Here is a 72,089-nt window from a genome sequence, read left to right as displayed (position 1 = left end):
TTTTGCTGCTCTCCCTAGGTGCTTTTTGTCCTTTTTCTACCTTGTCTTTGAAAACACTGACTCTGTCCTCTGCTTCATCTAACTAATTCTTTATTCCTTCCAGTGTATTATTTAGTTCAGATATTGCATTATTTATTTCTGAGTGGTCTTTTTATTTTTATGGTTGTTATGTTCTTTTTTATGTTGTTAAGTATCCTTATAATCATTACTGTAAACTCTCTATCTGATAAATTGCTTGCCTCCATTTCATCTAGTTCTTCTGGGGAAGTCTCTTGTTCTTTCATTTGGAGTCTGTTCCTTTGTCTTTCCATTTTGGCTGCTTCTTTGTATTTTCTGCCTTAGATGTTAAAATAATCAGCTGTTAAATTGATCATTTGTGGGACTTCCATCCAAGGTGGAGACCTAGACAGACACACTGTGTCTCCCTCCACAACTAAGAAGGAATACAACTACCTCAAAACTAGAAACAACCAGAAGTTCCAGAAAATAAAACTGCATGGAAGTCCAAAAAAAAACAAAGAAATAAAGAAGAAATACTCATCCGTACAGGTAGGAGGGGTGGAGCTGGGACAGAGAGGATGTGATGCAGTGGCAGTGGTAGGCCGGCAGAAAGTGCAGTCACACATTTTAAAAAACCAGGAAGAATGTAAGTTCCAGCAAAGCAGACTTAAAGATCATATGTGATCATTTGCTTCTCTTGTGGTTTTATGCAAATGAGCAGGATAAATTAAAAATGGACTTAATGCAGTCCCTTTAATGACAAGGAGGATAATCGTAAGGAGAAAAATTGTGATTTAAGGAAAGTCACAATGCTCAGTGGTAGACTATAAAATAGTGCCAATAACTGTCTTTAAAGTCTCTTTTCATGTAAAGTTTGTTTTCATTTGAAAATTAAACTAGGTCTGTGGCATTATCAAAGATGCTTAATTTACAGGCAAGAAGAATATCAGATGCCTTGCAACTGGATGTCTTTCCAATAAGACAGTCTTACAGATTTAGAGACTGGTTTGTGGGTTATGTTGCAAATTAACATGTGTTTTCTGTTTTTGAGTGGTTGTCTGTATGTATAGGCTTCACTTAATCCTGTCTGCATTGCTGCCTCCTGAGACTCAACAGTGTGGCTGAACTAAGTGGCTGGAATACAACAAGGATGCCAGCCTGTTAAACCAAGCAGGCCGTTGTCCAGGGACAGCCAACTGACCTGGAGTCTGCAAGATCCTTCCCCATGTGGGAAGGCCACCCTCCCCTCCACACCCCCGCTCTTACTAGAGATTTCTGGACCCAAGGGTAGGTAGGACGGCAACCATGTCTAGCTTGAAGTAGCTAGAGGAGCATGAGACCTTTGCCCATTGTCCTTTATAAGATTATAAAGGGTCTTAAGTCTGAGAGGGGGATATTGTTACTTTCTATTGTTATAAAAATTAATTAATTAATTAATTAATCATTAAAAAAAGAAGAAGAAGAATATGGGAAAGGGTGAAGCCAGAGAGCTTGTATGCATGACCCATGGACATGAACTGGGTGGGGAGGGGATTGCAGGGGGAGAGGGATACTGGGTGGAGGGGAGCAAAAGGGAAAAAAGTAGAAACAATCATAACAGTATAATCAATAAAATATACCTAAAGAATAAAAAATACAAATGTCAGGAAGGACACTTGGGGAGTGCCCCCAGCATCAGACCAGATCACGCAGCTCATGGTCTCAGAACCGAGGAAAGTAGAGCCTTATTGTTTTTGACTATGCAAACTATTGGGGGTTGGGCAGAGGAAGAAACTTCCAGTCTTTCAGCAGAGTTCAATTGTTTAAAAAGCCCCCACCGTGCTGAAACATCTGCAGACTCACCCACTCTGGGAATGATGGCCAGGGAAACAGCTAGAGAGACGCCGGTGGGAGAAGTGCCTGGAAAAGGGGTGAGTGCTGAACAAGCAGCATTATTCTCTCTCAGACCCCTCCCCACCACACAGTGCCACAATGTGGTGAAACAGCTTGCCCTGTGCTGATGAATACCTAAGGTTCTGCCACTTACAATATAACAGAAGTGACAGCTCCACCTAAGCCACAGAGGCAAACAAACACAGGAGCCTGTCAAGATGTGGAGACAGAGAAGTATGGCCCAAAAGAGGGAATGGATCAAGATTCTAGTGGGAGAACTAAGCGATGAGGAGATAGCCAGCCTAACAAATGAGGAGATAACCAACCTAACAGATGCAGAGTTCAAAACATTGGTGATAAAAATGCTCAAAGGCTTGACATATATACTTAAGTAATGCCAAAGTATAAGGGAAAATGTGATGGCTATGCTAAGTGAAACGAAGGACAATCCACACAAAACCAATGGTGAAGAGAAAGAAACCAGGGTTCAAATCAATTATTTGGAACATAAGGAAGAAAACAACAGTCAACCAGTACATAATGAGGAGACAAGAATTGAAAAAAATGAGGAGAGGCTTGGGAACCTCTGGGACAACATTAAACGTGCCAACATACAAACCTTAGTGGTGCCAGAAGGAGAAGAGAAAGAGCAAGAAATTGAAAACTTATGTGAAAAAAATAATTAAGGAAAAGTCTCCAAATTTGGCAAAGGAAATAGACATACAAGTTCAGGAAGTACAGAGAGTCCCAAACAAGCTGGATCTATAAAGGACCACACCAAGGCACATCATAATTAAAATGCCAAATGTTCAAGATAAAGAGAATCTTAAAAGCAGCAAGAGAAAAGCAGAGAGTTACTTACAAAGGGGTGCCTATAAGACTGTCGGCCAATTTCTCAAATGACACTTTGCAGGCAAGGAAGGGCTGGCAAGAAGTGTTCAAGGTGATGAAAAGCAAGAACCTACAACCAAGATTATTCTATCCAGCAAAGCTATCATTTAGAATGGAAGGGCAGATAAAGTGCTTCCCAGACAAGGTAAAGCTAAAGGAGTTCATCATCACCAAGCTATTATTATATGAAATGTCAAAGGGACTTACTTAAGAAAAAGATAAAAATTATGGACATTAAAATCACAACAATCTCACAACTGTCAACAACTTAATCTAAAAAATAAAAACAAAATCCAACTGAGCAAATAAGAATAGGAACAGAATCATAGATATGGGGATCATTTGGAGGGTTACCAGCTGGGAGGGGGAAGGGAGAGAAATGGGGAAATGGTGCATGGATTAAAAAGCATAATTGGTTGGTACTAAACAGACATGGGGAAGTTAAGAATAATATAGGAAAGGGTGAAGCCAAAGATCTTATATGCACGACCCATGGACATGAACTAAGGGGGAGTGGGATTGCTGGAGGGAAGGGGGTACTGGGCAGAGGGGAGCAAAGGGAAAAAAAGTTGGGACTACTGTAACAAATAATTAATAAAATATACTTTAAAAAACATACAAAAATAATTGATCTGTTCTTAATCTAATCAAGCTGTAATCAGCAGTTGGGTTCAAGCACCAGAAGTTGGGGGCAGATTAATTCCTGTGGGTAGAACTATTGCTTCTCCTCAGGCTGCTGCCACTTGGAGAGGAGTGCTTTGCCTGAGAAAGATGGCTCCTACTGTATAGGGAATGACTCAGCACAGAGATCCTGGTGGCTGTTTCTTCAGTTCTTTTCCCAGAGCCACCAGCCCCAGACTCTCCTCAAGCATCTCTGCCCTCACTCTGCCAAAACCCAGGGTAAATGGCTGCAAATAAATTTTTTTTGCGTTGGTTCTTTAAGAGGCTCTCTGCATCTTCAGCTGTCTCTCCCTGGTAATCAGAAACGCTGTTACTTTTCAGAGCTGGATGTTATCTGGGTTCCTTTTACAGTTCTGGTGTTGTAGAGTGGGGATCCCAGCTTGGGGTATAAACCCACACTTTTTAGAGGGAAGACCCCTAGCCACTGAAATATCCCTTCAGAACTTCAGCTACCACCTGTGGGAGCCCAGCCAGCCCTCTCGCACCTCCTCTGTGCTGCCTACCAATCTTGTTGTGTGGTAAAGTAGTTTCTTTTGTCTGTCTGTGGTTATAAGGCTTCTCTTCAGCTAGTGTTCAGTTGGTTATTCTGGATGATTTCTCTAGAATTTAGTTGTAATTCCACATTGGTTCTGGGAACAGGTTAGTGTAGCTTCCACTTACTCCTCTGCCATTTTCGATCTCCTCTGCTTACATTATTTTGATGTACTTTTCTAAATGCTTCACCTGCATTTAGTTTAAAATTTTTTATAGTAACTTCATTAAGTAAATATTGTTATCTTTCTTTTAAAGGTGAAGAAATTGAGGCTTAAAGAAGCTAAATAATTTGCTTAACATTACATGACTAGTAGCTGTCAGAGTTAGGGTTCTATTATTGGTATGTCTTACTTCAAATATGAGTTTTAGTAATTCTTCTATGTCATCTCCTTCCTAGGCAATACTTTGCTTACATGCCACAATGGAGAGATGGCATCAGGGAAGGGTTTATTGAAAATAAGGTTTCTTATGACTCAAAATAAAGGGTAGGTAGAAAGAAGAATAAAGGGCAAGAGTTTATATATTGAGTTTTCTCTAAGGAGATCCAACTGTTCTATTGTATAAGTAGCACTCTTTCCAGCCTTGGCAGAGTAGGATGATGAAAATGAGGAGCCTGCATTCCAGGAAAGGAGGTCTTGTACTGAGGCATCACTGTGGCTGAGCCCCTTGAGGAGACAGTGTTATCAGTGTTTCTCTCTCTGGGTATATATGCTTTCACTGCTGCACTTGAGGAGATCAAGATCCACAATTGGCTGAATAAAGAAACTACTCAAGTAGGAAACCACAAAGAAAGTACCCACAGGTACACTCACTTTTCAAAAGTTCATGTGACTCCACTTTACTTTCCTGAAAGAACTCCATTAGTACTTGTTTTCCCTAACTAAAAGAAATCCAAAGAGGATGTTTCCTTTTATAAAAAAGGCGAAAAGCAAAAATAGCATTCAGCATTTGTTTTGTGTGAGCAGTTAGGCAGTGTGCACCCCAAGCAGCTAGAGTGGCCCCACCAAGCTCCTTCCCAGGAACTACACTCAACACTTTAGCTTCAAGACACCATAGCTTTGAACTATGTCTGTGAACATCTGTGCTTCATCTCCATTTATTTTGTGCATCCTTTAGTATTCTGTGTTCTACGGTATCAGAGCGAAGAGAGCCTATAATGACATTACGCTTAGCATAAAACGACGTAATCAAGTGTATTTTGTGTGATTTGGTAGGTTATTTTTGGGTCTGGGAATGCTCATAAAATTTCCGTGTAAATTAGTGATAATTGCTTCTTCATTTTATGCTATTTCAGTCTATGAGAGGATTCATACGAATATTCTAATTTCAGTGGGGGAAACCTGTGTGAAGACTTCCCTGGCCAACTTGCTGATTTCTAGAGCTATGTCTCCTCCTGGTGGGAGCTAATGAAATTGCAGTAAATTCACAAGGGCCACAGGTAGAATGATTGTATCCACTCTAAAAATCAGTCAGCTATTTATAGAGAAAACAAAATCTAACAAAGACGCAGTTTCATGAAGTTATCTTTTTTTTACTGCAGTGAATTACTTAAGATACAATGATTTCTTCCCCATCGAGACCTATACTATTTTCCTGCATGCACCATTAGTGACATTGATTGGAAAGCATCAATACAATTTTATTTAAGGGTTGTTGCATTTCTCAAAAATATTGCTTTATTTTCTAGTATATATTTAATGAAAGGTTAAACTTCATTTAAATTGTTATTAACATCAATTCAAGGGGAAGAGTTTATGGAGGAAGGAAAAATCAGAAATAAATTTTAAAACTTTTCCTTGGATTCATATCATTCACACATAATTTATATAATTAAAAACCATGACAGTATTGATTACAAGTTAATTAATTTTGGCTACAGTTAGTATATCTTGGCTTTTGTAGCTTTTATGAAGCATTTCCTTCTAATCTTAGGTAAAAACATAAAATAACATCAAACTCTTGGTTTCAAGATAGAGGTGAGAATTTGTCTTAGAAATACCCAATACAGCTCTGGGTTTAAAAGCTGGAGTTAAAAATAGTATGCAATATTTTAAACATGTTAGTTAATGTATGGTAATGCTGAAAAAAAAGATTTGGAGCTGTTTTAAAAGGGCACCTTACCATGTGTATGGGAAGGTAGTCTAAGAATCAGGACACAGAAGGTTTAAGAAATTAATTGGTTTATTGGATAGCTATGGAAAGGAACAATTAGCAAACAACTGAAGAGTACTAAATTTGGTTAGGTATTTAAATAAATAGCCTGCTTATTTACCAAAGGGGAAATATTTTTAAGTAAATTGTTAAGATGTGGACTGTAGGACTGGTCCCAACTCCTCACCTTTCCCACTGCTTCATTTATAGCCACATCCTTCCTTTTAGTGACAAAGTGCTAGTGAGACCAGCACTTCCAGTATCAAGGCCAGTTAAGGAAGTGATTCAGAGTGAAGTCAATGAAAATGCTTAATAAAAATGAAAATATGAATACCTTCCATTGATATATAATATCTTCAGTTTAATTGGTATGTAATATCCATCAGTTTAAAAAATGCTTTTTATAGACATTATTTCCTTTGCTCCTCACAACAATCCCAGAGGAGTCCAGAGGTAATAGTGATATTCTCTTTGTACATGTCATGAGACTGAAGCTTGGAGAGATTATTTCTTGCCCAAGCCCATTGAGCTCCTTTTGACATGTAATTTCTGTATGCCCCAAAAGAGAAGTTAAGTGTCAAACCATTTTCCTCTCTAATTCTCATTTTCCAGACCTCATCATGGACTCTCAGTGCCAGGCACAAAACAGGGTGATAGTGCAAATGGAATCACAGTAGATTGTACCCACCTAGGATCTTTCACATCCTTGGATCCAGACCCTGAAAGGCTTGCGATGGAAAGGCATACAATATGTTGAGTCAATATTTCCTATATCCTGAACTGCTACTTAAAAAATTAATGACATCCAGCAAGATACAAATTTCAAGCTAAATATAAAAAAAGTAATTTTAAGATGCTATTACTTAATTGGTTCAAATTATCATTAATTACATCCTTAAGCTCTCATTCTACTATAAGATACACATATTCAGTAAATATTGGTCAACTTAATTAATGATGCCTCAGTACTAAATGGAGGAGCATGATATGAAGGGGACTATATTTGCCCCTTGCTAGCTGTGAGAACTTCTGCGGGTTAATCTCTTCAAAACATTTCCTTATTTTAAAAATGGATTTAGTAAAGCCTATTTCAGGGGGCTTTAGTGAGGATTAAATAGTAGCACATGCAAAGCATGGTACATGGTGGGAATTAAATTACCATGGATATTTATAAAACAGATTTTCTGAGTTGTCTCAGAGAATTATGTTTTAAGGGTGAAAAAAAACCCTCCATTACAAACATTAATGGCAGAGATATTTAAATATATCTCTCTATCTTGGCAATATATAAGCATAATCCAATGGCATTTTTTAGTTTTAAAGGAAGTAACATTTAATTGTCCCTTCTTAAGTGGAAAAAAATTAAGTTAGGGGTCAAAAGGCATCTTGGCTCTATTATTTAGGATCTCTTTGACATTGAGAAAACCACTGAGATTCTTTTAAATTTGGTATTCTCATCAATGAAATAAGTTTATCTTCCCTCTTTACCTCTTATCTACATCGTTATGAAGACAAATTGATTTCTGAATGTGAAAGATGTTGTTTTTTTTTTTCCTGTGCTTTATTTTATATAAGTCTATGCATACACAGCATTGCTTCTTCAATACCCATATGAGGAAATCGGGTCTTCTTTACTGCTTTTCGATTCTCTGATCCAGGAAAACAATCACTCTGGTAGATACTTACGTCAAAACTAAAGTGACAGATTATTTTGAATATACTTCTAGATTGAATTAGTTTTGGTTCTTTCATCACTAATTAGATGGCACAGCAGGCCTACCTCAGGGCACAAAAGCATCACTTCAGTACTTGTAAGAGCCTAATGAAGTACCTTCACCATCTTTCAGTGTGCCAGTTCTCTAAAAGTTGCCCTGAAAGTTAAAGCTTAAGAAATATCAGAGCTACCCTATCAATTTAAAGACACAACAGAAAACAAACAAAAAATTTACATAGATATTTTAAAGGATATGCTCATATTTTCTCCAACCCTACGTTTGAAAGTGATCTTGACATAGCAACTAATTTATTTCTGATTCCATGGTGGATTATGATGGAATCATCCTTGGAGTCAGAATCTAGTCTAAATTTCTAAATGCGGGAAGTGCCACAACTGATTTGTAACACATCCAACTATCTAACAGCCATAACTATCTCCATTAGTATAAAATATGACTCTTATTTATAATTGAATATCACCAACTTGCCAAATATTGTCTTGATCCAAAAAACTTCCATGTGAGGCTGACAACCAGACACATGTAAAGAAAAGAAAATTATTGGGGATAGTATAAAATTCTCGATATAACCTTGTGCTCCATGTACTGCAATATATTTTACAGAGCAATTTCACATCCAGTTTCTCATGAGAGAGAATCTGCAGTGAAGTTCACGGTCCTGAAACAATAGGTTAAGGAAAAAGCGTTAAGAAGGAAACAGTGAAGAGAGATAAGGTGCAGATTCGTAGCATCTTAATGTTAAAAAGAATTCTAAATTTTGTCAAGTTCATCTTCTCACCCACACAGGAATTCTCTTTGTATTCCTAGCTACCGTGTTTCCCTGAAAATAAGACAGTGTTTTATATTAATTTTTGCTCCTAAAGACGCGCTAGGTCTTATTTTCAGGGGATGTCTTATTTTTCCATGAACAAGAATTCACATTTATTGTTGAACAGAAAATCCACATTTATTCATATACTGTAGTCATGTCATCACAAACATCAGCATAACCAGCCAAACTCTGAATTCCATCAAGAATTTGGGGGGAGCTGTAGCAATGACTGCCACTAGGACTTATTTTCAGGGGAGGCCTTGTATTTCTAAGCTTGAAAAATATTGCACTAGGTCTTATTTTCAGGGGATGTCTCATTTTCAGGGAAAAAGGGTAGTAATTGACCACCTCCTGCTTAAATGTTTCTAATGGAGGGACGTGTCCAGGTTACAAGGCAGCACTGTCCATTATTGAATGGCTCCATCTGCTACAATGTACTTCGTTTTATTTAGTCAAAATCTGCACCCTGTAATTTCTTCCACTTCTTCATTTGCCTTTTTGTGACAAGAAAGCACAAGTCTGTTTTTTATTAATAGGAAAGCTATTCAAAACTAAAGGACTAGAAATTTGTCCCCAGCCATGCAAATCTTCATGCCAAAATGATCTAGTTCCTTTCAACATTTATTATGGTCTGAGTTTCAGTTCTGAAACCCTCCACGTGTGGGCTCTTCTCTAGAAAGACACTAGTTTCTTGCTATTCAAAATGTGTTCTGTGTTCCAGCAGCTTCAGCTCACCGGGAGCTTGTTACAAATGCAGACTCTTAGACTCCATGCCAGACCTACCAACAAGAGGGTTTGTATGAGTATTGAAGTTTGAGAAACACTTCTAGTTTATTGGACTATCTCTTAAAATGCAACAAGGAGAATTATGTAAATCTTTCAGGTGTGGGTCTGAGGACTGCAGAATAGAGTGATATTTATCTGACTCTGAATGTTATATTTGTATGAAATCTCCTATCATTTTTATATTTTAATTTTATTTTATTCAGCGAATGCTTTGCACAGTTAATCCCTCCTAAATGTATGGCCAAGGATAAGATCCAGATCTTTTTCACATAAACTATTGCTAATAAGGTTTGCTTCTTCTCCCAATGGTATAATTGTTATTTTGCATCTATAAATAAGAATATACACATACCATTATAAAATTCTTTCCTGCCATTTGAAGCCAATCTTTCTACTCTGCTGGGATAATGTTCAAGTTTTATTTCATCAACCATCACATTACTTGTATTTATCTCCGCCAGCTTGTATCCTTTTAAAAATGGATGAGGACCTGGCCCATGTGGCTTGGTTGGTTGGACCATTGTTCCATACACCAAAAGATTGCAGGTTCGTTTCCCAGTCAGTGTACATACCTAGGTTGCTGGTTTGATACTCAGTCGGGGCGCGTATGAAAGCAACCAATCTATGTTTCTCTATCACATCAATGTTTTTTTCTCTCTCTCTCTCTCTTCCTTCCTCTCTCTCTAAAAGTAATGAAAAAATGTCCTCCAGAGAGGAAATAAATAAATAAATAATTTAAATGAATGAGCATGTTTCTCTTCATTTAACCCATTGATAAAAATAGTGAATACAATATGGCTAAGAGTAGAATGCAATAATATACTTCCAGAAATGTCAAAGAAACACATTTTTATAAATTTTTTGCTGGAAAACTATTATATGTTGGAAGCTACCCTGAATTAAATACCTTAAATACACAAAGAATACAGTCACCTTTCTATCCTTGAGAATCCCACTGTATAATGTGAATTCTGTACTTGGATATCATGCAAGGACATCTCTTGCCAGGGCTACCACCCCTTCATTAGGCTGGTTATGGGAACAGAGTCCATGCCTCTGTGCCCTGAGGCAGGTCTGCTTTCTCACCTAGTTAGTGATGAAAGAACCAAAGCTAATTTAATTTAGTCTGTCACTCTCTAGACTGAAGAATTATCCCAGACATTGTGAGAACACAAGCTTTGTCTTGAAATTATAAGAAAGGACAGACAACACCACAAGATTTTAATTTTTCTGAGTTCACTAAATCAAAGAACAGCTGTGACTTAAATTGTATACCTTCTAAAATATCTCATCATATATAATACACATAGCAATATCTCAGACAAATGACATAAGAGATTATTCCATTTCTGAGCAGTTTTGCAATAGTGTTCTGATACCTTAGAATTGTTTCATCATTAATCAAATAAGTCAAGATCAAGGTCTATAGCAAATTTTGCTGCAGATTTAAGGTAATGTAAAGGTAGTGTGAATTTTTTTAAGTGATCAGTGCCTTAACCATTTGAGCCATGCTTGTCTTATTTAATTTTTGATTACCTTCAATAGAAAATTCTTTATCCCACAGGCCTTATCAACATGCTGTGCTTCTCCATTAACTGAATCCTCCTGCTTTGCCCTTGGGCCCTATCATTCTTAATTCAATAACTGTTCAACAAATGTTTATTAGATGCATTTATGAAAGTCTTTCACAAAACTTACATTCTACAGGGGAGAAACAGAAATAAATAGGTACATCAATAAATAAATGAGATAATTTTAGCTATTAACAAATGCTGCAAAGAAAATAAAACATGGTAAGTTGTGAGTGACATATTTGATGAATGAGAAGTCAGTGTGGTGGAATTTTGAGCGAAGAATGTTCCTGACAAAGGGAATGAGAAGTTTCATCCTCTCATATTGAATCTCCCTGAAACCGATCCCCTGACCCTTACTGCTGGATCCCCCCAAGTTTTCCTTATTCACTTGGACCTCAGCCAGGTGTCTGCCCACCTCATTTCAAAGCACCTTAGATCTTGTAGTGGCTTTGGATGTTTTATTTATGGTATTTGCAAATTCTCTCTTACCCAGGCCTTGTGGACTGAATTCTGCTTAAGGTGGCTTTAAAACTCCTGTCTACAAGCCCCGTCTTTAGGGGAGCATAGCTCTGGCCTTGCTCCTCTAATTAGAACCCAGGAGTTTTTACTCGGTGTCCCCATAGTGACTTGCGTTTTTCTTTCTCATAGAACTCATCATGCTGTACTGTTGTCATTTACGCGACCATATCCCCACTAGACTGAGCTCTTTGAAGGCAGGGACTATGTCTCCAATTTAAAGCCCATCATCTAGCACAATATCTAATGCATGCGAGGTGCTTAGACTCTTGACATGAGTGGATAAGAAATTAAGTGGTTTTAGATTCATATTTCTGACTTTGCCTCATCTGGTTGTGTCACACTGCCATGTATTTTTTAAAATATATTTTCATGCTGATGACATTAACTACTAAGAGTGATGTTATGTGGTTATATTTTCAGTTTGTTAAAAGTGTGGTACATTTAGCAATTTAAATTTAATTCCACTGTACTCAAAATGGCTTTGGGAAACCAGTCTTACTGGACAATAAGATTTCAGTGGGGCTTTGTGGCACAAGATCTGTATATTTCTAATCACCCCTGGTCTATATTTTGCTCAGTTTTAAACAACATGTGGCAATAAGTATTTTGATTTTTTACTTTAGAAAACCAGAGTATTTAATTTTTCTGCCATTGATATGCACTTCTTCTCCAAGAAATCTCTTGAGATTTTTTTCAGACATTCTTCTCTGACATAAGAAGAAATCACGATTTTCCAGGAAAACAAGCAATTTCAAGCTGCACTTAAAACTCAGAAACAGAGACACTCTTACCAAGTATAAATGGTAAGTAATGTGATTTGGGACTGAAATGAAAGTCCCCATACATCTCCACAAAAATCTCTTCTAGCTAATGAGTCCTCTTCTGAAATTTCATAATTTAAAATATTTTCTTGTTAAAGTATAAATTCCCTTAGAGGGATTAGACATTAAGCCTTGTTCACACTGCAATTTTCAGTGGCTAATATCAGATTTCTTTTTCCCCTGAGGAAGAGTTAATAGCTTATAGACTTCTGGACTGTGGAGGGGGAAGGAAGAGAATAAAAAAGAACCACAGTGATGAGGCTGTATCAAAAAAGAGGCTGGGAACTCTTAAATTAAACTTTGTCAAGTCTGCAACTCTGGGCAGGGCCTGAGGCTAAGCCTGAGAGAATGTGCCGCTCTCTGCTTCTCCTTAACAGTCCGTTTCAGATTCAATATTGCTAAATCCTTTAACAATTTCCTGATGGCAGGCTATGAAATAAATCCCTTGTCTATTTTGAAATTCAGAGTGCAATATTCTCAGTTTATTGATTCTGAGTATACAATTGATTCTGGCCAGTCACTTACTAGTAATGGGGGAAATGATTTTAAATATTCAATAACTGTGCTATGCCCATTTGTGTATCTACATATGTCTTCATAAGAATTACCAAGGGTTATTTTACATTAATCTATTCAAGCTCTGGCCAGTGTTGAGTTTAGCAACAAATTACAGACATTTTTTATTTTAAAGCCAGGTTAAGATTCCCAATTACACATGTTTGTCAAATACTGAGTAATTCAGGTGGCTTTAATCAGTTCTTCTGAAAATGCAGAGGGTGAGGATAGGTCTTAGAAGGGAACCCAGCAGAAAAAAGAACAAGAAGTGAGTTAACCATGGAAAGTGGTTAGTAAAGAAAAAAAAATGGTGAATCAGAGAGTTGAGCACACTAATTTGAATGGAAAATTTCATCTGGGCTGATGTTTGGAAGAAGAACAAGGGAAAATAAAAGCAGCTAAGATTATTAAGTGCCATGTTCTGGGAGTTGTGCTAAGCCCTTTACATGCATTATCTTACTGAATCATTACATGAGGCTGGTTTGGCTCAGTGGATTGAGCGTTGGCCTGCGAGCTAAGTGTCGCTGGTTCGATCTTCCAGTCAGGGCACATCAGAGAAGGAAAACTCTGATTCCAAAAAACCTCCGCTGCCTTGCGGCATACCTCTTCAGGGGAAAGGCTAAGGGAGTAAACCCCGACAGAAAATCCGGAGCCGGAGTCCCTAAGGCGGTTTGACGTTGTAGTCAACACCGGCAACTCCTGCGGCGCACCTGAAGCCAAGCTGTATTGACTCCGTCTTTCCCTTGGACCCTTCAGCTGTGAAGAGAGGGGGGGTCTGCTGCATGGGCAACAGCAGACCCTCCATATCACCCTGCCCAGGCTCTGTAGCTTCAGCTTCACTGGAGAGGACACTCCAGCATCATCGCAAGATGTCGATTCAACATGGGAGGAGACAGATACTGTGTCACTCCCGAGTCGGACTGCACAACCATTCTCGGCGGTGCAGATAGACTCTTAAGAAGCTACACCATCGTCTCTCGAGACGGACGGCTGCCGACGACGACATGAGGCCTAGGAAATAGGTACCACCATAATCCTGAATGTATAAATAAAGAAATTGTTGAGAGATGCCAGTGACATACGTATTCACAGAGCTAGAGTGAAAGGTTGTCTAAGCTGTTGGGTGATGGTTACCCACCTGGTTAGTGGCCATATAACCTACAGTCCAAACTTGAAACCACTGCTTTCTACTGAAAGGAACCAAAATAAAGGCAAAAGGGAAGAAAATGCAAAATAGATGAGGTTCTTGGGATATAGATCATTGGGATTAGAGGTATACATAAGGCAGTTCCACCTTATCTGTGAGATGTTTTTAATATCTACAGTCAGAATCACCTTTTCTCTGCTAAGATACCACAACATTTTATTTATAATTATCCCTCTTCTCTCCCTCCCACCTCCTCCCTATTGACTTTTATTCTGCTCCTTGTCCTATTTAGTTCATTTGTTTCTGTTGTTCTTTAGTTTCCTGTATTAGGTGATATCATATGGTATTTTTCTTTCTTTGCCTGGCTTATTTCACTAAGCATAATTCTCTCTAGTTCCATCCATGTTGTTGCAAATGGCAGGAATTCCTTCTTTCTCTCTGCTGCACAGTATTCCATTGTGGAAATGCACCACAGTTTTTTGATTCACTCATCTACAGATGGGCACTTAGGCTGTTTCCAGCACTTAGCTGTTGTAAACAGTGCTGCTATGAACATAGGGGTGCATAAGTTCTTTGAATTAGGGTTTTAGGATTTTTCGGGTGTAATCCTAGCAGTGAAATCACTGGTTGAAAAGGCAGTTCCACTTTTAGTTTTTTGAGGGAATTCCATACTGTTTTCCATAGTGGCTGCACCAGTCTGCATTCCCACCAACAGTGCGGTAGGGTTCCTGTTTCTCCACATCCTCGCCAGCACTCGTTCGTTGATTTGTTGATGATGGCCATTCTGACAGGTGTAAAGTGGTATAAGATACCACAACATTTTACATATAACTCTGTTACAACACTTTCATAAGCTTATTTGTTCTTTATTATATACTGCCTGTTTTCAAAAATTAATTAAAAAAATAACTTTATTGAGGTATAATGAGGTGTAACTGTTGTACAGTAAACTTCACATATTTAAAATTACAATTTGATAAATTTGACATATGTATATGCTAATAAAATCATCACCACAATCATGATAGGGAATATATCCATCAACTCCCAAAGCCTGTTGGCAACCCTTTGTAATTTCTCTCTCTGTCCTTTGCATTACTCAGGGTTCTCCAGAGGAGCATAACCAATAGAATCTATAAGGAATTGGATTATGCAATTATGAAGACTGAGAAGTCCTCAGATCTGTATTTGGCAAGTTGGAGATCCAGGTGTGGTTCCAATCTGAGTCCAAAGACTGGAGAACAGGAAAGCCAATGGTGTGAGTTCTAGGCTGGCATGTTCCAGGCCAAGAAGAGATGATTTTTCTGTTTGAGTCCAAAGGCCTTAAAAGACCAATGTTCCAGCTCATGTAGTTAGGAGGAGATTGCTCTTACTCAGCCTTTTTGTTCTATTCAGGTCTTCAATTATTAGATGAGGCTCACCTACTTGAGGGAGGGCAACCTGCTTTACTTAGTCCATGGATTCAAGTGTTAATCTTATCCCAGAAATAACTCCTACAGATACACCTAGAATAAAGTTTGGCCAAATGTTGTGCATGCTGTGGCCTAGTTAACAAACAAAATTAACCAGCACACCTCTTCTACCTGCCCTTGTTCCCAGGCAGCTACTGATCCACTTTCTGTCACCATAAATTAGTTCACATTTCTTAAAAGTTTCATATAAATGAAATAACACAATATGTACTGTATTCTTTTTGTGTTCAACTTTTAAAATTTCCTTTTCATTCAATATAATTGTTTCAACCATGCTGTTACACATATCAATAGTTTCTTCCTTTTTATTGCGGAATATATTCTATTGTATAGATATATATGAGATATATCATTGGCAAATATTTTCTCACTCCCAGTGGTTTGTCTATTTATTCTTTTAACATGCTTTTTTTAAGAACAGAGGTTTTTGATTTGATGAAGTCAAATATATCAGTTTATTCTTTATGGATTATGATTTTGCTGTTGTTTCAAAGAAATAATTGCCTAATCCCCAAATGTAAAAGTTGTTAATATTTTATTCCATAAGATTTATAGTTTTAGGTTCTGTAATCCATTTGGAATTAAGAATTGTACATAATGCAAGTTATGATCAAAGTTCTTTCTCATATTATTTTTTGCATGAAAATATCTCAGTCCAGTATCATTTGTTGAAAAGACTAGTCTTTATCCATTGAATTACCTTTGTGCCTTTGTTGAAAATCAGTTGTTTGTATATGTGGGGGTTATTTATGGATGTTGTATTCTGTTAAATTGGCCTATTTTTCTTTTTTTCAATTTTTTTTCATTTTTAATATTTTTATTGTTATTCTATTTCAGTTGTCCCAATGTGTTCCCCTTTACCCTCCTCCATCGATCCCACTCCTCACTCCCAAATCAATTCCCACACTGTTGTCCATGTCCACAGGTCATTCATACACGTTCTTTGACTAGTCCCTTCCACTTCTTTCCACCGTTATCCCCCTCTTCTCCCCCTCTGGTCACTGTGAGACTATTCCATTTTCCAAGCCTGTGGTTCTATTTTGTTCTTTATTTTGCTCACTAGATTCCTCTTATAGGTAATATCATATGGTATTTGCTTTCACTGACTGGCTTATTTCACTTAGCATAATATCCTCCAGTTCCATCCATGCTATCACAAAAGGTTGGAGTTCCTTCTTTTTTCTGCTGCATAGTATTCTGTTGTGTAAATGTACCACAGTTTTTTGATCCACTCATTCACTGATGAGCATTTAAACTATTTCTAGTGCTTGGCTATTGTAAATAGTGCTGTGTGAACATAGGGGTGCATACATTCTTTTGAATTGCTGATTCAGGATTCTTAGGGTATGTTCCCAGCAGTGGAATCACTGGGTCAAAAGGCAGTCCCATTTTTAGTTTTTTGAAAAAATTATATACTGCTTTCAACAGTGGCTTCACAACTAACAATGTCATCAGGTTCCCTTTTCTCTGAACACTTGCCAGCACTTGTTCGTTGATTTATTATTGATGGCCATTCTAACAGGTGTTGAGGTGATGTCTCATTGTGGTTTTAATTTGCATCTCTTTGATGGCTAGTGATGTTGAGCATCCTTTCATATGTGTATGGGTGCTCTGTATGTCTTCCTTGGAGAAGGGTTTATTCAGGTCTTATTTTTTACTGGATTGTCTGTCTTCCTGGTGTTGAGTCATATGAGTTCTTTATATTTTTGGAGATCAAATGCTTTCTGATGTATCATTGGTAATTATGTTCTCCCATATGGTCGATTCCCTTTTCATTTGATGATGTTTTCTTTAGCCAAGCAGAAGTTTTTTGATTTGATGTAGTCCCATTTGTTTACTTTTTCCTTTATTTCCCTTGCCATAGGAGATATATTGGCAAAAATATTGCCAGATGGGATATCTGAAATTTTCCTGCCTATGTTTTCCTCTAGGACTTTTACGGTGGTACAAATTATATTTAAGTATTTTATCCATTTTGAATTTATTCTGTATAGTGTTAGCTGGTGATCTAGTTTTATTTTTTTGCATGCAGCAGTCCAGTACTCCCAACATCATTTGTTGAAGAGGCTATTTTACCCCATTGTATACTTATGCCCACATTGTCAAATATTAATTGACTATAGAGACTTGGGTTTATTTCTGGGTTCTTTATTGTGCTCCATTGATCTATGTGTCTATTCTTATGCCAATACCAGACTGTTTTGATTACAGAGGCTTTGTAGTATAGTTTGATACAGGTATTGTGATCCCTCTCCTATTTTGTTCTCCTTTCTCAATATTGCTGAGTCTATGTGGGGTCTTTTTGGTTCCATATAAATTTTTGAAATATTTATTCTAGTTCTGTGACATATGCATTTGGTATTAAAAAATTACACTGAATCTACAGATTGCTTTGGGTAGTATGGACATTTTTTTTTCCTCTTTTATATTTTGGTTTTTCAATTATAGTTGTCCCATTTTTCCCCCATTGCTCTCTCCCACTCCACCCACCCCTTCTCCCACAATCATATCCTTCTCCGTTGTCCATGAGTCATTTATACACATTCTTTGACTAAACCCTTCCCTTCCTTATCCCCCTTTTCTCCCACCCCCTACCCCCTATTGACTGCTATTCTGCTCCTTGTCCGATTTAGTTCATGTGTTTATGTTGTTCTTTTGTTTCTGTATTAGGTGATATCATATGGTATTTTTATTTCTCTGCCTGGCTTATTTCACTAAGCATAATTCTCTTTAGTTCCATCCATGTTGTTGCAAATGGCAGGAATTCCTTCTTTCTCTCTGCTACATAGTATTCCATTGTGGAAATGTACCACAGCTTTTAAGATTCACTCATCTACAAATGGGCAGTTAGGCTGTTTCCAGCACTTAGCTATTGTAAACAGTGCTACTATGAACATAGGTGTGCATAAATTCTTTTGAATTAGGGTTTTAGGATTTTGGGGTATAATCCTAGCAGTGGAATCACTGGTTGAAAAGGCAGTTCCATTTTTAGTTTTTTGAGGAAATTCCATACTGTTTTCCATAGTGGCTGCACCAGTCTGCATTCCCACCAACAGTGCGGTAGGGTTCCTGTTTCTCCACATCCTCGCCAGCATTTGTTGTTTGTTGATTTGTTGATGATGGCCATTCTGACAGGTGTAAGGTGGTATCTCATTGTGGTTTTTACTTGCATCTCTCTGATGGCCAATGATGTTGAGCATTTTTTCATGTGCCTATGGACCTTCTGTATGTCCTCTTTGGAGAAGTGTTTGTTCAGTTCCTTTGCCCATTTTTTGATTGGGTTGTCTGTTTTCTTGACGTTGAGTCATATAAGCTCTTTATATATTTTGGAGATCAGTCCCCTGTCTGAGATATCATTGGCAAATATGTTTTCCCATATGGTTGGTTTCCTTTTCATCTTGCTGATGTTTTCTTTTGCTGAGCAGAAACTCTTTAGTTTGATGTAGTCCCATTTGATAATTTTTTCCTTTATTTCTCTTGCCTTAGGAGATGTATCTGTGAAAATACTGTTACTTGGGATATCTGAAATTTTCCTGCCTATGTTTTTCTCTAGGACTTTTATGATGTCATGGCTTACACTTAAGTCTTTGATTCATCTTGAGTTTATTCTCATGTGTGGTGTAAGTTGGTGGTCTAGTTTCATTTTTTTGCACATCCCTGTGCAGTTCTCCCAGCACCATTTGTTAAAGAGGCTCTTCTCACTCCATCTTATGTTCCTTCCTCCTTTATGAAATATTAGTTGACCATAGAGGCCTGGGTTTATTTCTGGGCTTTCAATTCTGTTCCACTGATCTATATGTCTGTTCTTATGCCAGTACCAGACTGTTTTGATCACAGTGCCTTTGTAGTTATGTTTGAGGTCTGGTGTTGTGATTCCTCCTGCTGTGTTCTTCTGTTTCAAGATTGCTTTTGCTATTCGGGGTCTTTTTTGGTTCCATATGAATTTTTGAAGTATTTGTTCTAGGTCTGTGAAATATGTCATTGGTATTTTAATAGGGATTGCATTGAATCTGTAAATTGCTTTGGGTAGTATGGCCATTTTGATGATGTTGATTCTTCCCATCCAAGAACATGGTATTTGCTTCCATTTATTTGTATCTTCCTTAATTTCTTTCTTCAATGTTACATAATTTTCAGAGTACAGGTCTTTTATCTCTTTGGTTAAGTTTATTCCTAGGTACTTTATTTTTCTTGTTGCTATAGTAAATGATATTTTCTTTTTTGTTTCTGTCTCTGATATTTTATTGTTGGTGTACAGAAATGCCTTAGATTTCTGTATATTTATTTTGTACCCTGCTATTTTGCTAAATTCACTTATTATATTGAGTAATCTTTTAGTAGAGTTTATAGGATTTTCTAGGTATACTATCATGTCATCTGCATATAATGGTAGTTTCACTTCTTTCCTGATTTGGATGCCTTTTATTTCTTTTTCTTGTCTGATTGCTGTGGCTAAGACTTGCAACTCTATGTTGAATAAGAGTGGAGAGAGTGGGCAGCCTTGTCTAGTTCCTGATTTCATGGGGAATGCTTTCAGTTTTCGTCCATTGAGTACAATGTTAAGGTATGCTCCCTCTATTCCCATTTTGTTGAGTGTTTTCATCATAAATGGGTGTTGTACTTTATCAAATGCTTTTTGTGCATCTATTGATATGATTTTGTGATTTTTGTATTTTATTCTGTTTAGGTGATGTATTATATTTATTGATTGGCAAATATTAAACCATTCTTGCATCCCTGGGATAAATCCTACTTGATTGTGGTGTACGATCTTTTTGATGTATTGCTGGATCCTGTTTGCCAATATTTTGTTGAGGATTTTAGCATCTATGTTTATCAGTGATATTGGCCTGTAGTTTTCTTTCTTTGTTGTGTCCTGACCTGGTGTTTGGATTAGGGTAATACTGGCTTCATAGAAAGAGTTTGGGATTTTTTCCTCTTTCTGGATTTTTTGGAATAGCTTGAGGAGGGTAGGAGTTAGTTCTTCCTTAAATGTTTTGTAAAATTTGCCTGTGAAGCCATCCGGTTCAGGGCTTTTGTGTGCATGGAGATTTTTGATTACTGTTTCAATTTCCTTCTTTGTTATTGGTCTGTTGAGACTTTCTACTTCTTTTTGATTCAGTTTTGGAAGGTTATATGTTTCTAGAAATTTGTCCATTTCTTATAGGTTGTCAAATTTCTTGCCATACAGTTGTTTGTAGTAATTTCTTACAATTGTTTGTATTTCTGTGGTATCAGTTGTGATTTCTCCTCTTTCATTTCTGATTTTGTTTATTTGGGTCTTCTCTTTTTTTTTTTTCTTGATCAGCCTGGCTAGAGGCTTGTTGATTTTGTTTATTTTTTCTTAGAATGAGCTCCTAGTTTTGTCGATCTTTTGAATTGTTTGTTTCGTCTCTATGTAATTTAATTCTGTTCTGATCTTGATAATTTCCTTCCTTCTTCTTGCCCTAGGCTTTGTTTCTTGCTGTTCTAGTTCTTGTAGCTTTAGGGTTAGATTTTTTATTTGAGATTTTTCTGTCCTTTTCCTATATGTCTGTATTGCTTTGAACTTCCCTTTTAGGACTGCTTTTGCTGTGTCCCATATGTTTTGGGCTGTTATGTATTCATTATCATTAGTTTCTAGAAATTTCTTGATTTCTTCTTTGATGTCATTGTTAACCCATTCATTATTTAATAGCATGTTATTCATTCTCCATGAGTTTGGGTGTCTGATTTTTTTTCTCTGAGGTTGATTTTTAGTTTCAAGGCATTGTGGTCTGAAAAGATGCTTTATATGATTTCAATTGTTTTGAATTTTTTCAGGTTTCTTTTGTGTCCTGTCATGTAGTCAATCTTTGAAAATGTCCAATGTGCATTTGAAAAGAATGTATATTTTGCTTCTTTGGGGTGAAAAGTTCTATATATATCAGTTAAGTCCATGTGATTTAGTGTGTTGTTCAATGCCTGTATATCCTTGGTGTTTCTTTGCTTCGAAGATCTGTCTATTGTTGATAATGGAGTGTTGAAGTCCCCTACCATGAGTGTGTTGTTAATATCATTCTTGTGGTCTTCTAGTATTTGCTTTATGTATTTGGGTGCTTCTATGTTAGGTGCATATATGTTTATCAGTGTTATATCTTCTTGATTGATTGTTTTTTTAAGTATTATGAAATGTCCTTCTTTGTCTCTTTTTATTTCCCTTGCTTTGAAATCCATTTTGTCTGATAGGAGGACTGCTACCCCAACTTTTTTTTCAGGTCTGTTTGCTTGGAATATTTTTTATATCCCTTTACTTTAGTCTATGTAAATCTTTTGTTTTGAGGTGTGTTTCTTGTAGACAGCAAATATGTGGGTCCTGTTTTCTTATCCATTCCGTTATCCTATGTCTTTTAATTGGAGCATTTAATCCATTTACATTTAAGGTTATTATTGACATGTGTTTACTCATTTCCCTTTGTACCTTTGTACCTTCTTCTTTTTTCTTAGAACACTCCCTTTAGCATCTCTTGCAATGCTGGTTTGGTGGAGATGTATTCTTTTAGTCTTCCTTTGTTTGGGAAGCTCCTTATTTCACCTTCCATTTTGAATGATAGCCTTGCTTGGTAGGGTAGTCTTGGTTGTAGGCCTTTGTTTTTCATTGCTTGAAATATTTTTGACCATTCTGTTCTGACTCGTAGTGTTTCTGTTGAGAAATCGGTCAATAGCCTTATTGGAACTCCCTTTTATGTTATTTGCTGTTTTTCTCTTGCTGCTTTCAGGATTCTCTCTTTGTCTTAGAATGTTGACATTTTATTTTATTTTTTTAATGTGTTTTATTGATTATAATGTTACATTTGACCCAATTTCCCTTCCCTCTTCTCCCCTCCACCCGGTGGCCCCCCTCCCTCCAGTTGTCCCCCACTTTTAGACCATGTCCATTAGTTGTGCATATAGTTCTTCTCAACCTCTCTCTGTCTATTCCATTCCCTCCTACCATGATCCTTAATTTCTATATCATCTCCCTCCCTCTCCCCCTTCCTCTTCCCTGCTGACCTCCCCCCAGTATGTTTCCCATACCTGTAGTTCTTTTTCCACTCTCATTGCCTGTTTAGTTTGTCTTTGTTTCAATTCCCTAGCTTCTGTTGTTGTTTCTTGTGATGCAGTTTTCATGTTAGTGTTCATAGTTTTGATCCTCCTTTTTCTAAACCAATCCCTTTAACATCTCATATAACAGTGGTTTGGATCTACTGAACTCTTTCAGTTTTATTTTGTCCTGGAAACACTTTCTCTGCCCTTCTATTCTGAATGACAATTTCGCTGGATAGAGTATTCGTGGTTGTAGGTTTTGGATTTTCATTACTTTGAATATTTCTTGCCAGTCCCTTCTTGCCTGCAGGGTCTCCCTTGAGAAGTCAGCTGATAGTCTAATTGGGACCCCTTTGTACATAAATTCTTTTCTTCTCTCTTGCTGCTTTTACGATTCTCTCTTTATCTTTAACTTTTGACATTTTGATTATAATGTGTCTTGGAGTGGTTCTCCCTGGGTCCAGTTTTTTTGGAATTCTCTGTGCTTCCTGGACCTGTAAGTCTATTTCCTTCCCCAAGTTTGGGAAGTTCTGCTTTATTATATTTTCACTTAATTTTTCAATTTCTAGTTCATCTTCTTTGCCCTCTGGCAAACCAATGATTCTTATGTGGGGCCTTTTATAGCTGTCCCAGAGGTTTCTGATCCTCTCATCATTTTCCTTGCTTCCCATTTTTTCTCTCTGCACTGGTTGACTGACTGTTCCTTCTTTGCGTTCTGGTTTGTTGATTTGAACTCTGGATTTTATTTCCTCACCACCTGTCTCGTATGTGGTTTTGTTCCTTTCAGTATGAGTGTTTTTCGATTCTTTCTCATCTTTTTCCAAATCTTCTGTTAATTCTGTAAGCCACCTGATAACAATGGCCCAGAACTGAGCCTCTGACAGGTTTCTTATTTGTTCATCTGTCAGATTCTTCATCTGTTGCCTGGTGAGCTGCACCACCGGGATTTCTATAGTTGTCTGCCTCATTTTGACAGATGTGTTTTGTTTTCTTGGGCCGGCTATAGGGGGCGGTGCCTGTGTACTCGTCACAACCCAACTACTGGCTCCGATCCTCAACCTTTCTCGCCGGAGCTTTGTCGTCACTGCCCAGCGACCAGTGATGATCCGCAACCTATTTCACAGCCCTGTGGCAGTTTGTGTGGGGGCGGGGGTCCAAGATGGATTCACACAGTTATTCCACTAGGAGACCGGGATCCGTCCTCCCGCCCCCTGGGCCTCACTGTTCGAGGTGATGTGGTGGCTGCTTCTCCCAGCATCAGAGGCGCGAGCCGCTGGGGTTTTGCTGCAGCCGGGATTGTCCTCCCTGCCGCTGGGATTGTTCTCCCTGCTGCTGTCCCTGGTGTGACCGCAAACAGCACTGCCCACTTTCGCTCTTACCTGCCCAAAGAGCGCCACTGGTTTATAACTTCATACGTTGGGCTTCCGTGTAGTTTTATTTTCTGGAATTTCTAGTTATCTTTTGTTTTGAAGTAGTTGTATTCCTCTCTAGTTGTAGAGGGAGGCCAAACATGTCTGTCTAAGCCTCCATCTTGGCCGGAAGTCCTCCATTTTAATTATGATGTGCCTTGGAGTGGGTTTTCTTTTGGTTCCTCTTCCTTGGAACTCTCTGTGCTTCCTGAACTCGCATAACTTTTTCTCTCATAGGTTGGGAAAATTTTTTGTCATTATTTCTCCTATCAGCTTTTCTATTCCTTGTTCCACTTCTCCCTCTTTAATTCCAATGACTCTGGTGTTGTTTTTCCTTATGCTATCCTGTAATTCCCTTACATCTTCTTCGTACTTTTTCAATCTTTTTTTATTTTGTTTTATTGTCTGGGAATTTTTTTCTACATTATTTTCTAGCTCACTAATCTGATCCTCTGTTTAGTTTAGTGTGCTTTTGACCAATTCTACTGTCTTTTTCAGTTCAGAGATTGAATTCTTCATTTATTCCTGTTTCTTGTTAATAGTTTCTATGTCCTTTTTTATGCTGGTGTAGTTCTCTGCAAGTTTCTTGTAAGTTTCTTGGAGTTGTTGGTAACTTCCTTGGAGGTTGTCATAGTTGTTTTTGAGGTTGTCAAGTATATTGAGCTTCTTCACCACCATTGTTTTGAATTCCGTGTCTGACATTTAGGCTCTGTCTATTCCATCTATCTCTCTTTCTGTGGATTCCTCTTTTCTTTTCATTGAACGGTTATTTCTGCATCTTACCATATTGGAATTTTCTTGCTTGTTTTTGTTTTTTTGATTTGTCTGCTTTGACTTCCCACCTTTTTGGTATGAGATTCTTTATAGGAGATCTGGGGGTTTCAGTGGTGCAGTCTCTTTGATCTTCTGAGCCTGATGTACTTGGGGTACCCTTTATGTCATTTGTTTATGCTGTTTGGTTATATTTCAGATGCTCTTTGGTAGGATCTTCCCTCTGACTAGTTGATTGAGGGTCACTCTATCCACTTTGTCTTGAGTTCTTTTGTAGAGATGCTGTTAAAAACATAAACACACAGCCCACGCAGGAGACCCGCACCCTCAAAAATATCCCCCACCCTCTATCCCGCTATCATCAGCCAATGAGCCAGTATTAATATAAATGTAGAGAGATTAGAGCTTTTATACTATAGGAAGAATATATAAGAGTTGTTTTCAGGGAGGAGAAATATAATTTTTGAGAGAGGGGATGATAGGTTAATAATAATTGAGACTATGCAAGCCAGTAGGTAATATTTACATTGTATGTTAATAACGATAGAAAAAAAGAAGGGAAGAATGCAGAATATAGTAAGAAAGTGGGATTGTATATTATTAGATTTATATAGTACTTATATTCCATTTATTTAGTGTGAAAGGAGGCTGAACTAGACACACAAACAAATAAACAAAAATTAAAGAAGAATGATGAGAAGGAGAGATTGTCTGAAACAAATTAGAGATATAGTTTTTTTAAGGGAAAAAAAGTTTTTACTGAGTTCAGCCTTTGTGTGTCGTCTTCTTTTTCTGAGTCCACAGCTGGTCTAATGAGGATAGCCAAAGGTTCCTGTTCCTTGCAGCAGCAGTATGCATCCATGGTGGCCAGCGCAGCGCGTTCCTTTGGCGCCTGTTGGAGGTGGCGAGGTGCTTTTGTGCGTGCGCCTGTGCACACGCAAGGTGGCCTGAGCGCTAGCCTCAGGCCTGCCAAGCTGTGCTCCGGGATTTGGTCTCTAGCCTCTTAGGGTGGGGCCCCGTACATGTGCACAGTCAAGTGAGCATCTGTGAATTGCTGTGGCCCACTGTTCCTAAGCTGCAGCCACCTGCCATTCCCGCACCGCAGCCGCCTGCTGTTCCTGCACCCGCCTGGGCGGGCATGAGCAGAGCCTGAGCAAGTGGTCTGTGCTCCGGCCTGGTGCCCACTGGAGCTGGCCAGGGGTGTCTGCGCACGGTCTTCTGAGTATCCAGTGGGTCCTCCTTGTGCCCGTTGGGGCACTGGATATTTTAATGATATTAATTCTTCCAATCCATGAACATGGTATATGCTTCCATTTATTTGTATCTTCCTTAATTACTTTCTCCAGTGTTCCAAGTACAGGTATTTTACCTCCTTGGTTAAATTTGTTCCTTGGTACTTTACTATTCCTGTTGCTATAGTAAATGGGATTTTTTTCCTGGTTTCTCTTTCTGATATTTCTTCTTTTTTTAATTTTTGATTTATTTATTGTTCTTCTACTACAGCTATCCCATTTCCTCGCTACTGCTCCCCCTACCCTTCCCACCCCTTCTCCCACAGTCAACCACCACCTTGTTGTCCATGTCCATGGGTCATTTATACTAGTTCCTTAACTAGATCCTTCCTCTTCTCACCCCCCTCCTCCTGGTCACTGTTAGTTTGCTCCTTGTTTACATGCCTCTGGTTCAATTTTGCTTGTTTCTTTGTGTTGTTCATTAGTTTCCTGTATTAGGTGATATCATATGGTATTTGTCTTTCACTGCCTGGCTTATTTCACTAAGCATAATACTCTCTAGTTTCATCCATGTTGTTGTAAATGGTAGGAATTCCTTCTTTATTTCTGCTGCATAGTAATTTACTGTGTAAATGTACCCCAGTTTTTTGATCCACTGATCTACAGATGAGTACTTAGGCTGTTTCCAGCACTTGGCTGTTGTAATTAGCACTGCTATGAACATAGGGGTGCATAGTTTCTTTTGAATTGGAGTTTCAGGATTCTTCAGGTATAATCCTAGCAATAGAATTTCTGGATCAAAAGGCAGTTCCATTTTTAGTTTTTTGAAGAAATTCCGTACTGTTTTCCACAGTGGCTGCATCAGTCTGTATTACCAACACCTGTGCATTAGGGTTCCCTTTTCTCCACATCCTCAACAGCACTTGTTGTTTGTGGATTTGTTAATGATGGCCATACTGACTGGTGTAAAGTGGTATCTCATTGTGGTTTTAATTTGCATCTTTCTGATGGCTAGTGATGTTGAGCATTCTTTCATATGCCTATGGACTCTCTGTATGTCATCTTTGGAAAAGTGTTTGCTCAGGTCTTTTGCCCATTTTTTAATTGGGCTGTCTGTCTTTTTGGTGTTGAGTTGTATAAGTTGTTTATATATTTTGGAGATCAATCCCTTGTCTGAGGTATCATTGGCATATATGTTTTCCCATACAGTTGCTTCCTTTTTCATCTTGCTAATATTTTCTTTTGCTGAGTAGAAACTTTTTAGTTTGATGGAGCCCCGTTTGTTTATTTTTTTCTTTATTTCCCTTGCCCTAGGAGATATATTGGCAAATATATTTCCAGATGGGATATCTGACGTTTTCCTGCCTATGTTTTCCTCTAGGAACTTTATGGTATCACAACTTATATTTAAGCCTTTTATTCATCTTGAGTTTATTCTAGTGTATGGTGTAAATTGGTAGTCTAGTATCATTTTTTTACACATCCCTGTCCTGTTCTCCCAGAACCATTTGTTGAAGAGACTCCTTTCATTCCATTTGATATTCCTTCCTCCTCTGTCAAATATTAGTTGACCATAGAGACCTGGGTTTATTTCAGGGCTCTCTATACTGTTCCATTGATCTATGTGTCTGTTCTTATGCCAGTAACAGACTGTTTTGATTACAGAGGCTCTGTAGTATAGTTTGATATCAGGTGTTGTGATTCCTCTTACTGTGTTCTTTTTTCTCAAGATTACTGTGGCTCTTTGGGGTCTTTTTTGTTTCCATATAAATTTTTGAAATATTTGTTCTAGGTCTTTGAAATATGTCATTGGTACTTTAATAGGGATTCCCTTAAATCTGTAAATCACTTTGGGTAGTATGGACATTTTAATGATGTTGATTCTTCCCATTCATGAACATGGTATATGCTTCCATTTATTTGTGTCTTTCTTAATTTCTTTCTTCAGTGTTATGTAATTTTTCAAGTACAGTTTTTTTACCTCCTTGGTTGTTTATTCCTTAAGACTTTCTTTTTCTTGTTGCTATAGTAAATAAGGTTATTTTTCTAGTTTCTATCTCTGATATTTTATTGTTGGTGTATAGAAATGCCTTCAATTTCTTAATATTGACTTTGTATCCTGCTATTTTGCCGAATTCACTTAATAAGTTGAGTAGTTTTTTGTTTTTGTGAAGTCTACAGGGTTTTCTATGTACACTATTATGTCATCTTCAAATAATGACAGTTTTACTTATTCCTCTCCAATTTGAATGCCTTTTATTTCTTTTTCTTGTCTGATTGCTGTGGCTAGAATTTCCAACACTGTGTTGAATAGGAGTGGAGATAATGGACATCCTTGTCTTGTTCCTGATCTCAGGGGGAATGCTTTCAGTTTTGCCCATTGAGTATGATGTTGGCTGCAGGTTTCCCATATATGGCCTTTATTATGTGAAAGTATGCTCCCTGTATTCCCATTTTGATGAGTGTCTTCACCATAAGTAGGTGTTGTACTTCATCAAATGCTTTTTCATCATTTATTGATACGATTATGTGATTTTTGTTTTTAATTTTGTTTATGTGGTGTATTATGTTTATTGATTTGCGATTATTAAACCATCCTTGCATCCCTGGGATGAATACCACATGACTGTGATGTATGGTCTTTTTAATGTGTTGCTGGATCCAGTTTGCCAATATTTTGTTGAGGATTTTAGCATCTATGTTCATCAGTGATATTGGCCTGTAGTTTTCTTTCTTTGTTGTGTCTTGACCTGGTTTTCGAATTAGGGTAATATTGGCCTCATAAAAAGCATTTGAGAGTCTTCCCTCTTCTTGGATTTTTTGGAATAGTTTGAGAAGGATAGGCGTTAGTTCTTCCTTAAATGTTTTGTACAATTTGCCTGTGAAGCCATCCTGTCCAGGGCTTTTGTGTGCCAGGAGTTTTTTGATTACTGCTTCAATTTCTCTAGCTATTATCAACCTATTCAGGTTTTCTGCTTCTCCTTGATTCAGTTTTAGAAAATTGAATGTTTCTAGAAATTTGTCCCTTTTTTTCAATTTGTCAAATTTCTTTGCATATATAGTTCTTCATAGTAATTTCTTATAATCCTTTATATTTCTGTGGTTTTGGTTGCGATTTCTTCTCTTTCATTTCTGATTTTATTGAATTAGCTCTATTTTTCTCTTGATGACTCAGTTAAAGGCTTGTTGATTTTGTTTATCTTTTCACGGAACCAGCTCCTGGATTTATTGATCATTTGAATTGTTCTTTTAGTCTCTATGTCATTTAATTCTGCTCCGATCTTGATTATGTCCTTCCTTCTACTATTTCTGGTCTTTGCCTATTGTTCTTCTAGTTCTTATAGATGTAGGTTTAGGCTGTTTACTTGAAATTCTTTTATCTTTTTTAGGTAGCTTTATAGTTCTATGAATTCCCTCTCAGGACTGCCTTGGCTGTGTCCCATATGTTTTGCACTGTTCTGTGTTCATTTTCGTTTGTTTCCAGAAACTGTTTAATTTCTTCCTTGATCTCATTCTTGACCCCTTAATGAAGGGGTCAATAACATGTCATTAGTCTCCATGTAATTGAATGTTTTTGAGTTTTTTTTTCCTTGACATTGGTTTCTAGTTTCAAGTCATTGTGATGTGAGCACATGCTTGATATGATTTCAAATTTCCTGAATTTGTTGAGGCCTGTTTCGTGTCCTACCATGTGATCTGTCTTTGAAAATATTCCAGGTGTACTTGAAAAGAATGTATATTTTGCTTCTTTGGTGTGAAAGGTTCTGTATATATCAATTAAGTCCATTTGACACTGAGTATTGTTCAGTGCTTCAATATCCTTGTTGATTCTTTGTTTGGAAGATCTATTCATTGTTGACATGGAGTGTTAAGATCCCCTATGATAACTGTGTTGTTGTTCATATCTTCTTGAAGTCCTCCAAGATTTTCTTTATATATTTAGGTGCTCCTATATGGGTGCATATATGGTTACAAGGGTTATATTCTCCTGTTGGACTAGTTTCTTAAGTATAATGTAGTGACCTTCTTTGTGTGTTTTTATGACCTTTGTTTTGAAGTTTATCTTGTCTGATATAAGTATTTCTACCTCAGCTTTATTTTATGTCCATTTACTTTGGATATTTTTCTCCACCCCTTCACTTTCAACCTGTGCAGATCTTTTGTTCTGAGGTGGGTCTCTTGTAGACAGCATTTGTGTGGGTTATGTTTTCTTATCCATTCAGCTGCCCTATGTCTTTTGATTGGAACATTTAACCAATTTATGTTTAAGGTTATTATTGATAGGTACTTATTCATTTCCATTTTTTCCATAACTGTGTTTCTCTCTCTCTCTCTTTCTTCTTTTTATAGTAGTCTCTTTAGCATCTCTTGCAGTGCTGGCTTGATGGTGATGTACTCTTTTAACCTTCTTCTGTGTAAGAAGCTCTTTATTTTGCCTTTCATTTTAAATGAGAGTCTTGCTGGATAAAGTAGTCTTGGTTGTAAGTCCTTGCTTTTCACTACCTGGAACATTTCATTCCAATCCCTTCTGGCTTGTACTGTTCCTGTTGAGAAATCAGCTCATAACCTTATCAGGGCTCCTGTGTATGTCACTAGCTGATTTTCTCTTGCTACCTTTAAGATTTTCTCTTTGTCATTAAAATTTATTATTTTAATTAGGCTGTATCTTGGACTAGGCCTCTTTTGGTTCATCTTGATTGGGACCCTTTGTGCTTCCTGAACTTGCATGACTTTTTCTCTCACCAAGTTAGGGAAGTTTTCTGTTTTATTTTTTCAAACAGATTGTCTATCCCTTGCTCCTTTTCTTCTTGTGATATTCCTATAATGTGAATATTGTTACATTTTATGTTGTCCTGCAGTTCCCTTTAACTACCATTGTTCTTTTTGACTCTTTTTTCATTTCGTTGCTCTAAGTATTTTTTTCTATCTTGTTTTCCATCTCACTGATTCAGTCCTCTGCTTCACCTGGCCTGCTTTTAATTCCTTCTAGTATACTTTTCATTTCAGTTATTGCATTCTTCATTTCTCCCTGGTTCTTATTCATAGTTTCTATGTCCTTTTTCATGCTGCTGTAGTTTCCTTTTAGCTTCCATAAAGTTCCTTGTCATTCTCATTGAGTTCCTTGAGCATCCTTATAACCATTATTTTGAATTTTGTGTCTTATAGGTTGCTTGCCTCAATTTCATTAACTTTTTTTTTTCTGGGGATTCCTCCTTTCCTTTCATTTGGGTGTTATTTCTTTGTCTCCCCATTTTAGTTGACATTTTTTTGTTTGTTTTAATGTCTTAGGTTGCTCTGTTTTACCTGCTTGTCTTCATGGGGTAGATTTCTCTGGTAGGAGTTCTGTGGGACTCACTGGTGCAGTCTATTTGATCTCCTGATGTAGTTGCTCTATGGTTTCCCTTTATTCAGTTTATGTGAATTTTCTTGTTGTAGTTGGGCTTTGATTATTGATGGCTCATTTGTTGGTGGGTTCTCCCCTCTGGCTGGCTGTCACAACCTCTGCCACATCTTGTGTGCACCTGTTGTGAAGTGTCTTCCGTACTCCTTGGCTTCCAAACTTCATAGCAGCTAAGATTCCATTGAACTTTCAGTTTATTTGTCAGAAGATCAGCCAAGTGTCTGAGTTTGGGGCCAGAGCAAGTGGACTCAGCTTCTTCTCCTTTAGCTGAAGCTTTGGGAGCTGGAGGAAGCACTGGTGTTAGAAAACTTCCCAGCTTGTATCAGGAGCCCACAGACACTGTAGATGTGGAGAATGTCACTGTGTTTTCAAAATATGGTCCCTTCTCTGAAGGGTTGGGGAAGGACCAGTGGGCAAAGATCTGCTGATTTGTGGGGCATCAGAGTTTAGGGCTCTGTCTGTGTCATTGCGGAAGCACCTGCCAGGCCTACATTCCCCACTCCTGTGGTGGTCCATCCCACAGACATGAATGAGGATGGACAGCAAGAGAAGTACCTGAAGAATGGGGTTTCAGTGGGTGAAATAGTTTCTTCTTCTCCTCTTCCTGGTGGTGCAGCCACAACAATCCATCTACCAGACAAAGGGTTGGGTTAGCTTTCCCCTTGGCACACACAGCAAGCCACAACATCCACTGAGGCTGCCGGAACAGGTGGTTCAGGGATGCTGGGGTGTTGGAAAAGGTGCAGATGAGGGCTGCAAGGAGTGGGTAGGTCATGGAAGGGAGGGGCAGAGGAGAGGGGGAACATGCAAGCAGCAGCTTCCATGCACACTCGGGGTGTCTTGCAGTTCTGGGTGGGGAGGTGGCAGCAGTTGAAGTAGCTCTAGTGGCAGCGGGGGCTCCCAGGTGTTCTGGCTGCTGCAGTAGCAGTAGTGGCAGTGGTGGAGGCAGCTCTACCAAATTGCCCTATTTTTTTTTAATGCACTCTCATACCACATTGTTTGGATTACTGTTGTTTTATTATAACTAGTGGTGTTAGTGTTAGTCCTGAAAGTTTGTTTTTCTTTTTAAGTTTTTTGGCTATTCTAGGTCTTTTGTATTTATTTTATTTTTAAGTAGTATTTTATTAATGATATTTTCCCAAATATATTTTAAATTGAATTTATTTGGGTGATGTTGGTTAATAGGCTCATATGGGTTTCAAGTATATGAGTACATGATCTGTATATTGCATTGTGTGTCCATCACCCAAAGTCAAATCATTTTCTGTCACCAAATATTTGACTCCTTTTAACCTTTCTTCCTTCTGATAACCACCATGCTGTTGTCCCTGAGTTTTGGTTTTATATCCCACATATGAATGAAATCATGATTCGTAGCTTTTTCTGACTGACTTATTTCACTTAGTATAATATTGTCAAGGTTCACCAATATTGTTGCAAATGTCAGTATTTTATTTTTTCTTATGACTGAGTAGTATTCCATCTTCTAAAAAAGATATGATCCTTTGCATTTAAATATAAATTTTTGAATAATTTTAATTTCCACAAAAAAAAGCTGGCTGGAATTTTGATTAATATTACATTGAATTATAGATCATTTTGGGGAGAATTGGCATTTAACTATTTTCTCTTGACCCACGAACCCAATATATCTTTTCATGTATTCAAAATTTCTTAAAACTCTCTCAGCAATGTCTTGTATTTTTCAGTGTAAAATAGCTATGTCACATCTTTTGTTACATTCACCCCTAAGAATTTTTATATTTTGATGCTATTATTGATTCTTTTAAAATATTAGTTTCTAATCATTTGCTGTTACTATAAAATGCAATTAATTTTATATATTTGCCTTGTATCTTGAAGCTTTACTATTCTAAGCTAATTCTAGTAGTTTCTTTGTAAATTGCATTTTATTTTCTATATTAGATTATTGTGCTGTCTGTGAACAAAGACATTTTTACTTTTTCCTTTCCAATACCACTATCAATAAACTCTTTCAAGGTAGTAAGCTCAGGCACTTTTATGGTTCACCTCATTTGCACTTATCCCTGGAATCAATTACTCTAAATGTTTTGAGTGGTTTTTCTAGAACTTAACTTCAGACTTCTACTTGCATAATCATGATAATGATTTTTTTTAATTTTAGGTTTTGGATTTTTATTATCCATCCTGCCAATGACATTCCCACACCTACTTATGCTTTCCCACCCCCATCTTTTAGTTTAGGTGTGTCGTAATAGAAAATAAGTTTTAGAATACTATAACCTCATAAATATATTCACAGTTAAGCCACAAAGTAGGAAAAAAATTTAAATTCTTTTAAAATGATATGAGTATATATTAAAATCAACATTGCCTGAGCATCAGATTACCTAGAAACTTTTATAAGAATATATATTATACTTCTGAGCTCTAATGCAGATCTGCTGTATTTGAATTTCTAGGCTGGAACCTTCGAGATGTACTTTTAAAACACTCAGTGGGTCACTAACTTTGCTGATCTACTGAAGTTTTGGAATAACTGCCTTACAGCTCATTTCATTCAAGAAGGGCATAGTGGCTATTAATTATGATAACATCTTCATTGTAACTGAATTGTCAGATTGCACTGAAGTTTGGCTGTCCTGGATTTCTGTCTGACACTATACATCAGTCATAATACACAATGATCTCATCTCTTAGCCAGCGCTAAACCACTGGCCGAAGCTTTGCTAACAATGACTAGATTATAATTGTACCTGAACTTGTGGCCTTTGGGCATGATATTCATATTGCTGGGTTCACTGAACTGAAATAAGAGTTAACAGTCTCCTTTGACAAGTCACATGGGGTTGACTCAATTACTTATGTGCACCTATTAGTTTGCAAAATTTTGAGATTTGGTAAGTGGTTAGCCTTGAACACAGTGTGCTGTGCAAAATGTGATTAGCACCACCTGTCTCTCCATTAGCTTCTGTGGCTAATTAGATTTCTACCATATCAAGAAATATTCAAAGTGTGAAAATGGTGAGGCTTCACCCTCTTTAACTATCCAGTGGGAACCAGGGTATACAAAGTGAATTAACTCTCTGACCTTGAAAATATAGGAACTGTTTTTAAGCAGTAAATATTAAGTTAAAAATATCCTCCTGAGACATAAACTCCAGGTCTTTCCTGGAATATAGTGCAGACCTTTCTAATAATCATCAGAAGAGATAATGCTGGATATATTATTAACAAAGCATATGCACATGTTGGGATCTTAAGATTGTAAAATTTGGCTTAGTTACCAGTCAGACTCCAGTATGTAAGCAATACAGTCTCTGAATAGCTGTGCTACGCAGCTCACTTTAATCTTATCTTTTTTTAAAAATAATTGTTAAATTTTTCATTTATAGTTGACATACAATATTATATTACTTTCAGGTGTACAACCCAATGATTATACATTTATATAACTTATAAAGTGATCACCTCAATAACTGTATATGATGCCATATACAGTTATTACAATATTATTGACTATATTTCCTATGCTGTACTTTACATTCTCATGACTATTTTGTGATTACTAATTTGTGCTTCTTAATCTCTTCATCCTTTTCACCTATACCTCCCACACCCCCTATCACCAATCTGGCAACCCTCAAAACATTTTGTGTATGTATGAGTCTGTTTCTGTTCTGCCTATTTGTTTATTTTGTTTTTTAGAATCCACATATAAGTGAAATTCCTGGCATTTGTCTTTCTCTGTCTAGCTTAGTTCACTCAACACAATACACTATAGGTCCATTCATGTTGCTGAAGGTGTCAAGATTTCATTTTTTCATGGCCGAGTCATATTCCATTGTATATATGCACCACTTCTTTATCCACTCTTCTGTTGATCAACACTTAGGCTGCTTTCATATCTTGGTGTTTATAAATAATACTGCAATGGGCATATGGATACATATGTCTTTTTAATGTAGTTTTTTTTATTTCTTTGGGTATTTACCCAGAAGTAGAATTCTGGGTCTTTTTATGTCTCTTGTTATAGTCTTTGTTTTAAAGTCTATTTTATAAAAAGCAAAATAGAGACAGACTCATAGATAGAGAGCAGACTGACTGCTCTCTGGGGTAGGGGTGTTGAGGGGCTGGTGGTATTCAGCAAAAAAGAGAGAAATAACTCATAAACATATACAACAGTGTGTTATTGCCAGGGGAGAAGTGAAGGGGATAGTGAAAAAGGCTATAGGGCTGATAAATGGTGATGGATGTAGGCTTGACTTGGGGTGTTGAACACATTATACAGTGTACAGATGAGGTGCTTTAGAATTGTGTACCTGGAACCTGTATAATTTTGTTAACCAGTATTACCTCAATAAATTTTTGATAGGAAAAAAAGTCTGTTTTGTCTGGTGTAAGTATTGTTTTACAACAGCTTTTTAAAAAAATTTCCCTTTTCATGAAATGTCTTTTTATCCTTTTATTTTCAGCCTGTGTGTGTCCTTTGATCTGAAGTGAGTCTCTTGTAGAAAGCATTTCTAAGGGTCCTGTTTCTTATGCATTCAACCATCCTTTGTCTTTTGATTATAGCATTTAATCCATTTGCTTTTAAAGTAATTATTGATAAATATGTATTTATTGCTATTTTATTATTTATATTATTTATTTATTTTTTATTGTTGTTCTTAATGAAGATACTATAATATTTCTTGTAATACCAGGCACTCCCCTGTAGGTAACTAACTGCTTTTCTCTTGCTGCTTTTAAGATTTTTCCCTTGTCTTTTACCTTTGGCATTTTAATTATGATGTGTCTTGGTGTGGGCCTTTTTGGCTTCATCTTGTTTGGGACTCTGTTCTTCTTGGACTTACATGTCTATTTCCTTCACCAGGCTAGGAGAGTTTTCTGTGATCATTTTTTCAAGTAGATTTTCAATTCCTTTTTCTCTCTCTCCTTTTCCTGGCACCCCCATGATGCGAATGTTGGTGTGCTTGAAGTTGTCCCAGAGGCTCATTATACTACTCTCATCTTTTTGGATTCTCTTTTCTTTTTGAATTCTGATGGGGTGTTTTTGTAATCATCATATTCCAAATTGCTGAGTTGATCCTCTGCTTCATCTACTCTACTGTTGATTCCCTGTAATGTATTCTTTCTTGCAGTTATTGTTTTTGTTTCTGATGTTCTTTTTTACATTTTCTCTTTGTTGAAGTTCTCACTGAGATCCTTTTAACCAGCATTTTGAAATGTGCTTCTGATAGATAGCTTGTTTTTATTTTGTTTAGTTCTTTTTCTGAAGTTTTGTTCCATTTCTTTATTTGGGACATGTTTCTTTGTTTTCTCATCTTGGCTGCCTCTCTGTGTTTGGCTATAAGTCTTAAGCATTCAGTACTTGGTAATGAAGAGCCAACATTAAATCATTGACCATTCATCCATCTATGTCTGTGTGTGTTACTCATCTTTATATCCCTGAGACTGGTCCGCTGTAGATATAGTTGCTTAATATTTGTAGAGTAAGTGAGAAAACGTTTAATAGGCACCTATTATTTGCAAGACATTTTTTGAGATATGTTCATGTAAATTAGCTTGTTAACTTATCATAATTTACTCATCAGTTATTTTTAATCTCAGATCATCAAAGAGTATTTGAGGCTAAGAAAAGTAAGTGACTTTGTTTACAATCACAAAAATAGTGTTAATTTTTCATCACCACAGCCTTGTGGCCAAAGCATCTGAGTACCTGTTGGATACAATGTGCACACACATGTGTGTGCAAAACACACACTGACCATGGGGAATCTCTGTTTTAACTGTACAAAGAGCATCAGATCCTAATTAATTCTTAGAAATTATCCACAGACATGCTACTTTCAGATTTAAGATACAAGGAGACTGTAGCGGATGGCTCCTCAGGTGCTGATAGAAATGACAAAGCATTTCAACTTTGGTGTTGTCCATGAATAAGTTAAATGCAGGAAGACCCTTTGTACAACATTAGAGGTTGTGCAAACACTATTATTGTGCCAATAGGATGTAGAAAGAAAAATAACTTTAGCTAAATCAGGACTAAGAATGGAGTTTTTTTCTTCACAGTAGAGTAGAGATGATTGGTCCTGCCTTTCCTCAGTTGCAGAGTGGTTGTGAGGATCAAGTGAAATTATAGTTTGGAAGACAGTATGCAAGGTAGAAGCATGTGGGTTTTGGAGAAAGACGTTGAATTGATTTTGCTACTTACTAGCTATGTGACCATGTCAATGAAACTTTCTCAGGCAAAGATTATTCCCGTTTCCAAATAAGGACAATACAATACTGCCTATTTCTCAGGTTTCTTGTGAAGGATAAATAGATTTTAATAGATATATCATATCTAATTGGCATTCAATTCAGAGAAGAACATCAATGAAATCACATTCAGAAGACTCTGGGAAAGGAGGAAGGGAGAGTGCTCCTGTGAGACATTGGTGCTTTCTCTCCCTCCCTTCAGGTGTGCACAGGGCACCAAATAACTTCAGAGAACCCATGGGACATGGTGGGATGATATGAGCTAAGGAGAATATTCTAACAAGATAGGAGTCTTGTTTTCTGATTATTTCTTCTATCAATCTCTTGTTAAATACTCAGTGAAGTCCCTGGAAAAATAGACAATATTTTTTCCATCAACTGATACCATGGGGTGCCTCATATAGAGCTTGGCTCTAAATAGGTTCTTAATAAGTACTCATCTGAATAATTACTGGAGTAGTTTGTGAATCTCTGGCTTACCTGCCATGCTCTGTTCCTCTAGTTCTCTTTCTTCCTCTGCCATCTCTTTAGCAGTGTACACAGCCTCTTTGAGCTTTGGGAGGCTAATTTTCAAATGGATAAAAAAAAACAGGAAACTGGACCAGATATTTCTGTGATCTTCCTTATAGCTCTGAAGTTAACATCACCAGATAGAAAAAGAACACTGTGTGAATTAGGAGGTGGACTCAAATGTCTCTTCTCCTCTGCATGTTCCCATAGGCTTTGGTGTCTGAATGCTAGGAGAGAAATGTGTGCCGTCTCTACTTCAACTTAATTTCACAGATGAGCCAGTGGGCTTTCACTTTCAGGTTATAGCCAATACAATTTTGCCTATGGGCAGAATGCTCTGCTCAGGGAAGGGGAATATATGGTCCACTTGTTGGTAGGGTACTGTGTCTATCAGTCAAACCCTTGACAGCAGCTGGAGAGCAGTGAATTCACGGTTAAAGTCTAGCAAGGATGGCATGCTGGGACTCTATTTGGCTGCCTGAAAAAAAATTGTTATGCGTTGGCTGTTTTCATCTTATTAGGAGTAGCTTTGGGAAGGAAAAACATATTATCCACATAGAAAATGATATTCTTCTTCTTGTTTTCCAAGGCAAAACTGTCGTCGGCAGCCGTCCGTCTCGAGAGACGATGGCGTAGCTTCTTGAGAGTCTATCTGCACCGCCGAGAATGGCTGTGCAGTCCGATTCGGGAGTGACAATCCCTGCCGCACTTGGTACAGGTGAAGGCAGATGGCTGTTGTTGCTGCTGCTGACGCTGCTTCCGCCTCGATCTTTTCTGGACCGCCTCCTCGTTGTGCGCAGCCTCCGCGCGTGACGTACCTTGCCTGACCGCGAGCCTCCAGGCTAGGCGGTCGTCTGCTTGGACTTCCCATGTGTTGAGATTGATGGAGCATTGTGTCATGTCCTTTTTGCAGATGTCTTTGAACCGCAGTTTTGGGCGCCCTGTCATCCTCTTGCCTTCTGCTAGCTCGCCGTAGAGGAGGTCTTTGGGGATACGGCCTGCATCCATTCTTTTGACATGGCCGAGCCACCTGAGGCATCTCTCGCTAAGAACTGCATGCAAACTGCTCATATTGGCTCGCTTCAGCACCTCGGTGTTGGGGACCTTATCCTGCCAGGTGACATGCAGGATGCGTCGCAGGCACCTCATGTGGAAGCTGTTGAGTTTCCTTTCGTGCCTTGCGTAGGTGGTCCACATCTCGCTGCCATAGAGGAGAGTGCTGAGTACGCAGGCTTGGTAGATGCGCAGTCTGGTTTTCTCAGTGAGGCTGGAATTGTTCCACGCTCGCCGGTTCAGTCTGGCCATAACTGTGGCGGCCCTGGCGATTCTCCGGTTGACCTCCAAGTCGACTGACAGAGAGCTCGAGATGGTGGACCCGAGGTAAGTGAAGTCGTTGACAACCTCCAGGGTGTATCCGTCGATGGTGATGCATGGGGGAGTCCCTGTGCCTTGAGCCATAACATTCGTCTTCGTCAGGCTGATGGCTAGTCCGAACTCCTTGCATGCGTGGGAAAGGCAAGTGACTAGCTGTTGGAGTCCCTCTTCGGAGTGTGATGTCAAAGCTGCGTTGTCGGCGAAGAGCATCTCACGGATGAGCACCTCTTTGACTTTGGTCTTGGCTCGTAGACGGGCCAGGTTGTAGAGCTTGCCATCGGATCTGGTGTGAATGAAGACACCCTCGCTGCAGTCCTTAAAGGCGTATTGGAGGAGCATGGAGAAGAAGATTCCGAACAGCGTAGGCGCGAGGACGCAGCCCTGCTTTACTCCGCTGCTGACTGGGAAGGCCTCAGAGGTTGTGCCGTTGTAGGACACCGTGCTGTGCATGTTGTCGTGAAAGGACATGACCACAGCAAGCAGATGTGGTGGACAGCCAATCTTCCGTAGCAAGCTGAAGAGTCCGCTTTGACTGACCAGATCAAACGCCTTCGTGAGGTCAATAAAGGCGAGGTAGAGTGGTTTATGCTGCTCGTGACACTTCTCCTGCAGCTGGCGTAGGGAGAAGATCATGTCCACTGTTGAGCGGCCAGCTCTGAAGCCACACTGGGACTCTGGGTAGACGCGGGAAGCAAGGGTCTGCAGGCGGGCAAGAGCGACCCGGGCGAATACTTTGCCGACGACGCTGAGGAGAGAGATGCCCCGGTAGTTGTTGCAGTCGCTGCGGTCTCCTTTGTTCTTGTACATGGTGATAATGTTGGTGTCTCTCATATCCTGGGGGATGTAACCCTCCTTCCAGCAGAGACAGAGTAGATGGTGGAGCGGCTGTAGCAGGACTGGTTTCCCGCTCTTTAGGATTTCTGGAGGGATTCCGTCGCTTCCTGGTGCTTTCCCGCAAGCGAGGCGGTCGATGGCTTTGCCGAGCTCTGCCGCAGTAGGTGGGGTGTCTAGCTCCTCCATGACTGGTAGGTCTGGGATGGCGTTAAGAGCAGTGTCTGTTACGGTGTTCTTCGTTGCGTACAGCTCGAGGTAGTGCTCGGTCCACCGCCGCATTTGCTGTTCCTGGTCAGTGATGACCTCACCTGTCTTGGACTTAAGGGGGGCGATCTTGGAGGGGATTGGGCCTGTTGCCTTCTTGATACCCTCATACATTCCTCGTGCGTTGCCTATATCGGTGGCTTCCTGAATGCTTCTGCACAGGTTTAGCCAATAGGTGTTGGCACAGTGGCGGGCGGTCTTCTGGACTTTGTTCCTGGCAGCCCGTAGAGCTTGAAGTGTACTGGGAGTGGGCGTGACCTTGTAAGCCAGTAGGGCCTTCCTCTTAGCCTCGATCACGGGTTCCATTTCTTCCCAGTGAGCCTCGTACCAGTCAGCGTTCTTCTGCTCTTTCTTCCCGTAAGCAATAATGGCGGAGTTGTATATGGCGTCGCGGAGACGTGGCCAATTGGATTCGATAATGTCATCTGCCGCCACTCCCTCGCCGAGTGCATCTTCCATCTTGTTGATGAATTGCTGGGTCTTAACTGGGTTGCTGGCACAACTGGTGTTGATGCGTGGGCGACCCTTCATCTTGGAGTGGTGCAACCTCTTCGGCATTATGCGCACCTTGCTTACCACGAGGGCATGGTCCGTGTCGCAGTCTGCACTGTGGTAGCTGCGGGTGAGGAGGGTGCTGCCAATATCCGTTCTTCTGGTGATGACGAGGTCAAGCTGGTGCCAATGACGGGAGCGGGGGTGCCTCCATGACACCTGGTGGATCTCTTTGCACTTGAAGAATGTGTTTGTCACGCACAGGCCGTGGTGACACAAAAGCTCAAGCAGTCGCTGACCATTCTCATTGATCTTTCCTCTCCCAAAGTTTCCAAGGCAGGTGGGCCAGGCCATGTGGTCGGCTCCTACTCTTGCATTGAAGTCTCCAAGGAGATAGAGAGCGTTACTTCTGGGAATCTTGGATAACGCTTCGTCCAGTGCATGGTAGAACTGTTCTTTCTCTTCGGTGGTGGCGCAGAGGGTTGGGGCATACGTGCTAAGAATGCTGACTGGGCCGAAAGTTGTTGACAATCGGAGGGTAAGTAATCTCTCTGTGCCTCCTGTGGGTGGCTCTATGGAGTTAACAAGCGTGTTCTTCACAGCGAACCCAACACCGTGCTGTCTTGGTTGGTCCGGAGACTTCCCTTGCCAGTAGAAGGTGTAGTTGGTTTCTCTGATAGTTCCGTTGTCGGCCAACCGGGTCTCCTGTAGAGCCGCAATGTCGATGTGTAGTCGTGCCAGTTCCCTATCGATGACAGCGGTTTTCCTGGCACCCTTGATCCACGGAAGGTCTGCAGTAAGTCCGGGGCACATGGTCCTGATGTTCCAGCTAGCGAGGCGAAGAGCCGGAGGCTTCTTTCTTGTTGTTTGCTTGGAATTAACTGGTGCGGGTGTTTTGTGGCCCACTTTTCGAGAGGCGCCTCTCTGATCCCCACGCACCCAGTGGGGCAGGCGAGCCATGGCGAGACGGTAGCTGTCCAGTGAGGTGCGATGACCTCTCCCACCGTCAGAGGAGATCCCTGGCGCTCGTTTCCTTCGCCAATCGGATGAGCTTATAACCGGTATCTGTCTCCTCCCGTGTTGAGTCGGCATCTTGCGATGACGCTGGAGTGTCCTCTCAAGTGAAACTGAAGCTACAGAGCCTGGGCAGGGTGATATGGAGGGTCTGCTGTTGCCCATGCAGCAGACCCCCCCTCTCTTCACAGCTGAAGGGTCCAAGGGAAAGACAAAGTCAATACAGCTTGGCTTCAGGTGCGCCGCAGGAGTTGCTGGTGTTGACTACAACGTCAAACCGCCTTAGGGACTCCGGCTCCGGATTTTCTGTCGGGGTTTACTCCCTTAGCCTTTCCCCTGAAGAGGTATGCCGCAAGGCAGCGGAGGTTTTTTGGGGTCAGAGTTTTCCTTCTCTGATTTTAGAGATGTCCTTCCTCTTTCCTCCTTTACAGTCTTGAGGGCAGCATTTACAGGCTAAAATAGAAAACTGGCAGTGTAACCTTCTAAGCAGATACTACCAATACCCTGCTTGGGTATACTCACCCAACAATAAACATCTCTTAAATGTCCTCCAAGTGCCATGCCTCGAATTAGTAAATGGCAGTGCAATGGCAGCCAAACATTTGGATCAGTTTCACTAAGTAAACCACCAACACAAGTAGGTTTTTAAAACAATAGAATAGTGTCTCATTTTATTAAAAATAATAACTATTTTTAAACAACTTACCAGCAACACTGAATAAAAACCTGGCTGTGTTTCCCACTGTTTCAACTGCTCCTCAGCTGGCTTTAACACAGCAGTATCCTGACTGGTGGCCTGAGTTAAGACTTGAAGAACAACAGTGCTGGCACTATTGAGATCCATGGAAACCAATTGGCTCAGTCCGAATAGCCCGGCTCTCCAGCTTCCACTGTCCAACACGAAGTGGCGTCGGTTGGTCCCGTGCCCCACGCTTGCAAGTCCACGCGCCGCCGCCCACTGATGCCGAAAGTGGCTTCTAGGAACGCGCCATGTTCTGAGTCGCATCTCTAAACGATGCGGACGCTAGAATATCGCGTCACAGACATCCACAGCAATAAAAAAGATCAAAATACTGATACACAAAACAACACAAATGAATCTCAAAAAGCATTACGCTAAGTGAAAGAAGCAAAGCATAAAAGTCTACATGAAGTTCTAGAAAATGCAAAATTATAGAGACAGAAAGTAGATCACTGGTTGCCTTGGGCTATGGGGCTAGAGGAAAGGATGATACAACAAGACACAGGATAATTTTTAGGGAGATGGAAATGCTTTAATCTTGATTCAATAGTAGTTATGCTACCGAAAAGCAATTTGGGGTCCTGCTGCCTGCCGCCACCCTCTAGGCAAAATTCCAGAAGCAAAGGTTTGGTGATAAAGAAAGTCTATCCAGTCACAGCTTCAATTACTTAAGCCTATCAATTAAGGCTAAACTCTAACACCTGGGCCCTGCTATCACTTCCCCCTGTTTTAATCACCTTATTTCTATAGGGCTAGTTACAAACTAAAACAGCATAAAATACAAAAACTACACAACTTTGGAAGAATGACAGGCTTCTGCCTCATAGCCTGTTCCCTCTAGAACACCCAAAGAATAAACCAGGGACCCTCTGCCAGGCCAGCCCAATCCTTTAGAAAAATAGGAAGCCCCACACTTTGTTCTTCCACAGAGACACGAACTTAACAATATACTGTCTAAAAACAGTACATCTGTACATCTAGTTAATTCGATAAATGCATGAAGCTATTTAGATTTTTGGAAGAGCAAGAAATAATATCCCTTGAGAATCAAATTAACAATATTCATACAAAATGGGTAGGATTATCCATCTGAGAGTGAAATCCTCTCTCTGTAAAGGTGTAAAGAGCCTGAGGTTATAATTTAGTAAGTAAAATCCTGATAACATTTTATCTGATTTGGAGAAAGATTTTGAAACGATATACACATATAGTTGGTTAACGCATCAATTTACAATGAGCCAAACAAAATCTGGCTTCACCAAATTTAATGGATAAATGGCATTACATGAGACCTTTGGTAATGAAAAATTGGCTTAATCTTCCTAATTGTCTGTATCAAAGACAATAATATTTGAAATTTCAATAAAACTAAAAAAGAAAAAAACAGGCTAAAATGTAGTTTTGATTCATAAGACTTGAGATTGGAATATGATAAATTAGGAGATCTGAGTGCATGTGTTGATTCTTGCAGACTTCATAGAATCAAATGCTGATTAATGTTCCCAAATCCTAATTTGGCCATTTTCTCAGCAAGGTGAAAAAGAGTATAACAATACTTGCATATTCTTGATGTAGTATACTAGGTGGAAAGAACAGGAGCTGCAATTTATTAAGAAAATGACGGTGTCTATTTTAAATGGATTATCTGACAGTGTAATGAGTTTATATCTACCTTCACTTATATAAGAGAAGCTGTACTTGAGAATCAATTAGAATATATAGACTTTCGGTTGAGATGGAGGCCTAGACAGACACGTTGGGTCTCCCTCCACAACTAAGAAGGAATACAACTACCTTAGAACCAGAAGTTCCAGAAAATCAAACTGCATGGAAGTCCAAGAAACAAAGATATAAAAAAGAAATACTCATCCAGACAGGTAAGAGGGGTGGAGCTGGGGCAGAGAGGATGCAGTGTGGTGGTGGCATCAGTGGCAGGTCAGTGGAAAGCACAGTCGCACATTTTTAAAGTTGAGAGGGACACCTGGGGAGCACTTTCAGCATCAGACCAGACCACACAGCTCACGGTCCCAGGGCTGGATAGATAAAGTCCATTGTTCCTGACTGTGCAAACCAGAGGGGGTTGGGACAGGGGAAGAAACTGCTGGTCTCTCAGCAGAGTCCATTTGTTTAAAGGGCTGCCACAGTCCTAGAATATCTGCAGACCCACCCACTGTGGGAACGACAGCCAGCGCAACAGCTAGAGAGGTGCCAGTTCCATACAGAAGTGGGAGAAGCGCCTGGAAAAGGGGCAAGTGCTAAGCAAGCAGCATTGTTTCCTCTCAGACCCCTCCCCCACATACAGCGCCACAATATGGTGAAACAGGTTGCCTTGTACTGATGAATACCTAAGGCTCTGCCCCTTAAATGTAACAGGTGTGACAGCCCTGCCTAAGACATAGAGACAAACTTGTCTTTTTGAAGACAAGAATTATTTTTAATTTTTAGACCAAACACAACTGATGGACTTAGTAAATATCACATAAATCCCAAGGACAAAAGGTTCCAAACATGCTGACTTTATTACTTTTTTATTACTTGCTTAAGCAGCAGATTGGAGTTTTGTATATTCCCAGGTAAAATTGAACTTAGCCTATCAGTCACTATTGATATTGATAATCAAGCTTCACTTGATTGCTTATTAGAAAAACTATCAATAGTGTCTCTTCTGGTTTTGCTTTGCTGGCAGAGAAACAGCCCATAATCACTTAACACATACCGTTGTAATCCCTCACAGGGATCTATCCCAGGAATAATAAATTCCTGACCACAAACCTGTGTTCCTTGTGGGTTTCATTATTTCATCAAGGCATTCTTTCCCATTGAACCTCAATGTGATGTCAGAATCTTTCTCAACATAACACTCGGATCTGCACCATCAATTGACTGGTGTTTGTATATAAGATAAAATTTACTTGCCATCTTTGGCAAAACACAAAATATTCTTGAATTTTTATTTAAGCTGTGATGCCTTGAAAATTTAATTATTTATGGTATAATTGTGAGCAGATGGCAGCCTACATGTTATCCACTTATTTTCTGTGAGAGGAACTAATGTCTTGCTTACAGATTGTTCCTCCTGGGATGTATTATGATCAATGCCTAGACACTTCCCATTTTTCAATTTTATGAATGACCTCCTTGCAGAATGTCAATGTAGTTTTGTATGTGTTATGAGATGTCAACTCAATTAGAACAAGTCAAAAAATTTTGTGAACAGATGCTAATTTTTTGACATTTTAGTGACTTTTGAAAAATTGACAAATTTAACAGCAAAGTCCCTAGTACAAAATACATTTTTTTCCTATTGAGAGAATAAAATCTGAATATTGCATCAGAATTTTGGAGAGCTCTCTCAGAAAATAATGTGTGGACAGGTAGGCATATTTAATGATGACTGCTTTATTTCTCTTCCAGACTTGGAAAACCACAGAGTTAGGTGAGAGGCCAACATTTGTTAAAGCTTGGGGTTTAATTCTTGCTCAGTTTCCAGAACTATTACATCTGAGGCAATATAGTAAGGGTCACTTAAAACTCAGGTGACTTGTGTCTGTTGTTTGTCCCTCCTTGGAGTAAGTGAATTAATAAAATTATTAGTAGGCAAAGTAGCATGTAAAAACCATTAATGGGGAACTGGCATGACCATCTCCCATGAAATGGAGACAATATTGTTAAATGCCATAATTAAAACTGATTCTATTAAAATATCAAGACAAGGTGTCCATCATGTTCAATGTTTCCCTCACTTTCAATATTTGATCATTAAAAAATGTAGGGTTTTATTCCGAATGATGACTAGTTCAATGTAATAATTCTGGTTACAATAGCTGAACAGATGCTGCTCTAGAAACAGACTATAGAGAATCAAAACCATCAACCTCTGAGCCACAGATTCATACAGTCAATATTCACAATGTAAAGTAGACCTAGACCCAGGTTCTAAGATCACCACAATCTTACTGAATTTTTAATTAACTATGGGCAAAATTTTGTGTTTGTATACAGAACTAGTATGTAATTTCCCCCTTCCTTTTAGAAGAATTTTAACTGGGTAGGGTTATATCTGTTCTTGTAAATTAATCATCCCAATTTTTAAAGTATAGTTTATTAATTATGTTGTTACAGCAGTCCCAATTTTTTCCCATTTGCTCCCCTCTGCCCAGGTCCCCTTCCCTCCAGCAATCCTACCCCCTTTAGTTCATGTCCATGGGTTGTGCATATAAGTTCTTTGGTTTCACCATTTCCTATATTATTCTTAACTTCCCTCCATCTATTTTATACCAACCAATTATGCTTAATCACTGCACCATTTCCCCATTTCTACCTCTTCCCCCTCCCAGCTGATAACCCTCCAAATGATCACCATATTTATGATTCTGTTCCTATTCTGGTTTGCTTAGTTGAATTTTGTTTTTATTTTTAAAATTAAGTTGTTGATAGTTGTGAGTTTATTGTCATTTTAGTGTTCATAGTTTTGATCTTGTTTTTCTTAAATAAGTCCCTTTGACATTTCATATAATAATGGCTTGGTAATGATGAACTCTTTTAGCTTTACCTTCTCTGGGAAGCACTTTATCTGCCCATCCATCCTAAGTGATAACTTTGCTGGATAGAGTAATCTTAGTTGTAGGTCCTTGCTTTTCATCACCTTGAATACTTCTTGCCAGCCCCTTCTTGCCTACAAAGTTTCTTTTGAGACATCAGCTGACAGTCTTATAGGCACCCCTTTATAGGTAACTCTCTGCTTTTCTCTTCCTGCTTTTAAGATTCTCTCTTTAGCTTTCACCTTTGGCATTTTAATAATGACGTTTCTTGGTGTGCTCCTCCTTGGGTCTAGCTTGTTTGTGACTCTGTGCTTTATGGATTTGTATGTTTATTTCCTTTACCAAATTTGAGAAGTTTTCCTTCACTATTTTTTCATATAAGCTTTCAATTTCTTGCTGTTCCTCTTCTTCTCGTACCCTTATGGTTTGGATGTTGGCATGTTTAAAGTTGTCCCAGAGGTTCCTAAGCCTCTCCTCATTTTTTTCAATTCTTGTTTTCTCATTCTGTACTGGTTGACTGTTTTTTTTCCCTGATATTCCAAATAATTGATTTGAACCCCGGTTTCCTTCCCGTCACCATTGGTTTTGTGTGGATTTTCCTTTGTTTCATTTAACATAGCCTTCACTTCTTCTCTTATGTTTTTGCATACTCAACAAGCATATCTGTCAAGCCTGTGAACATCTTTATCACCAGTGTTTTGAACTCTTCATTTGTTAGGTTGGCTATCTCCTGTCCGTGAAGTTGGCTATCTCCTTGTTGCTTAGTTCTCGCACTGGAACCTTGATCCATTCCCTGTTTGGGGACATACTTCTCTGTCTCCTCATCTTGATAGGCTCCTGTATTTGTTTGCCTCTCTGTCCTAGGTAAACTATCACTCCTGTTATGTTGTAAGGGGCGAAGCCTTAGGAATTTTCAGTACAAGGCAACCTGTTTCACCACGCTGTGGCTCTATGTGTGGGGTGGGGGTCTGAGAATGAACAATGCCGCTTGTTCAGTACTTTTCCAGGCATTTCTTCCACCTCCGTATGGGACTGGCACCTCTCTAGCTGTTGCCCTGGCCATTGTTCCCAGAGTGGGAAGATCTGCGAATGTGGGGGTTCCTCAAACAAGTGGACTCTGCTGAGAGACTTGCAGTTTCTTCCTCCACCCCAACCCTCACTGGTTTTCACAGTCAGAAGCAATGAGGCTTGATTTTCCCTGGCACTGGAACTATGAGCTGTGTGGTCTGGTCTGGAGCTGGAAATGCTCCCTAGGTGTCCCTTCTGACTTTTTAAAATGTGTGATTGCCTTTTCTCCTGGCCTGTGACTGCCACTGCTGTGTCTGCTGCTGCCACCACATTGCATCCTCTCCACCCTGGCTCCACCCCTCCAATCTGTCTGGTTGAGTATTTCTTCTTTATATCTTTGTTTGCTGGACTTCCATGCAGCTTGATTTTCTGAGACTTCTGGTTGTCTCTAGTTTTGAGGTAGTTGTATTCATTCTTAGTTGTGGAGGGAGATGCAGCATGTCTGTCTACGCCTCCATTTTGGCCAGAAGTAATCATCCCAATTTCTTATGTCTCAGGGAAAAGTCACACTAAGCAAAATCCAAAAACTTTTAAGAGCACCATTTAATTCAATAACTTGTCTAAAATATATTTCAGAGATTATATTACCTTCCAAAAATCTTTCTGGAGCCTGTAGAAAAGAATTCCGAGAAACCCTGTTTAATATATTTTCTTTTGGGACAACTTGTAAGCACTATTCCTTAATTTTTTGCTCTGGGAAGTCTTAACCTTTCTACTCTTAGGTCCCCAGATCTAAATGTACTCGGTCCTTCCCCATTAGTCCATGTAAAATGCTTTAGATTTAACTCTTTTTTGTACACTGCTAATTTGTTTACACCTCAACACTAACTTCCCCCCTCTACCTCTGCCCCATCCCAGACCTTGCTTTCACTCCAACAGTGGCACTAGCTGCATCTGAGTAGGTAGTATGTATAGAACATTCTCCAAAAGGTAGTTAGGAGGCAGATAATACATCAAGAATAAAGCCAGAGCTCTTGCCATCAAGATGTTACTACCTTTTTGAGGAGACAAAATATATTCATGTATAGTCTACTTACTACCTAACAAAATCATATATACAATAATAGCTGGAAATCCTAATTGATTATACATAGGTAAGTATGAAGATGAAAAGCAAGTTCTGTTTTTAGATATCAGAACAAAATTTATCATTATTACCCTTGTGCATGCTTGCCTGCATGTAAGCACATGGGTATGCACCCTACCCTCACACTCATACTTGCTGTTGTCTCTCTCTTTACCCAAATGGTAAGAATTAAGCTGCCAGATGTCTCAGTGAGAGCTTACATTATAATTATTTAATTAATTTTACATGATATACAACAATAATTTTATATGTATACTGTTAAGTATTTTTGCAATGAGAACTCCATCATACTTGTCAGGATAAATGAACAGAGCTCATTCCCCATTACATAAGATCCTTTGTTTTGAGATGTTTATTTTGCACTTTTATTAGAACATAACTTCGGGGGTAAAATTGGGATATACATACATACATATATACACACATATATAATGTAAGAGATAAACTTCTCTTACAAAAAATAAAGTAAATTAAAAAAAAAAAGAATATAACTTTGCAACCTAGAGTGAAAACAGCCTTTGCTTAGTTTGTTGCCCAGAATTCATCTGTAATGGAGTCAACAATTAAAAAATAAAAAGAAATATAAGAAAACAAAATAGGTTTCACATTCACCTACTAAAAAGAAGTTTGTTGAATGAATATATACTTGACAAACAAAATAAAACAAAAATTATATGCATAATGCTTTATCAGTGGTCCTGGATGAAATAGGTACTGTATTCCACATTCTCTATTTCTTGGTGGTGGTCTCCTAATTTTAAGTAAAACCTGGGAAAAGTAGGCATCAACCTCATAAAGGTCCCATAAATGGGAAGGGATGACTAGAGAAGATAATGCAAAATAGCTGATGTATTCAGCTTCTTGGGATATCGATGTATTGGGAAATCGTATCAGACAATAGAAGCCTGGGTATTGTAAAGTTACTCTTGGCTCAGCTCACCTCAATCATTAAACCATGCAAATGCAGGAATAAAAATACGAATGTTAAATTATAATGAGCCCTGGCATGTACTGCATTGAGTCCCTTAGATTTACACTTTCAAAGAGTTTTCTCTGAAAAACTGTGTTTTACTAGTGAAATCTATTTGAGCAATCTAATTGTCAAAAAACCATTACTGCTTCTTGCTCTGGAAATGCTGGGATATAAAAACAATATCACATAGTATTTGAAAAAAAGTTACAGTTGAGGGAAAAACATAGGCCTTATTTTAATCCTTTTACTTCCATTGACTTCTGAACATCTTGTGAATTAGTCTCTTCCCTTTAGCACCTGTCCCCTCTTTTAAATTATATCCTCTCTTACTTTTTCAGGAATTTTTCTACTCTGCTTATCACTTCTTTGAAGATAATCATTTTTCTATCTCCATTGGTGTCATTTCCATTTCTGATATTTCTCATCTAATTAAAAAATAAAATAAAATGAAAACTTACTCTCTCTTCATATCCCTCTAGTTAACATTCTTTCAGTCCAAACTTCTAGAAAAAGTCATTTATACAACTAATTTTCCTTTTTCTTTTCTAAACTAATTTAGGTCTTCATCATTACATCAAAACTACCTTCCTGAATATTATAGCAACCTTTATGTTGCCAAATGCAAAGGGTGCTTTTAATAAACCACCTCACCTTGAACACATTTTCCTATCTTGGCTCTTGTAACACACACTCTTCAGGTTCCCTTCTACTCATAGGCTTCACCTTATTGGCTTCCTTTATGGGCTCTTCTCCTCCAACTGAACTCTCCCTGGATAATCCCATCCCATTTCCATGATCCTGTGAAAATTTTGACACTGTTTTCTGCTCTCCCAGGAAGCTTTTTCATAGTTCCTTACAATGTGCACAGAATCTTTTCATGAAGAAGCCAAACTGTAAGTCATAACACAACTTCCAGCCCATCAGCAGTGAAGTGCATTGAGCTCCCAGTCATGGAAGTAGCCAAGTTGAGTAGTGAAGTTTGTAGACTCTCAAATCCAGATTACACAGATTCATACCCTATCTGTGTTGCTTATGTAATCTTCTACTTTCTTAGGTAATCTCTTCACTAGTGTTAACAGAGATGATTATAATAATCATAGAGTAGTCCCCCTTATCTGTGGGTGTATGTTCCAAAACTCTTAGTAGATGCCTGAAACTGCAGATGTACCAAACCTAATACACAGACAGTTTTTTTCCTGCTTATCAATGACAAACTTGCAATTTGGGGGCATTATTTAGTAAAATAAGAACTACCTGAGCACAAGTACTGTGATACTGCAGAAGTTAATTTTACTAAGTGACTACTGGGCAGACAGCCTACATCGTGTGGATACACTGGACAAAGGGATGATTCATGTTCCAGATGGGATGGAGCAAGATGGCTTGAGAATGGTGTGCAATTTAAAACTTGTGATTGTTTATTTCTGAAACATTTTACTTAATATTTTTGGACTGCAATTGATGGGTAACTGAAACCACAAAAAGTGAAACATGAACAAGGGGGACTATTGTACATATATTAAGCAATATTGTGAGAGTGAGTTAATAAATATAATGTGCTTAGACAAGTATCTAGTTTGTAGTAAAGGTCATCTGTAAGGAAATGTAAGGAAACGTCTGAGACTGACCTTACCACCTAACAAGTTAGCCTATTAGTACTTCATGAACGCTATCAGAAGACACAAGACTCTTGGGTCAGAGACAAAGAACTTTAATACACATGGCAGACCATGAGTGTAATATTTGTATCACCTCATCTTCACTCTCCCCTCCAAGTCCTATGGGTCTGATTTGAAGAGGCGCAGATGAATGTTACTCAGCTGTTACGTTGCAGCTAAAGAACCCCAAGCTTAGGGAATATGCTTTTATAACAGGCTAAAAGCATGGCTGCTGTTTGCTTCCAAGGGAAAGATTATCTTTATTATAATGGGAAGTAAGAAAATCTGCTTTTTTCTCAGGAGGGAGACACCCGCTCTATCTTCAAAGTGTGCTTGCTCTACAGACATCCTTGAAAAGATAATCCAAACAAAAGGGCAATGCCTTATTTACAAGACATGCAGAACCATGAGAGACTCATGACAGACTTTCTCCTGACACTACTCTTGTCCATGCATAGTGTCTATCTCCACTGTTGGCCATTCCCTGTTCCCCCAGGGAGAGAGTTCATTGTTTCCTCTTCAATGCCCCACAAAACTTTGTACATATTGTAACTATATTACATCTAATATGTATAAATGTGGCTTATATCTGTTTCTCTTGTTATATTTTGAATTTCTTTAGAGCAGGTATTATGACTTATTTATTATTTATATTCTTACCCCTACAACCTGCATTGCAACACCAAGAAGAGTGTCTAAAATATTTGGTGCTTAATATATGTTGAATTATTTGTTTTTGTTTTTGTTTTTAATTTTATTTTTTGGTTATTCAATTACAGTTGTCCCATTTTTCCCCCATTGCTCCCCCCTCCCAGCCCATCCCTTCTCCCTCCCTGTTGTCCATGTCCATGAGTCATTCATACACGTTCCTTGACTAGACCCTTTCCTTACTTATTCCCCTTCTCTCCCTCCTCCCTCCCCCCTACTGACTACTATTCTAGTCGTTGCCTATTTAGTTCGTTTGTTTGTGTTGCTCTTTAGTTTCCTGTATTAGGTGATATCATATGGTATTTTGCTTTCTTTGCCTGGCTTATTTCACTAAGCATAATTCTCTCTACTTCCATCCATGTTGTCGCAAATGGCAGGAGTTCCTTCTTTCTTTCTGCTACATAGTAATCCATTGTGTAAATGTACCACTGTTTTTTGATCCACTCATCTACAGATGGGCACTTAGGCTGTTTCCAGCACTTAGCTATTGTAAACAGGGCTGCTATGGACATAGGGGTGCATAAGTTTTTTTGAATTAGGGTTTTAGGATTTTTCGGGTATAATCTTAGCAGTGGAATCACTGGTTGAAAAGGCAGTTCCATACTGTTTTCCATAGTGGCTGCACCAGTGTGCATTCCCACCAACAGTGCGGTAGGGTTCCTGTTTCTCCACATCCTCGCCAGCATTTGTTGTTTGTTGATTTGTTGATGATGGCCATTCTGACAGGTGTAAGGTGGTATCTCATTGTGGTTTTTACTTGCATCTCTCTGATGGCCAATGATGTTGAGCATTTTTTCATGTGCCTATGGGCTCTCTGTATGTCCTCTTCGGAGAAGTGTTTGTTCAGGTCCTTTGCCAATTTTTTAATTGGGTTGTTTGTTTTCTTGAGGTTGAGTTGTATAAGCTCTTTATATATTTTGGAGATCAGTCCCCTATCTGAGATATCATTGGCAAATATGTTTTCCCATATGGTTGGTTTCCTTTTCATCTTGCTGATCTTTTCTTTTGATGAGCAGAAACTTTTTAGTTTGATGTAGTCCCATTTGTTTATTTTTTCCTTTATTTCTCTTGCCTTAGGAGATGTATCCGTGAAGATATTGTTACGCATGATATCTGAAATTTTCCTGCCTATGTTTTCCTCTAGGACTTTTATGGTATCACGGCTTACATTTAAGTCTTTGATGCATCTTGAGTTTATTCTCGTGTGTGGTGTAAGTTGGTGGTCTAGTTTCATTTTTTTGCACGTCCCTGTCCAGTTCTCCCAGCACCATTTGTTAAAGAGGCTCTTCTCATTCCATTTTATGTTCCTTCCTCCTTTATCAAATACTAGTTGACCATAGAGGCCTGGGTTTATTTCTGGGCTTTCAATTCTGTTCCACTGATCTTTATGTCTGTTCTTATGCCAGTACCAGACTGTTTTGATCACAGTGACTTTGTAGTATTTTTTGATGTCTGGTATTGTGATTCCTCCTGCTGTGTTCTTCTGTTTCAAGATTGCTTTTGCTATTTGGGGTCTTTTTTGGTTCCATATGAATTTTTGGAGGATTTGTTCTAGGTCAGCGAAATATGTCATTGGTATTTTAATAGGGATTGCATTGAATCTGTAATTGCTTTGGGTAGTATGGTCATTTTGATGATGTTGATTCTTCCCAACCAAGAACATGGTATTTGCCTCCATTTATTTGTATCTTCCTTAATTTCTTTCTTCAATGTTGCACAATTTTCAGTGTACAGGTCTTTTATCTCTTTGGTTAAGTTTATTCCTAGGTACTTTATTTTTCTTGTTGCTATAGTAAATGGTATTTTCTTTTTTTGCTTCTGTCTCTGATATTTTATTGTTCGTGTATAGAAATGCCTTAGATTTCTGTATATTTTGTACCCTGCTATTTTGCCAAATTCACTTATTATATCAAGTAGTCTTTTAGTGGATTTTATAGGGTTTTCTAGGTATACTATTATGTCATCTACAAATAGTGATAGTTTTACTTCTTCTTTCCCAATTTGGATGCCTTTTATTTCTTTGTCTTGTCTGATTGCTGTGGCTAGGACTTCCAACACTATGTTGAATAGGAGTGGGGAGAGTGGACAGCCTTGTCTAGTTCCTGATTTCAGGGGGATGCTTTCAGTTTTTGTCCATTGTGTATGATATTGGCTTCAGGCTTCTCATATATAGCCTTAATGATGTTAAGGTATGCTCCCTCTATTCCCATTTTGCTGAGTGTTTTCAACATAAATGGGTGTTGTACTTTATCAAATGCTTTTTCTGCATCTATAGATATGATCATGTGATTTTTGTCCTTCATTATGTTTAGGTGATGTATTATATTTATTGATTTGCAAATATTAAACCATCCTTGCATCCCTTGGATGAATCCCACTTGATCATGGTGTATGATCTTTTTGATGTATTGTTGGATCCTGTTTGCCAAAATTTTATTGAGGATTTGAGCATCTATGTTCATCAGTGATATTGGCCTGTAGTTTTCTTTCTTTGCTGTGTCTTGACCTGGTTTTGTGATTATGATAATACTGGCTTCATAGAAAGAGTTTGGCATTTTCCCCTCTTCTTGGATTTTTCGGAATAATTTGAGGAGGATAGGAGTTAGTTCTTCCCTAAATGTTTTTTAGAAATTGCCTGTGAAGCCAACCGGTCTAGGGCTTTTGTGTGCAGGGAGATTTTGGATTACTGTTTCAATTTCCTTCTTTGTTATTGGTCTGTTGAGACTTTCCATTTCTTCTTGATTCAGTTTTTGAAGGTTGTATGTTTCCAGAAATTTGTCCATGTCAAATTTCTTGCCATACAGTTGTCTGTAGTAATTTCTAACTATCATTTGTATTTCTGTGGTATCAGTTGTGATTTCTCCTTTTTCATTTCTGATTTTGTTTATTTGGGTCTTCTCTCTTTTTTTCTTAATGAGCCTGGCTAGAGGCTTGTCGATTTTGTTTATTTTTTCGAAGAACCAGTTCCTAGTTTTGTTGATTTTTTGGATTGTTCATTTAGTTTCTATGTTGTTTAATTCCGCTTTGATCTTGATGATTTCCTTTCTTCTTTTTGCCTTAGGTTTTGTTTGTTGTTGTTGTTCTAGTTCTTGTAGCTTTATGGTTAGGTTTTTTATTTGAGATTCTTCTAGTCTTTTCAGATATGCCTGTATTGCTATGAACTTCCCTCTCAGGACTGCTTTTGCTGTGTCCCACAGGTTTTGGGCTGTTGTGTGCTCATTATCATTAGTTTCTAGAAATTTCTTGATTTCTTCTTTGATGTCATTGTTAACCCATTCATTATTTAATAGCGTGTTATTCATACTCCATGAGTTTGGGTGTTTTTGATTTTTTTCACTGAGGTTGATTTTTAGTTTCAAGGCATTGTGGTCTGAAAAGATGCTTGATATGATTTAAATTTTCTTGAATTTGTTGAGGCTTGTTTTGTGTCCTATTATGTGGTCTATCTTTGAAAATGTCCCATGTGCGTTTGAAAAGAATGTATATTTTTCTTCTTTGGGGTGAAAAGTTCTATATATATCAGTTAAGTCCATGTGGTTTAGTGTGTTGTTCAATGCCTGTATATCCTTGGTGTTTCTTTGCTTGGATGATCTGTCTATTGTTGATAATGGAGTGTTGAAGTCCCCTACTATAAGTGTGTTGTTGTTAATATCCTTCTTGTGGTCTTCTAGTATTTGCTTTATGTATTTGGGTGCTTCTATCTTGGGTGCATATATGTTTATCAGTGTCATATCTTCTTGATGGATTGTTCCTTTAAGTATTATGAAATGTCCTTCTTTGTCTCTTTATATTGCCCTTGCTTTGAAATCCGTTTTGTCTGATATGAGGACTGCTACCCCAGCTTTTTTTTCAGGTCCATTTGCTTGAAATATTTTTTTTATATCCCTTTGCTTTCAGTCTATGTAAATCTTTTGTTTTGAGGTGTGTTTCTTGTAGACAGCAAATATGTGGGTCCTGTTTTCTTATCCATCCCGTTACCCTACGTCTTTTAATGGGAGCATTTAATCCATTTACATTTAACGTTATTATTGATATGTATTTATTCATTTCCCTTTTGTATCTCTGTTCCTCTACTCTTTTTTTGTTTTTTCTCTTCCTTTTTCTTAGAATATTCCATTTAGCATCTCTTGCAATGCTGGTTTTGTGGAGATGTATTCTTTTAGTCTTCCTTTGTCTGAGAAACTCCTTATTTCACCTTCTATTTTGAATGAGAGCCTTGCTGGGTAGAGTATTCTTGGTTGTAGGCCTTTGTTTTTCATTGCTTGAAATATTTTTGACCATTCCCTTCTGGCTTGTAGTGTTTCTGTTGAGAAATTAGTCAATAGCCTTATTGGAGCTCCCTTGTAAGTTATTTGCTGTTTTTCTCTTGCTGCTTTTAGGATTCTCTCTTTGTCTTGGAATGTTGCCATTTTGACTATGATGTGCCTTGGAGTGGGTTTTGGGGGGTTCGTCTTTATTGGAACTCTCAGTGCTTCTTGGACTTGCATAACTTTTTCTCTCATCAGGTTTGGAAAATTTTCTGTCACTATTTCTTTTATCAGTTTTTCAATTCCATGCTCCTTTTCTTCTCCCTCTCTTATTCCTATGATCCTGATATTATTTTTTTAATGCTATCCTGTAATTCCCTTACATCTTGTTCATATTTTTTCAATCTTTTTTCATTTTGCTGTATCATTTGAGAATTATTACCTACATTATCCTCTAACTCACTAATCCGATCCTCTGCTTCATTTAGTCTGCTTTTGACTGATTCTACTGTGTTTTTCAGTTCAGAGATTGCATTCTTCATTTCTTCCTAGTTCTAGTTGATAGTTTCTATGTCTTTTTTATGTTGGTGTAGTTCTCTGAAATTTCCCTGTAATTTTCTTGGAGCTGTTGGTAACTTCCTTGGAGGTTGTCATAGTTGTTTTTGAGGTTTTCGAGCATATTGAGCTTCTTCACCACCATAGTTTTGAATTCCATGTCTGACATTTGGCCTATGTCTATTCCATCTACCTCTCTTTCTGGGGATTCCTCTTTTCTTTTCATTGAGAGGTTGTTTCTGCATCTTCCCATGTTGGATTCTTCTTGTTTGTTTTTGTTATTTGGATTTGTCTGCTTTGCCTTCCCACCTTTGTGGTATGAGATTTTTTTATGGTAGATCTGGGGGTTTCAGTGGTGCAGTCTCTTTGATCTCCTGAGCCTGATGTTCTTGGGGTACCTTTTATATCATTTGTTTATTCTGTCTGGTTATATTTCAGATGCTCTTTGGTAGGATCTTCCTTCTGGCTAGTTGATTGAGAGTCACTCTATCCACTTTATCTCGAATTCTTTTGTGGAGATGCTGTTAAAAACATAAACACACAGTCCCAGCAGGAGACCCGCACCCTCAAAAATATCCCCCACCCTCTATCCTGCTATTGTCAGCCAACGAGCCAGTATGAATATAAATGTAGAGAGATTAGAGCTTTTACACTATAGGAAGAATAGATAAGAGTTGTTTTAGTGAGGGAAAAATATGATTTTTGAGAGAGGGGATAATAGTTTTATAATAGTTGAGACTGTGCAAGACGTGTTGAATTATTTGTAATTAAAAAAATTAGTGAGTGTCATGGTGGGAACACTTCTTTCCTTTAGTCTGTGATGGAAGACATTGTCATTATTGAAAAGAAACTTGTGGCATTCAGGACAGTATAGAAATACAACTCATTAAACAAATCAACATTTGACTTTTTAATATAGAAAACAAAATTAGAGAGGCTGTTATCACAGCACTACATTTCAGAAAACTGGTATTTTTAGACATAAGAACATAATGGTAAATGGTATTTAACTCCGACATCATTAAAAAATTCTATATATAATTATAATATTTTCTAGCTTCAACTTTATCTTGCATTAAGTGACTATGCAGCACAATGGATATTATAATTTAAATGTATATATTCCATTTTGTTCATTCTTCTTTAGAGCTGTCAGACAATTCTTCAAGACTCTGAGTAACTGTGTCCCCAGTAAGGTGAAGAAACACCTATATATAGATGCATATTGGTCTATGGTTGTAATTTGCTTTGGTATCCATGGGGATGACAGGTGCTAAAAAGTGCAAGCTGATATTATGACATAGAACTGAGCTATATGATTTAGCATTAAGCTTTGGCACCAAGGGAGTTTGATCTGATCTGACATGTGAAAAAGTTTGGTAAAAGAATGTTATACACTTATGCTGAGTTTAAGGTGGTGTCAAATTGTGCCTCAGGAGGAGAAGGATTTAGGATGTTCTGCCCTGATGAAAATAAATGAATATTCATTTCATGGTTTCAGTTAAAGTAATAATTAGGAAAATTGTCATATTTGTTGAGGAAGCTGAAGGAGAATGATCTCCAACAATGAGACTTCAGATAGGAATAGAAAAGGCAAGACCAGAGATGGCATATTACAGCAATTAAAGGACAGAGCCTGGAGGAAACTTGTTCTGGGTTTAAATTTTACCTCAGTCACTTTCCAAACATATAATCTCGGAGAATTTCCTGAAATTGTCAAAACCCCTGTTTCCCTGTAAGATGTCTCCATCCCAGATTTCCCATGATGACTGAGAGAGGTAATGCATGTGCATTGCTTAGCCCAGTGCTGATACATGTAGTGTGCTGTAGTTTGTAATAAACATTTAGTGTGCAGTGGTTTGTAATAACTTACATGTGCATTTATTCAAGAAAGAATTTCCCCCTACAAAAAGCACATATTTATCTAATGGTTTACTTTTAGCTGCTAAAAGTGCTTTTCTGTAATTCTTGGTTGAGACCCCTTTGTCCTGTTTTTCCCAAGATTCTCCAGAATTCCAATGTTCAGCTCTGATTGTTTTTCTCTGATGGGCAGGTCACCTCCCTATATTTAAATAAAGTAATGTATGGAATGCATTAGGTATAATGCATAGCCTGAGGTAAGCTCACCGTAACGGTAGCTACATTGTTAATTATCACAACCATTCATTTTTCAGCGCTTTGCTTTCTTTTTGGAGCAGACTTTTCCACTCATTTCTTCCCAAACTACTTCTCTGCAAGTGACAGAACTCATACAGCATCTCTCATTCTCACACAGCTTCATGTGGACTGCTCCTCAGAACCCCAAACAAGTGCCAAGGTCTTAAAAATTCACATGCATTCCATCTCTCCCCATGCCTGCTCCTTTATCTCATAGCTGACCAATGCTCTGGTTTCCCTTTGCTGTCTTTCCTTGAAATAACAATTGTCTTGAATCTTGAACCTTGGTGAAATCCTGACCTGGCACCTGGTTCCCAGATTTCATCTCCAATTGTTTTATTTGCTCCAGAGAAATGCAGCTTTGCAGGCTGTGCAGTAAATGAAATTGAGTTCACAACCATGAAATGGATATACAAATAGTAAAATGCGAAGAAGCAAGACCAAAGAATCTTAGCAGGTGGGAGAGGGCAAGGTGAAGAGAGATGATAGAAGGATTGGTTTGAGTAGAGGTGGAGGAAGAGAGGGAGGGTGAGGAAGAAGGAGGAAGAGACTGAGAGAGCAAGAATGAGATGGGGAGAGAGAGACACAGAGAGAGAAAGAGACAGAGAGAGAGAGAGAGAGAGAGAGAGAGAGAGAGAGAGAGAGAGAGAGAGAGAGAGAGAGAATATCCTGATATAGGAGAAAAACAAGGACAGGGGCTGAAGTCTTTAAATATTTCATTCAAGATTTGCCACTTAAAAGTATTATTATTTTTTATGTGTGTATTTGGTTTTTTGGCTATGGATGTCAAACATAATATTTAAAGTAGATTTAATATGCTAATTAAATGAGAGGGAAGAGGTACAGCATAAAGAAAAGGTTATGAGTAGCTGTAGGAGTTAGTGAGTTTAAGTTAAGCTTCATGACTATGCATGCTGTTATTTCTAGGCTCTTCAGAAAACATAAGCAATGGAATTCCCATACAGTGCTTTTGCAGACTGTGGCTCTTTTTCTGTTTATATCTCTCCCTCCACCTTACTTTTTAATTGTCTTTACACCAAGTAGGCCCTAATTTATGCCAAGAGTAACACAATTCTCTGACTCAGCTATATTTTGCAAAATATAAGCTAGAGTAGGGGTGGAGGAATGTTATATCAACCTTGAAACCTGTCAACATGTTCCCTTCCTAACTTGGCTTGCCAGTTGCCTAATGGGAAAATGAACAGGGAACGGAAATTCAGTGACATATTCAGTCATGTAATGCTATAATTTGTCTCTCCAGAGGAGTGTGAAATTTTGGATGAGAGGTCAAAGTACAAGCTTAAGAAGACAAGATTGTACATTTTACATATCTCTCAGTATCAAGTGTTTGGTCCAAGTGGTCAAATTTTTGTAAATGAAGGAAATAAAGTAAATTTACATCTCATGAAATATTCATACTGATGTGCTACACACCATTGGGCTGTGCATTTTCTCATGCACTCATTTAATCCTCATGATCATCTTGCAAGTTTTACGGTTGAGAAAAATTGACTCAGAGAGTTTAGCTAACTTATCCAAATCTCAGGAGGAATTTCAAATCTATTTTGACCTTAACTCCAAACTCTACATTCTATTTCCAAACTTTCTTGGTTAAAAAGGACTTTGAAATTTGGGAAAGATATCATAAATGGAAGGGTCTTGAAATCACCATTGCTTTCTTGCCCCATAAATTTAATAAAAATAAAATAGAATGGTACCTGTTCAAAACATTTGTGATTCATTATTTTCAGGAAGTCTTGGATTAAGATGTCTAGGTTTTAAAATAATATTTATTTCTTGTATTAATTATACATTATTATTTATCCAAAATGAAAATTTTGAAAAATGCAGAAAACCATATGAGAATAAAAATAATTAGTGAGCCCACTGTATCAGAGGTTATGTGAGTTGCTATAATAAAGTCATCCTAAAATTGAGTGAGAGATTACAAAAATTATTTGTCCTCTCAGCTAAACATTCTGAGGAGAACATTTCAAGTAAAGTTGTAGTTCTGTGAACTTCAATGTGCCTTTCAAGATTATTTAAGCCAACATCACTCCAGCAATCAGGAAGAGAGGCAAGAATTCTTGTGCAAGAATTTATGGACAAACATTACTTCTACTCACATTCTGTTTTCAAGAACTATATCACATGGTCCTGTCTAGGCACCGGGAGATGTAGTCTCTGGAAAAATAGATTTATTTTTCCTCCAGGGTAAGGAGGAAGGGTACAATGGATTTCAGAGGAAAACTGTCTCCAGCCACAATAACTGTTATTATATTTTATGTTATATCTCTATGCAATCTTAATATGAATACTTATAACTACATAATTTAAAAACAAAATTAGGATATTATACCTACTATTTTGTAACATGCTTTTTCATGAAATAAGTATGATGGCATTATTGTCTCATTTCATTAAATATACTGCTATAACATCACTGTAATGTAGACCAGATATTCTATTATTTGGATGGCTACTTTATTCATCTGCTCTCCTGTAGTTTCTTCTAGTATTTCACTAAAAAAAATGAGATTGATAAATTTATGTAAAGTTTTTTCTAGGCATCTCAGGACAATTCTTAGAAGTCAAGAGGTAAAAAATTGTTAATGTATATAGTGTTTAAAGATTGTATTAATTCACTGTCCTATCAGCAATGCACGAGAGTAAAGACATCTGAGGCTTACCCTTGATCTCATCAGTATAATTACCTTCATTAATCTGTGAACATTTGTCATTTAAAATATTTACTTTCTCTCTAGCACTTCCATGGATATAATATACTTTATCATCCTTAGAGTTTGGGTTCGGCCATGTGATCTGCTTTGGCCAATGAGATGTCCATTTTATAATTTCAAATTTTGTTTCACTTGAAATGTTCTTGACTAATTGTGTGGGTCTTTTTTTTTCTTCTTCCAATGCCATGAACAAAGCTTCCTCTTGGTAGCCTTTGGTGCAGGGAGGGTGAGAGATACATAGGAAGGTCAGAACCAATGGGCAGCTTAGAGCCACCTAGTCAGCCCAGCCTAGCTCAGCTCATGTGAATGAAACCAATGCCTTATTGTTGTACACCACTGAAATTTAGTGCTTGTTTATTATGCAGGAATAGCGGACTGATACAGTGCCAACTGACAACACCTGTGGCAAAAGAAAACCTATCAGCTGCAGAATTACAACATATTAGAAGCAAGCTTGCTCTTTCCCTGAATCTTTATACCATTCTTTCTATCTCTCTGGGTAAGTGATTGTCCCTTAGTTTCCAAGTGTCAGTAGGTGAATGAGCTAAAGTTATCCTAGTTGTGCTATTTCAGTCTTACAAGTTTTTCAATTTTTACTTTCTCTTTGCTCTAAACCTCAGTTCCAGCCCAGTACAAGAGGCCAATCAAATGTAGACCAACATTTGGCTTCTAAAATGTCAACCTATAATGAGAAAAGAAAAATAGTTATTAACAAAAGAAGTTACAGACACCCATGGGGATGTCTTGTAAATACAGTGCACTGAGATAATCAGCAAAGCCTAAACTCAGGAAATATGATTTCAATGCAGAAGCTATGACATATGTCTTAAATGCTTAATAAAAATAGATAACTTTACTAAAACAAAACAAAACAACAGGAACAGGAACCACACATGGCTCAATAAACTCTTGTGAGTAATTCCAAAATGTTTTATTCTAGAGATTTCCCAAGACTCAAGCCTACCTTAGGGACAGATTTTTGGCATATCCAACAGTTTATTAAGTTATAGAACATCTGCAAGGCCATTCCATGGATAATTCCCTCAAGACTGCAGCTATCCATCCATTCAACATTTATGGAGAGCTAAATGTGTATCAGGAATCCTGATAAAGACTAGGAATCCTAAGCTGAATACACATGTTCCCTGAGCTCAGCAAGTTGACCACCTAGGAGAGAAGAACGGACATGAAACTCAAATCTTGTAGTGCTATAATGGAACCATGGACAAAGTTCCATCAAAGGAAAGAGGGACAAGGTACATCCAGACCTCAAGCCAGACCCCCAGTTTTGCTTCCACTCTACCAAAGTACACCACATTCTACACACCTAGTCAGTATTATTATTGTTTTTTCTTGGCCTCTTACTACCAAGACATGTATTGTTGTCCCAATTTTCTCACTCCCTCATGGCACATCTCCTTTTTAATAAATTATTTCTGACTTTTGTGGACTTCCTGGTAGAAAACTTCCCACCAGTCTCCTTTCTTTACCTTTATCCCCAACTCTGACTCCTCTTTCCAGTAGATTTACAAAGATTGAGATCCTCACTAACATTTGCAGAATACTTGAAAGATTGCAATGAAGATTTGTCCTACACATAGATGATTTAGAGCAAAAATCATTTAGAAGTAGCTAGAGGATTCATTTATTTTATCACTTGCCTGAGACAGAGGAGGGTTATTTTTATTATATTAATCAAGAACTCAGACATGCTATCAAGTGGAAGATCCATGCTGGCAAATTCAATCGGGGAAAAAAGCAACACATCCACCCTAAGCAGCTCTTGATATGCAGTGAAATTATAGATTGTTAATTATTAAGCTCTGTTTCTCTTGACAATAGTACCAAGACCTTCTGATTAATGACTAAGGAAATATTAATGACTTTCTTATTGGTTCTTAAAAAGCCTAGGGCAAGTGCTTGTTAGTTAACTGAGTAAAACCATATTCTTTTTTTTTTTTTTTTTTTTGGTCAATATAAAGTGGTAGTTTCCAAACCAGGCACATCTCATCAGACCATATGAGAAACATTTTACAAATCAGTGTTCCAAAATCTCTCCTTTGGAGAGTCTGGTGGTTATAGAGTGGGTCCAGAAACAATATTGTTGCTAATAAGTTTCTCAGGTGATTTTGATAATGACACTGACTAGACAATCACTAGAGAAATTTCTGGGGAATACTATAATTCCTGAGACATTTAATCCTTACATTCTTTTTTTAAAGTATATTTTATTGATTATGTTGTTACAGTAGTCCCAATATTTTCCCTTTTCTCCCCTCTGCCCAGTACCCCTCTTCCTTCCAGCAATCCCACCCCCCTTAGTTCATGTCCATGGGTCATGCATATAAGTTCTTTGGCTTCACCCTTTCCTATATTATTCTTAACTTCCCCCTGTCTATTTTGTACCAACCAATTATGCTTCTTAATCCCTGCACCATTTCCCTGTATCACCCTCTTTCCCCTTCTAGCTGATAACCCTCCAAATGATCCCCATATCTATGATTCTGTTCCTATTCCGGTTTGCTTTGTTAGATTTTGTTTTTATTTTTTTAGATTCAGTTGTTGATAAGTGTGAGTTTGTTGTCATTTTAATGTTCATGGTTTTGATCTTTTTCTTAAGTAAGTCCCTTTGACATTTCATATAATAATAGATTGGTGATGATGAACTCCTTTAGCTTTACCTTGTCTGGGAAGCACTTTATCTGCCCTTCCATTCTAAATAATAGCTTTGCTGGATAAAGTAATCTTGGTTGTAAGTCCTTGCTTTTCATCACCTTGAATACTTCTTGCCAGCCCCTTCTTGCCTACAAAGTTTCTTTTGAGACATCAGCTGACAGTCTTATAGGAACTTCTTTGTAGGTAACTCTCTGCTTTTCTCTTGCTGCTTTTAAGATTCTGTCTTTATCCTTCATCTTTGGCATTTTAATGATGATGTGTCTTGGGGTGGTCCTCTTTGGGTCTAGCTTGTTTGTGACCCTCTGTGCTTTCTGGACTTGTACGTTTATTTCCTTTACCAAATTTGAGAAGTTTTCCTTCACTATTTTTTTCACATAAGCTTTCAATTTCTTGCTCTTCCTCTTCTCCTTCTGGCACCCCTATGGTTTGGATGTTGGCACGTTTTTTCAATTCTTGTTTCCTAATTCTGTACAGGTTGACTGTTGTTTTCTTCCTTATGTTCCAAATCATTAATTTGAACTCCGGTTTCCTTCCCTTCACCATTGGTTTGTGCGGATTTTCCTTTGTTTCATTTAGTGTACCCTTCACTTCTTCCCTTATGCGTTTGCCATACTTAAGCATATCTGTCAAGCCTGTGAGCATCTTGATCACTGGTGTTTTGAACTCTATGTCTGGTAAGTTGGCTATCTCCTTATAGCTTAGTTCTTCCACTGGAACTTTGATCCATTCCCCATTTTGGGCCATACTTCTCTGTCTCCTCATCTTGACAGGCTCCTGTGTTTGTTTGCCTCTGTGTCATAGATAGAGCTGTTGCACCTGTCTAGTCCTTACATTCTTTAAGTTATCTCATTTAATTTCTAATCCTAGCAGTGAGTATGATTCTTATTTCTTAGACCACAGGGAGAGTGAAAAACTGAGGCTGATGGACTCCTAAGCTCCAGGATTCATCAGGATTCCAAATTCTTGGGTGCAGTGAGTATCACAGTCAGTGGTAAATTTTGATTTTTGTCTTCCATTCACAAGTGTAGAATCAGGAAGAAGGAAACATTATGGTTCCAACCCTTCTCAGAAGATCCTGAGGAGGGCTTCCATGTTGGGCAATTCTAAACACACCACTCATGTATCACTAAAAATGCTCTCTCTTGAGAACTTTAGAGAATCTCTTGTACAGTGTAGCTAATGCTACTTGCTGCTCTGACTTCCTACCACTAAGCTTCTAAGTATTACAACATTTCTTTTTTTGTTGTCTTTCTTTTTTTAAGGGTTATAAATACTCTTGTTAGAGATCTAGATCAGCACTAAAAGACTGTGTGCATGAGGGAATTTATCCTTTACTTCTGGGACTTATTTCCCCAGCAACTTCATGGTTCATTATGAGTTAGGGTACTGACTACTAAGCTGCCCTTGATAAAGGATACAATCTCCTTCTTGTAGATACCTAGGTCTTAACACAATGAATGTAGCTCTAAGCTAGCTTAACATATCACTTGTAAGCACACTCTGAAGAATAATGCTCTTATTTACTAAGACCCCTGGCAGTCTACACTGAAGTTCCATAGTTACTAGGTTATCTGTATAGAGACTTGTGCTTCCTTTGAAAAATTACACACACACACACACACACATACATACACACAAAGAGAGATTTTAAAAAGTGGAGGATTGGGGATTGGAGTCAGGAAGGAGATAAGTAATATAAAAAATAGTTACAAGTATTATCTGGTCTCTTCAGTATAGAATCTGTGATCACTAGCAACTGGTACCTGGGAACAGGTGCTGTTCAAATCACGGAAGAAATATATTCTCAAGAAACTGAACAGATTTGGCAAGATTAACACATCTGAAATAATGGAAAGCCAGATAAAGTAGAATGTAATTCAGTGTCAAAGCATGTGGAAAAGACTATAATAAAATGTTTTAGAATTCTACAGCATTGTCTTCCTTCTGTCCATTTCCCTGTACTGTCAAAAAGTAAACCAAAACTAACCACTGCTACAGAAAACAACGAAAACTTGCTTGATTAGCTTATGCCAATCATCTAGCTAGGGATTTTTATTTTATTTTTTTACTATCTTCTCTCTTTTTTCTTGTTAATCCAGCAACTAGGCATAAAAAGTGTAGCAAAACTAAATAGGAAAGTGGGAGAGCTGCCTCCCTTATTTTAGAGCTTGACAAGATGTGTTAGCTTTTATATTTTGAGCTTTGTAGGATGTCAGGCACTTTAGAGTAGGGGTGGCATCTATCTTTATGGTGCTACTTGCACAGGCATCCTATCTGGATGAAATAATCCTTTGTTTCACTTATTATTTTTAAATAGGGTTTGTCAAGTCCCAAAAGTTCCTTCTAAAGAGACAATATGTACTCTAGTTTTGTTTGCAGATTTGGGCACACTTGTCATCACCATCAGGTGCTTTTGCAATGTCTATTTTCATGAGGCAGAGGCTGCCTTTTTGTTGCCCATGGAGACACCTGCGGAAGTTTTAAAAAATGCCAAAGTCTGGGACCTACCCCTGAGGGTCTGATTTAATGGATTACATTGCAATGTGGCCTGGACATGGATCATTAAAGACTCCCTGGGCAATTCTAATACATGGTCAAGGGTGAGTGACATAGGGAGGGTTGAGACTATCTGTATTATAGAAGTTAAAATATAGGTGAGGCTCAAAAAAGGAGAACTTAGAAAGAATTATTGCCAGAATGTGCATTTATTTCTTTTAATTGTCTTTAGGACCTGCTTCATATTCTCTTAAACCTCTACTGTGAGACCAAAGTTTGTGCTTTCACCTTGGTGATGAGCCTTGGCAATAGCCAAGTGATTGGATCGAGGTCCTACTGAATTATTTTTATATCCAATAATAGAAGTGATTGTGACATAATGAGACTGACTTGTTTCACTCTATTCTCCATCTACCTGCTAGAATTATCTTTAAAATGTAAATCAGATTGCATCATTCTCTCCTTAAGACCGTTCAGTGGCTTCCCAGTAGAATAGAAGTGAAAGTTCTTGTCAAAGTCTACATAGCCATGTGGCTCCTTCCCACCACAATGACCTCAGTCTTCTATTGCTCTTCTTTTTAATACACATCAGTCACACAGGCCTCCATTCTGTTCCTTGAACTCACCAAATATATCCCTACCTCAGGCCTTTGGACTTGCTGTTCCCTTAGAATGGAAAGCTCATTACCCATATGAAAGTAAGAAGTAGTTAACAATCTCTTCTGAGTCCCAGTTTTTCAAATACGTGCTCAGCCACCTGCATGTGCACTTTACCTTGCTCCTCCCTAGAACCAGTGGAACCTGGATGTGATGTGTGCCAATATCTCTGTAGTCTTGCTCCTTCCTTAGAGCTGATACCCAACTATTTTAGTGGCATTTCCAGCATCAGCCTCTAAAGGTGGAAGCCAAGATCTCTATGATGACTGGGAGAAACAGTAACCATTAATAAACTGGTCAAGTTCAAACATCAGACCTGGTAGTGCTGAAATATTTCATGTAGGTTATTGAAAATCTATATGCACTTCATGTATGCAAAGTTTCTAAAGTAAGAGTTTAGGGAGAAAGAGAATCCTGAATGTGAAACATTTGCTATAGGAATACATGATGACAGCTACCATTTATCAAGTGCATACTACGTGCCAGCACTGAATCAGCTTCCTAATATACACTCAAAGGCTTAGAAGAGTAGGGAAGGAATAAGATATAGAAGAGTCCACACAATTCTTATCTCACCCAGGCAGTGGTTAACAATCATATTTATAAGGAGGACCAACAAATGAGAAGCAGGTATAGATAAAAGAGGCCCATAGATGAAATAGTCATGTGCACAGTACTGGTTGTAAATTCGGCCCTCTTTCTCATACTGGATGGTCTTGAAGGACACAGGTGAGCTACAAAAAAATTTTGGATCCCCATTTGAGTGGAAGGGCAGTCCATCTAATAGAACTTTTAGTGATGAGGTTCTGTTCCCATATTTTTATAATAAGACACTGAACATACTCTCTGATTCAAAAGCTAGAATACTTGGTGCAATCTGAAGTCTACTTTTCAAATCCTGGTACATATGAACATTTAGATTTTTTTCATATCAGTGCAGTTCTGCCTGAGAATCATGTGTGTCCCATACATCTAGATGGTTCAGTAGGTCCAGCTGGTGATAATATTTTTAAAAATTGTATTGCTTTGTGTGAAAAACAGCATGGAATTATATACCAGGTGGGAAGAATAGAGTACCAGGCTCCCTGTGTCTGATGAATCATCTTCTGCCTGAAAGTGTCTCCCCACTCCCTCAATTTCCCCTTAGGTTCTTTCTCTCTGCTAGAAGAGGGGGTGGAGTGAGGTTGTAACAGTATTTTACATCCCATTTCCTGCTTTCTGCTTTTTGTTCTTTTCATCCCTGATTTTCATTATGTCTTTATTAAGGACTGGAGCTGCACATGGAAGAACTAACTGATGTGATTTTAGATGTCCTGGGAAGGACATTTTCCAAGGACAGATTAAACCGGTTTATTTACTGAAAATGCCTGCATTACCATTGGTTAGTGTTCCACTGGGGTTTGCTGGTGATTTAATTTACCAGATAAGCTAAAAACCTGTGGGTAGGGAAAAGGGGAGTTTGGAGGGGGGAGAAAGGAGTGACGAGATATGGTTGATAAATGACATGTTTTCCTTAGAAGGGATGTAACAGAACAACTCAAGAAGACTGAGAGTCTAAATAGGAGACAGGATCCAGAAAGAGAGAAGAGAAAGATGTGAGGCATCAGCTTCTGGGAGTTTATTAAGTCCTTGAACATGCACTGTCCTTTCTCCTTGGGGAAACTTCTCTTACTCACCCCACCATTGACTATTGTTAGTGCTCTATCTTTGATCCTCTTCTCACTTCTCAGTAAATGCTCTTCCAAGGTGATCTTATCCACACTGGAAGGAGGCTTCCACCACTACTTGTGAATCGATTACTCTCAAAACTAAATCCTCAGTTCAGATGCACATTCCTGAACATCTCCTCCTAGGTGTCCCAGTGACACCGAAATTCAGCAGCTACAAGTACACACACTCTCTTGCTTGGTCCTATCCTCTACCCCATACTTCCCAGGCAACCCTGTTTCTTTGACTTTATTTCCCACCTCTATAAAAAGCACCAACAGGCTACACCAGAGCAGATGTCACCCTCATCATATTCTAGAGAACTTACCTTTTTATGTCCTCTTTCATTGCACTAATCTTATTGCCACTACCTAAAGTGAGACCTCACCATTTCTTACCTGAAATTTTGGAAATCTGACTTCAAATACTACCTCTCTAATCCTCGCTAATATTTACTCATGACTTTATGCTTTGCACATGTTCTCACTAACTGAAATAAGAAACGTTATACCAACTGTCATTTATTGAGCCTTTTCTATTTTCCATAAATTAGCTGCAATCATAATTATCTTGCAAAGTACTTGTCATTACTCAGACAATAAAGCATACACCATACATTGGGACTTCGGGCTTACTGACTCCAAAGCATTTTTTTTTTCACTATTTTTCTTTCAGCCTTTTATTCACACCCTCACCCATTTCTCTCTGCCTCTTATTTCTTTTCTTGTGCATCATCAGTTCCTACATACTCTCAGTATTGAATTTGGAAGTTGTTGTCTTCAAAATACCCTTTCAATATACATTCAACATGTCACAACCTATTTTATGTGTCTCTTTTAGGCTTTAATTATATCCCCTGCTACCCTTCATGATTGTTAAATACCATGAGGCTAGAGACTGTCCATATGTATCATTTTTATATCTCTCTATCCATCCCTGCCTTCTTCTGATAAGGTTTTAAGTGTATGAAGATAAATAGTGAGTCTTTTATCTTTTATTTCCACTACTTAAAACAGTTCCTAATACATAAATTTTGTCAGGTAAGGTTTTATGAATGAATGATATCAATAAAACTCTTTGAAGTAACAACCAAGATTATTAAAATCTCTATTTTAGTGAAGAAGAAGTGAAGCTTGGGCAAGTTGGATGGGCCAGGTCAAAGACCCAAATAAAAAAGTGACAAAGACAAGACAAACATTTTGCCCAGTCTAGTGAGACAAAGCAGCATCACAACTTCTGTGGGTTTTGTTTTTATACCTTTGTTTTATTTCCCTCAGTGGTCCTATTTTTATTCTCTTCCTTTTTTATCAAGTCAGTCTCTCTGAAAAGTATGCCTCATCCACCTTAATACACAAAAACATTCTTAAATTTGCTTTTCCTCTACCTTTGCTTTCATTCGTCAGTTTGCTCATCTCCTCACCTTAGTGTATTTTTCACTTCAGACATTGTAATTTTGATTTTTAGAAGTTCAATTTTGCTCATTTTTATATCTTCTATATCTTAGATTAATATGCTCAATATTTCTTTTAGCTTTTTGAGCATATGTAGTACAGTTTTTGTATGTGTTTTAATGTTCTGTGTACTAACTATACCATATTTGTCATTTCTCGTAGATATCAATTTACTGATATTTGTTCTTATTTTGAGTTGTATTTTTCTACTTTGTTTCATGACTAGGTGTTATTTGATGCTATACTTTATATGAATTTTAACCTGTTAGATGTTTTTGTTCCTATAAATATTCTTATTGTAGTTCTGTAATGTAGTTAACTTCTTTGAAACAGTTCAATTCTTTCCAACAATGATTTTAAACTTTGTTAGGTGGGGTAGTATTAATTTTCTTCTAATACTGATGCAAAATATTTTTTGTTTACCTGTGAGGGTTAATTCTATGTATTGACTTGAATAGGTTAAGGGATGCACAGATAGCTGGTA

Source organism: Furipterus horrens, unplaced genomic scaffold (genome assembly GCF_987537825.1).
Source record: "Furipterus horrens unplaced genomic scaffold, mFurHor1.1.pri manual_scaffold_2, whole genome shotgun sequence".
Classification (NCBI taxonomy): Eukaryota; Metazoa; Chordata; class Mammalia; order Chiroptera; family Furipteridae; genus Furipterus; species Furipterus horrens.
Note: the sequence above shows the minus strand (reverse complement) of the source record.